Source organism: Cajanus cajan, chromosome 4, assembly GCF_000230855.2.
Source record: "Cajanus cajan strain Asha chromosome 4, NIPB_CcT2T_4, whole genome shotgun sequence".
Classification (NCBI taxonomy): Eukaryota; Viridiplantae; Streptophyta; class Magnoliopsida; order Fabales; family Fabaceae; genus Cajanus; species Cajanus cajan.
Genome location: NC_138520.1, coordinates 45398241 through 45470329, shown reverse-complemented (window position 1 = coordinate 45470329; position 72089 = coordinate 45398241). Strand labels below are relative to the sequence as shown.

General features: G+C 37.5%; 3 protein-coding genes and 1 long non-coding RNA gene across 4 annotated transcripts; 1 reads left to right on the top strand and 3 right to left on the bottom strand.

The window, feature by feature from the left end:
• Positions 1-15206: 15206 nt before the first annotated feature.
• On the bottom strand, positions 15207-16340 carry LOC109808370 (uncharacterized). Its single transcript, XM_020371359.1, has 2 exons — positions 16054-16340; positions 15207-15981 (listed from the first exon to the last, which is right to left on the bottom strand). The coding sequence occupies exons 1-2, from the start codon at positions 16338-16340 to the stop codon at positions 15207-15209; spliced, it is 1062 nt and encodes a 353-aa protein (XP_020226948.1).
• A 2642-nt stretch (positions 16341-18982) lies between these two features.
• On the bottom strand, positions 18983-19426 carry LOC109808389 (uncharacterized). The gene has a single exon (XM_020371384.2). The coding sequence runs from the start codon at positions 19424-19426 to the stop codon at positions 18983-18985; it is 444 nt and encodes a 147-aa protein (XP_020226973.1).
• Positions 19427-25226: 5800 nt separating this feature from the next.
• On the bottom strand, positions 25227-28899 carry LOC145956802 (uncharacterized). Its single transcript, XR_014433063.1, has 8 exons — positions 28323-28899; positions 28162-28231; positions 27618-27695; positions 27318-27412; positions 26683-27201; positions 26507-26561; positions 26197-26334; positions 25227-26055 (listed from the first exon to the last, which is right to left on the bottom strand). It is a non-coding gene; the product is annotated as an uncharacterized LOC145956802 (long non-coding RNA).
• A 605-nt stretch (positions 28900-29504) lies between these two features.
• Positions 29505-52003, top strand: LOC109809042 (elongation factor G-1, mitochondrial). The gene is made up of 20 exons (XM_020372263.3): positions 29505-29975; positions 31322-31543; positions 31909-32030; positions 32121-32271; positions 40246-40317; positions 41316-41411; positions 42155-42243; positions 42381-42447; positions 43005-43043; positions 43314-43374; positions 44272-44381; positions 44477-44551; positions 44632-44700; positions 44790-44911; positions 50090-50215; positions 50421-50541; positions 50702-50802; positions 50882-50942; positions 51436-51489; positions 51578-52003. The coding sequence occupies exons 1-20, from the start codon at positions 29577-29579 to the stop codon at positions 51680-51682; spliced, it is 2262 nt and encodes a 753-aa protein (XP_020227852.1). The 5' UTR covers positions 29505-29576; the 3' UTR covers positions 51683-52003.
• Positions 52004-72089: the final 20086 nt, after the last annotated feature.

The following is a 72089-nucleotide window of genomic DNA, read 5'->3' as shown; positions in this document are numbered from 1 at the left end:
ATGGAACAATGTACTTTCACCACCACTTGGGCATATGTATTTCAAAGATTGCCTTAACAAGTGGGAAAGAGGGACAAACACTGCTTTTTGCTAAGGATCCAAGTCATGGTAAAAAGGAATTAGAACGTGATAGTTATAATGAAGAAAATGGAAGAATGTAGCTTGCATTGATGATTATATTTCATGAATATCCATTTTCAATGGTGGACCATACTGGATTTATAAGATTTGTGGTAGCAATTCAACTATTATTTAAGCTTTCTTCAAGAAATACAATGAAAGAAAAAAAGACACATAGTGTCTACAAGGATGAAAAACAAGTTGTCATGAAGTTGATAGATACAAATGAAGAAAGAGTGGTAATTACGTCGGATATGTAGATTGCAAACAATCAAAAGCAAGTGTATATGACTATAACTACTCACTACATTGATGGCAACTATACCTTATAGAGTATCATTTTGATGTACAAAGTTTCTCTGATTTATAGTTTTTCCAATAACTATTTTTTAACTTTATATATGACAATATGATTAAATGTATATGTTCATTTATGTTCATACACCTCAGATAGTTGATAGACTATGCAATGTACTGGTTGATTGTTTATTGAACTAGAAAATTGATATAAAATTGTTCGTTGTTACTTTAGATGATTGTAGCACAAATGATAACATGATTGAGAAAATTAAAGATAAGTTGTAGTTAGGTAGACTAATTCATAACGAATTTTTGTTTCATATGCGTTGTTTTTCTCATATCCTTAATTTGATTATGAAATAAGGGTTAGGATTTATAAAATAAAGAGTGCAAAAAATTTCAGAAAGTGTAACATACTTGACAAAAATACCTAAAAGTGTGGAAAATTTTATGAAATAGTTAAACAATTACAAATTTGTTTCAACAAAAATTTAACTTTAGATTGTCCAATTTGATGGAATTCCACTTTTAAGATGATTGGTATTACTTGATGTTATAAGAAAATGTTTTTTGGCTGAAGTAATGTGAAGCTAAATACATTTGATTATCAACCGATTCATAATGGGAATTTGCAAAAGATGTTTGTTGATGATTGAATTTTTTTTAATTGTATCACATAAATAATTTTTTTTAATTATATCACATAAACTTAATTATATTTGGATTAAGTTTATGAATGTGAACTATTTACCCTTATGTGGTTGGAGATTTGATTTTTAATGATGAAGAATTTTATTTTTATAATTACTGTGTATGTATGTTGGGGTAGAGGGTGTCACACAATGGATGATAAATTAATCATTTAAGGCGCTAGATAGGTCAACATGATTGCAAAAAAAATATCTGCAAATGACATAAACAACAATTTCACATGAATAAATAGTTTATTTTGTTTGAAAATCAAACATATGGAGGTTGCAAAAATAACATATTTTTTTTTATATCTCCAATCTTGTTAGACGACTTCCCTTCAAAATGTGGGAACCTCACGTTTAAAATAAATATTTGGTTGGAGAAATATAATGTTAGACAAATGATCACTTTCGAAACAAATGCCAATAAGATACATGATAAAAAAAAAATTCTCCTTTTATATCTTTTAATCAAATTATACACTTTTATGACAATCTTGTTCACATACCTATCGTCAGTTGGTTTAATCTTCTATCAAGGAAAACTTGGATACAATCTCGTAGTGCAGTAGGAAATTACAACTATAAAACCATAAGCAAAATACTAGATATTATTAACAAGCAAAATAGTCTGCTTTTCATAAGAATAAGTGTTCAATGCATAAAAGAAAAATAAATTTAATGTACATATTAAACTCACGATTTTATTTCAAAGTTTCCATTATTGATGAGACAAAGAATTACAAGAGTTTTGTTGTTGAGGTGAACCAAAATATTTACGAAGTAACTACAAAAACAAGACCATGAATTATTGGGTTGACCATCAATTGGAAAAACTCAAAATTATAGCATGGCACTACTCAAATTAGCATACAACAATGCATGGCTTTAAAGAATAAAAGAAGAAGAAGAAAAAAATAGAAGAAGGCGCACTACGCACAATAATTGCATAAACAATTCGACTCAGAAATAAAAAAAAATATAAACAATCATGAATGTAGAAGGGAGTTATCATAAACATGACCTTGTTTTTCTCTCCTTTTTTATTTTTCTAACTTCTCTACCTTTTAAAAAATATATAAAAATATTAAACATAATGAATTTTTTTTTTTCATCAACTTCGTAGTCTCTCAAGTTATATCAACCCTCTTAAGTTTATTAAATTAAATATATAACTACTATCACTAGTACACAAAGGGTCTTTTACGTCACGTATTTTGAGCCTTTTACGTCGGAAAAGGTTCCGACGTTAATACGAGAGACGTAAATTTACGTCGCCTCTAAAACGCGACGTAAATTTACGTCAGACAAAGCCATGTCCGACGTAAATTATGCGGGTTTTTTTTTAAAACATTTATAAATTTTTTATATACCCAACACCTGCATATATATAGTCCAAAATACCAAATCTAAACCAGGAAGTCCAGAATAGAAATTCAAATTATATTTCAAAATTGAATGACAAAAAGAAAATAATATATAAATCTTAAAAAGCATAAATTATGACAATGTAAATCCTATTATCCTAAAAAAAGCTATAAAACATATGTTTGTCAATGCTATCTAACTAACTAAACTAACTAACTATCAAACTATAAACATAATATCTAACTAACTAAACTTAGAAATCTAACTATTATATACTTTGAAGAAAAAAAGTTGCCCATTGTTCTCTTATCTTGAGCATCTCATCTTCGGGCAATGGAGATGGATCTTGAAAGACCTGAAACATTAATTTAAGTGTCATTAATATGCAATGTTAATTATCCTAAAGGTAAATATACTTAAATAAATTTTGATATGAATTTCTTGCGCCTAAGAATCAATAATACCTGCAGAAACTATGACTCTCATCCAATACATGATGTAATAGCCACATTCAAACGAGTCTTGTTGCCTATTACACTAAAATGAGAAACAAATAACTATTATTTCCAAAGTCAATAAATTTAAATATTATTGACTATATGAATTAATTTGCTAACCTTAGGGTATATGAAATGCAATGACTTTGATGATCTGGCTCTTCCACTTAAAATATTAGCTCCAGACACGATTCTAATTAATTGAAATAAAAACAAATGTTAGCCAATATATATAATTACAGTTTTAAAACATAATGAAAAAATTTAGTTACCCTTGTAATTGGCATTTAATTTCGTGGCTTGGTTTTTGATGTAGTGAACAAAACCACACCACGATGTATTCTTTAGGAATGATTACCATTAACTGCCAATGGGACCTACATTGTATGACAAACAAATTAGTTATAAAATTACCATGATTAAAAAACCAATTAAAAAACTAACCCGTCAATGTATGGAGCCATGTATATATCTCTTCTTGAGTCACTCATCCATGTTTGCATATATTGTTGGATCTGGACCTGAGTGTTTCCTGATTTTTGGATGGATTGAGGCTCAATAAATCCATATACTTCTGCTTGTGCATGCTCCACACTCAATTTGTCCATGTACCTAACACAAATAATTTTTATAAGTTAAATGTAATTATTGTAAATTTAGACTCATAAAAGAAAATATGACTTACATGGCCCACAGCTGTATGATAGAAATATTTAACATGGAGTTTCCCCCAACAATCTCTAATGCATCAGGCATAGATATGTATAGTGGAACATCAACGCTATCAACTCTAAAAACTCTAATGTCCCACTGCAATTGAATTGGCTTCTTCTTTAATCGTGGTAATATGATTAGAAGCTTAGATATGGGATCATCCTCAGCTGCTGCGATATTAGCATCATCAACATGAGGTTCTCTCATGACCTCCTTACCACGATTGATAAAATCCTAAAGAAATAATCACAATTAGTTAAACAATAATAGAATTATAAGAATATAAAAGAGCAATAATATAATTACCTTTGCTCGTGCTAAAAGCGGCATGACCAAACGTTTTGGCCAAGCTAAGAATGTGCCGGTTGCCTGCCCCACTAGTTGAACCTTTGTATTGGGCAAAGGCACTAGAGCAGCAGCATCTTGAACTTGGTCAACCACAACCCGTGTCCAGTCTGGCTATAAAGGGACACCATGGATGGTTGAGCCACCCTCAAATACTCGGCCAATAGCCACTAACCGTGGGGGGTCATCCTCAACATATAACTCACACTGGTTTGGTACATCAGTGTGAGTCTGATCCGGTGAGGGATCTGGAGCAGCACAACTCCCTTTAGTGTTGACTCGAACACCATCATGAGCAACTGTAGTCTGTTGCTGAGAACGAGCCAAAAGTTCAAACTTCTGTTCAAACTCTTTTTGAATATTCTTCAATTTCTCTTCAAACTGCATCTCCAATCTCTGCTCCATTCTCTGCATAACCTATTGACTGCAAGAGTCAACAGTGCTCCTCGATGATCGGGCACCAAAGAAATCTCGGTGGCTCCAAGAACCACCAACACCACGCACACGGCCTCCGTGCTCTAGCCTTCCTATGGCCGTTGTGAGGATATCATCCCGACCATGGGAAACAAATGAGCCCTGGGTGCTCTGCTCAACTAAACCCTCCTGCAACATATTAACAATAAGTATACCCTAAACTACACTTATGAATTAAATGAGTTGAAATGAAGAGTCTTAGTTTGTATATTTTTACTTACTATTTTATTAGCAACGACCCTTGCAGACTCAGAAGTCATTTGCCCATCTGATTTTGTCCGGGCTGCTATCCACATCTCATGGCGGGGAGGTGACTCTACACGGTCAGCAGACTCAACCCCTGCTGCCTCTGCCCTAGCCTTCTTCATTTCCTTTTTTTTCTTTCATATCCCCATCTTGACAATAGATGGGGTGCATCATTCTTGGCCTGTCGTTCTTGGGCAGCTATTCTTTTAGCCTGCAATAATACAAAAAAGAAAATGAGATTAATTAAAATATACCTTAAGTATTTGTGTCAATGTAAGAGTTATCAATAACTAACCTGCAACGAAGGGTCCAATCGAGTGGCACGAAATTGCATCCACTCCTCATCAGTGATCTGGTACTTTAGACAGGGAGTCTCATTTTGTCGCTCTCCAAATACATACTCCTGTGTCAAGAAAGTCTTGAAGTCTCTCCACCTGGTGGCAAGGGCAGATAACATCTTCCTCCTCATGACCTCAGTGTTGGGAATGTCAAAATTTTGCTATGAAAATAACAACAAATAATAAATAATGTATTTAAGTTATATAATATTGAAGGGATGTGAAAGTATATACCTGAATATCCTGCCACATGAGGTTCTTGTCAACCTCCTGAACGTCATCCCATGATGGAATGATAATAGAAACATGTCGTCAAGCTAGGACTCCCAAATAGCTCTTAAACTTGGCAGCATTTGGGCCTAATGCTTTGCCAGAACGAGGATCCACCTCAACCGGTATCCTCTCCTTGGCAATGCGTCCAGCTGTCAACCCAGACAATCAGGTGACAGATCTACCTTCCCTCCTTCCACTGCCAGACCCAGAATCCTCCATAATCCTGAAAAAATTAAACTCTCATTATTAAAACAATGATATAACTGAATAAACAAATAAATTAAAAAAGATAATGATAATATAGTAACAAAATAACTAATAAAAAAACAAATAATACACAAACAGAAACCTATTAGGTTGGAATGTTTTCCCATATTCCTTCATCATGATCACTTCGAATAACATGTATTTCGTCCACTTCATTGTCCGCAATAGGACCAAATGATCTGCTTGAGAAAGACGGTGTCTCATGCATATCTAGAGACTCATCTTCGTGAGTTCCATGCATGGTTCTTCCTTCGAGAACCACTGACCATTTCTCATTACATGGATCCCTGATATAAAAAACTTGTCTTGCTTGATATGCCATAATAAAAGGTTCATCCTTATAGCCGACCTTATTCAAATCAACCAAAGTAAATCCTAAATCATCTGTCCGCACACCCGTATTGCCATCAACCCATTTACACTTGAACATAGGCACTCTAAACGTAACATAATCAATTTCCCATATGTCTTGTATGACTCCGAAATAACTCATGGATGTTGTAATGGGATTTTTATCTTTTGAACTAGCAAAGTGCACAGCCTCAGCCTGAATTGTAACCCCACTATTTTGTACTCTACTTTTGTCATCTTCTGTCTTTGTATAGAAACAATATTTGTTAGTGTCATACCCACCAAATGTAATGACATCATTGTTAGGCCCACGTGCGAGTCTCAAAAGTGTATCAGAAGCATTAACCTCACCATAAACCTTTTTCTTAAACCAAGCTAAGAAACTCTTGTTATGTTCATTCAATACCCATTTCTCATTCATCCTGGGGTGTGTTATCTTGATTTTATCTATGTGTTCAGATATGTAAGGAATTACTTCATCAGTGTTGTTCAATATGTACAAATGTGCTTGGTCAACTTCTGTTCGACTCACAGTTCTAATCTTTAAACTTCGAGTACCCTTACCAAATTGTTTCCCATCATATCGAGTCTTAGGAATTCCTATTGGTTTTGATTTCGACATGTACCCTGAACAAAACTCAATGGCTTCTTCTGCAATGTACCTCTCCACAATAGAGGCTTCTGGGCGGTATTGATTCTTGACATATCCTTTTAAGATCTTCATATATCACTCAACAGGGTACATCCATCTAAGATAAACTGGGCCACACAATCGAATCTCCCTAACCAAATGAACTATCAAATGCACCATGATATCAAAAAATGAAGGTGGAAAATACATTTCCAATTGACACAAGATTGTGATTGCTTCATTTTCTAACTCATCTAACTTTACAGGGTCAATTACTTTGTTACAAATGGCATTGAAGAATAAACACAATCGAGTAATAGAAACTCTAACAGAAGATGGTAAAATGTTACGAATAGCCACAGGCAAAAGTTGTTGCATTAACACATGACAATCGTGAGACTTTAAACCAATCAACTTCAAATCTTGCATAGACACCAGACTCTTAACATTTGAGGAGTACCCTTGTGGAACTTTCACACTGCTTAAGCACTCACAAAATCTTTTTTTTTCTTTGATAAAGTATGACAAGCTGGAGGCAAGTAAGTGCGTTTTCCAATAGACTGAGGATGTAACTCAGAACATATACCCATGTCCACCAAATCTTGTCGTGCTTTCACTCCATCTTTAGTCTTTCCTTTGATGTTTAGCAATGTCCCAATTACACTATCACATACATTTTTCTCCACATGCATCACATCTATGCAGTGTCTAACATCTAGCTTGCACCAGTAAGGAAGATTAAAGAATATTGATCGTTTCTTCCAGATATTTCTCTCAGTTGACTTCTTTTGTGTCTTTTCGAACACAATGTTAATGTTCTTCACCTGTTGATATACTTCTTCACCATTGCGCAGTGTCGAGGCAATTTCATCCTCCTGACATCCATTGAATGATTTATTCAATCTACGGTATGGATGACTACGAACAAGAAACTTACGATGTCTAGTGTATGCAGTCTTTTGCCCATGTTTCAATTGGGTATAACTTGTGTTTTCTTCACATATAGGACATGCATAATGACCCTTCACACTATACCCACTCAAGTTACCATATGCTGGAAAATCATTTATTGTGCAAAATAACATTGCACGCATGGTAAATTTTTCTTCACGATATGCATCAAAGACCTCCACTCCTGTGTCCCACAACATTTTCAAGTCATCAATCAATGGACTAAGATACATATCTATGTCATTTCCTGGTTTTCGGGGACCCGATATCATCATAGAAAACATAATATATTTTCTCTTCATGCATAGCCAAGGAGGCAAATTGTAAATGACCAACAAAACTGGCCATGAACTGTGTTTACTACTTAAGTTCCCATAAGGATTCATGCCATCTATAGCTAGACCAAGCCTCAAATTTCTTGACTCTACACCAAATTCTGGAAATGCTTCATCAATCCTCTTCCATTGCGGAGAAAATTGTCACATTTTCTACCATTTTCATGCCATGTAAGGTTTTTTGCATCCTCTTTAATGGCAAACAATCTTTTAAACCTAGGTATTATTAGCAAATACGATAAGACCTTAGCAGGGGGACCCTCTATTTCTTCCTCACCACTACTTCCATTAGTTTTCTTTTTGAACCGCGACAATCCACATGTGGGACACACTTTCAGTGTAGCAAAATCATTTGTATACAATATGCAATCATTAGGGCACGCGTGTATCTTCTTATACTCCAAACCCATTGGACATAGTATCTTTTTTGCCTCATAGTTGCGATTAGGTAACGTGTTATCTTCTGGAAGCATTTCCTTCAATAACTCCAACAATTCTGTGAAGTTTTTATCAGTCCAGCCATTTCTTACTTTTAAACTAAACAATTTTAAAGTTGCTGATAATCTTGTAAACATACTGCATCTTGGGTACAATGGTTGCTCAAAATCAGACTTTAAAGTATCATACACATGTTCTCTTTCAAAATTTTCTTCACCAACATCACGTATCATCTCTTCTAAATTATCGTCCATCCCTTCAAAATTTTCAGTTGTTGACACTGTTGGAATGTCTAATATTTCTCCGTGCCATGTCCATACTTTATAACTCTTCACAATACCATATATAAACAGGTGATCACGTATTTCTCCAACTTCTTGACGTATCTGATTCAAACAACGAACACATGGACAATAATATGCCCCTTTGATGGGTTTCCCATTTTCTCTTGCAAATTCCAAGAACTCTTCAACTCCATTTCTGTACTCTTAACTAATGCGACTTGCATTCATCCAACTTCGATTCATTATCTATATATTAACACAAATTAACTATTGACTTAGTTATTCATAATTTTTCTAACCTAAACTACAACCCTAAAATATCGATAATAATTTCGGATAAAATCCATAAATATTTCTACTAATAACATGGTAAACTAAAGGTCAATGCCTAAAAAAGTCCTTCTTTAATGCATCTGGAATGGCCCTTACTGAAACCAGAACGGGTCGTTCCAGATCAACAATTTACTAAACCAAGGTTTAAGCAGAACGGCCTGTACTGCTTGCAGAACGCCCCGTTCTGCAAGGAGAACGGCCTATTCTGCAAGGAGAACGGCCCGTTCTGCTTGCAGAACGGCCCGTTCCAGATGAACAAATAACATAAATTAAAAAAACAAATTGCGTAGAGAACAAAATTACCTCAAATGTGTAATGTGCAGACTTAGGGACTTAGAGACGTGCAATGTGGAATCAAATGCAGTTGGAGACTTAGAGAGAATATAAGAGAAGAAGTATATTTTTCGTAAACAATGGGAGGCGCGGGAAGGGAAAAGGAAACGTTGGGGTTTTTGCGGGGAAATTTACGTCGGACATAGATGGGTCCGACGTAAATTAGATAATTTATGTCGGACAGGTAAGCAGCCGACGTAAATTATCTAATTTACGTCGGACCCATCTGTGTCCGACGTAAATTTCCTCCTCTTTATTTACGAAACTGCCACCGCTTTTTTACAACGTCGGGGGTACTAGTTTCCGACGTAAATGAGGAGACGTAGTAGCTCCTTTTCCCACTAGTGTATCATTTTAGTATGTTTGATATACAAATTTAATTTTAATTTATAATTAAATTTAAATACATAAATTATATTATAATTTTTTTAATTAAAATTTATAATAATTTTTTAAACATATAAATTATACTAGTATTTGTATAGGCTAAATATTTCATTTGTATTCACTTTGAGTTGTATACACAGAGCATTCTACATTCTTGCAAATTCTCTCTTAACTTAGGGTTACATTGAGTTTAGAACTTTAGGAATTCTGAAAATTCCTACTCTAGGATCATCTACCTTTGTGAGCAATCACTTGAGTCCTTGGCTTGAGTGCTTCCAACTTCAAAGGTTCAGCACCTTCTCAAGGTGTTCTTCAATCAATCTTGATGAAGGAGGAGCTCAAATAAAGATCAAGAGACTTGGAGCAACTCTAATTGGTGACCTAGATCAAAATCTACTAGAAGTTGCTGTCAAAAGACATATAATTTTTATTAATAGTATAGATATATAGAGAAATTATGTTGAATAAAGACATTTTAGGAGTTATTCTTATATAGTAATATTTATTTTTAGAGATAAACACATGTAAATTTAACCTCATTTCTAATACAACTAATTAAATTCACATTTAAATTATTGAAAAATATTTAATAATAAAATTATAATATTATTTTAAATATATCACACATAACTACACTAGAGACATTTAGTATAATATATTATCTTTTATAACTTATATATTAAAATGAAAATTTAAAATTAAATATATTGTTGTACATCTAATATTAATGCCCAAAATAATGAATAATGGTTTTCTTTTAAAATAATGACTTAGTCTAATCTATATCTAATTAAGATCTAGTAAAGCCTACAAAAGTTGTTGATGGTATTTGTTCTTACCGGAGATCGGTCGTGAAGGGCGATCTGCTGGGCAAGATTGGTGAGCCTCCTTCGCTGGGTACGTCAGCTGTTCCAAAGTGGGGGTGGTACCTGCAAAAGAGACTCCGATTCTAAAGTTAGTCTTTGTGGGTGTATGGGTCTCGTATATGTAGTGCACGTACCTTAGTGTGAATTAGGGTTTATCTGGGCCCTAGGCCTGAGGTCGGTTGTGATCTATTCAGATAATGGGCCTTTGTTTTGGCCGATGTCTTATAGCGCTCATTCGACGTCATTTAGCACTTTAGTGTCAAGCTTGAGCTCGGCTCGTGATGCGGATAGTACACTAGCCCCCCGAGCTCTAAAGACCTTGGGTCGAAAAGTTAATTGCCAAGTACGTGGGGGGCCGCGTCTCTTTGTTTGTGCCTCTTAGGCAGAGTGCCACGTGTCATAAAGTGTGGTCTCATTTTTTGAAACGCATGGGCAGCGCATAATGGGGGGTGATGGTTTATAACGATGAGGTGCACCTATCATTATGACCCCCATTTAATGCCTGCCCGTTTTGTCTTTTCTACTTTCGTATCACTTTCGTTCTCTTATTATTTTTTTTTAAAACATTTTTTCCCTCTCTCCTTCGCACACTTTCAACTTTCCCCTTTGGCTTCCTCTCGACGCTTAGTCTCTTCTTTGCATACTCTTCGTCTCCATTCTCTTTTACTGTTCTTATCCTTTCGCCTTCTCCGTCGTCTTCCTTGATAGTCGTCGGCACCATTTTGTTATTGTTCGAGGAGTACCAGGTACTTCTCTTTCACCGTTTCTTTGTTCTCTTTCTATTAGTGTTGTCGTCGTTTCTTTCTTCTTCTTCGACTTGTGTCGCAAAGAGTAATGGCTGGTGAGGGCGGTCAAGATTTGATTCCCCCTAAGGCCACCGCTAGGCAGGCTAAAGAAAAGGGTAAGGCGAAAATGGTCGCTGCTGGTGGCGAGCCTAAGGGTAAGAGGGGGGGTAACAACCCCAAGGACTCGCACCCCGCCATCTCCATCCCTAGGTACGAGTGGGTTCGGGGGGATGTTGGGGAGTTTGAAAGCGTGTTCAGGTCATTTCTTGATGTAAATGCGATGTGGAAATCGCATAGGATCTGTAAGTCGTCCATCTCCAAGCTCATCCGGGTTGAGCCCTGCCAACCCGGTGAGCGTGTGTATATGGTGGGTACTCCGAATACCCCTTTCTTCTATATGTACCAATTTTTTTTCAGAGATCTAGGTGTGTGTTTACCCTTTACGCAGTTTGAGTGTGATTTTCTGAACTTTGTCAATGTGGCCCCCTGCCAACTGCACCCCAATAGTTGGGGCTTTTTGAGGGTTTTTCAAGTTTTGTGCTCAGCCTTGGGGATAGGGGTGTCCTTGCCCATTTTTCTTCATTTTTACCAAATCAAATTGGGCAAACCTCCCCTGGGTTGGGTATCTCTAAGTGGGAGTAAGGCTGGGGGTTGTTCCAGCTTTATTTCTAGTCATATAAGAGCTTCAAGAAGGAGTTCTTCCAAGTTCGGCCTGTTGAGGCCGACCCACTGGTCAACGAAGTTTTCCACTTCGGAGGGGTGCCGAGGTTTCCCCTCTTCTAGCAGCAGAACCTGATCAAATTTAATGGGTCAAGTAGCCTTCAACTGTTGGATTCCGATAATACTACCATCACCAACTTGGTCGCTCTTCCTCGCCCCTTGGACTGCAAGCTCATCCTCTCGCTTGCTAACTTGGCGAATAAGGAGAAGGGCTTGGAGAGTGAGTACCTCGTCGATTTTTAGTTATTAGATTCTCTATCTTTGTTCACCTTTTTATGTGTTGAGCTCTTTGTGTTTGCAGGTCTGATATGAAAGAGAAAATGGCGCGAGTTAAAGGCATGTTACAACACGGAGGAGCTCGAGGTGCCCGAGCCTAGCAAGGAGGAGGTTGCTCCCCTAGACACTCGCCACAAAAGAAAAAGGGGGGAGAAGGGGGTCGGTGAGACCTCGACCCCTGTCATTCTTGAAGAGGTGACCTCGAGGGCTGCCGATGCCAACCCAATCGACCTGACCGGGAGTCCTCCATGCGAGGGGTCGCCGAGGGTGCCCGTGGAAGAGGTCGCCTGAGAGAAACAGGTTTGTGTATTTGTCTTATAGTGTTTCTTTTTGCGTTGTGTGTTGTTTGTGACTTAGATAAATTTTTGTGTTTCGCGTAGGTGGGTTCGATGCCTACCTCCACCGAGGCTCGCGGGAAGGGGCCAAGCTCTGGGGTGCCAACCCCGACTTCTCCTGCTACTGCGTAGGTGGGTCCGATGCCTACCTCCGCCGAGTCTCGCGGGAAGGGGTCAAGCTCTAAGGCACCAACGCCGACTCCTCCTGCTGCTGCTACGCCTTCTCATAGCGGTGTCTTGAGGCTGAAGTGTATTGTTCAATGCTTCGATGTCACCCGTCTAATGGCAAAGTTGGACCATGTGAGTGTGTCTCTGGACATAACGTCGTTGTGGAGTTCAAAGGTGAACGCGGAGTCATTTTTTAAGGAGGACCCGGCCTTTGTTGCTGACAAGGCCATGATAGAGAAAGTTGGTCCAGTGGAGGGCCTAGACTCCGCGAAGGTCTTCATGCAGAGGTCGATTACCATTGTGGACCACTGGAAGCGCAAGTGGCCGAGGCTTTAGGGCGAGTTGGAGAGTGCACGGAGCCGAGTTCTGCCCTTGGAGGAGGAGAACCAGGCCTTGAAGGTCGCGCTGGAGGCTGCGAAGAAAAGTGAAGCTGAGCTTCAGGCTTTGAGGAGAGATCTTTCAAAGACTCATAAGTCTTTAGAAGTCGCTCTGAAGGCCAATGAGGTGTATGCTGCCCAAGTTGGTGACCTGCAAGAGGTTGCCAAGGTCTACAAAGCTGAGGCAAAGGCTTCATAGGGCCGGGCTCTGACCTTAGAGGAGGAGAACGCAGCATTGCGGGCCGACTTGAGGGAGGCTTCCGAAAACGTCTATGCGACGAGGTGCTTCTGGTTGGCAAGGAGGAGGAGGTTGGTGCCTTGAAGGCTGACCTTGCTGCGATGGTTGCGGCGAGGGCGAGCTTGGAGAAGAGGCTCATCGAGACTGAGCGGGCCGTTTTGGTGGAGCATAAGAGGGGGTTTGCAAAGGCGGTTCGCCAGGCTCGATTTATTGCTTCCAGGGTGGACTTCTCCATGATGCACGTTGACAAGGATGTGCAAGGTGGTCAGTTGGTGAATGAAGATGACCTTCCGGGGAGCTCGAGCGAGAATACTGCCACTTAGGCTGTATGTAATAATTTAGTTTATTCTATTTACTTTTTGTGATGAACTCATATCTTTTGTGGATGAACTTGTTGTGTACATGCATTGTTTTTCTCATTCTCGTTTGAGTTTTTGCTTTTGATTTTGTACTCAAATGAATTCGACTAGGTGTAGCCTTGGGTTTTTTGGTCATAGTTCATACTTGACCTTTTTGCTTTTTTGAGGTTTGGACTTGGCCTTAATGTTCAGACTTGACCTTTATTGTTGGACTTGGCCTTAAGGTTCAGACTTGACCTTTATTATTTCTGAGTTCAAACTCGACCTTAAGGTTCAGGCTTGACCTTTTAATCATAATTTGCGCAAAATTCCAAATGTGACCTTGATTTAAAATGAATCGTGCCAAGCTTCGAATTCGACCTTGGGTTAATATATAATATAATTTGTGCCAAGGTTCGAATTCGACCTTGGCTTAATATAATTCGTGCCAGGGTTCGAATTCGACCTTAGCTTAATATAATTCGTGCCAAGGTTCGAATTTAACCTTGGCTTAATATAATTCGTGCCAAGGTTCAAATTCGACCTTGGCTTAATATAAATCATGTCATAACAACGTAAAATTGAGGGGATATGTGTAGAATGAGTCATTTTTATTAATGCTGTGGGTGTGCCTCGTTAAAAACCCTCTTAGCCAAAACCTATTTTTCTATTTTTTGGGACAAAAGACTGAGTAGGGAAAAGAGTGCGCAACCTATTTATACAATTCAGCTAAAATAAAACTTGAGATGAGTGGCATTCCAAGTTTGCGGGATGGTCTTGCCGCAGAGCTCTTCTAGTCAATATGCTCCATTTTCTAAGTCTTCTGTAACTCGAAACGGGCCATCCCAATTAGGTGCGAGTTTCCCTTATGTGGGTCTCTTTTGCTTCGCCTTGTAGCCTCCATACCAAGTCGCCTACCCAGAAAGAGCGAGGTCAGACTCGTGTGTTGTACCTTCTAGAGGCTCAAAGTTTGCAAGCTTCTTCGTGAATCCGAGCCTCCTCTCTGAGTTCGTCTATTAGGTCAAGGTTGACTGTCGCTTCCTGAGCATTTTGTTCATTGTTGAAAGTATGACGCCGATGAGATGTCTCGCCGACCTCGACTAGGATCATGGCGTCGGCCCCGTAAGTCAGCCTATAAGGCGTTTCTTGAGTTGTTGATTGGGGGGTTGCAATGGTATGCCTAGAGAATGATGGGGAGCTCATCAATCCACTATCCCTTGGCGTTTCCAAGTCATTTTTTGAGTTCCCGGAGAATGACCTTGTTTGTGACTTCGGCTTGGCCGTTAGTTTGGGTGTGTTCCACTAAGGTGGGGAGGTGCTTGATACCGAGTTCTCGAAGGAAGCTTTTGAAGCTCTGCGCGATGAACTTCCTACCATTGTCGGTGACGAGGGAATGTGGGATACCAAACCTACAAATGATGTTCTTCTAGGTGAACTTTTGCACGTTCTCGGCGGTGATTTTTGCAAGTGGGCATGCCTCAATCCACTTGGTGAAGTAGTCGACTGCCACAAGGAGGAATTTGAGTTGACCTTTCGCGAGGGGAAATGGTTCGAGGATGTCCATCCCCCACTGGGCAAAGGGCCACAGGGACATCATTTTGTGGAGGACTTCGGGTGGTTGCCGATGTGCGTTGCCGAACTGCTGACATTCTTTACACCTTTGCACATAATCTTGGCAATCTGACTTTAGTGTGGGCCAGTAAGCTCGAAGCACCCTAGTTGTCATCGAGCGTGCCCCGGAGTGCATACCGCATATTCCTTGGTGGATCTCCTCGATGACGTAGGTGGCTTGGGACTTTGTTAGGCATTTCAACAAGGGAGTCGAGATGCCACATTTGAACAGCTCATCTCCGATGATGACAAACTTAGATGACCGTACCCTCGTCTTCCGAGCTTCATCTTTGTCTTCGGGTAGAGTTCCCTCTTTTAAGTAGCTCCATATACCCGTCATCCATCCTTGGTCTTCATTATCATTGGTATTGACGACTTTATCGTCTAGACTGGGAGAATTTAGGGTCTCTTGGATAATGGTTCGATGTTGCCCATGGCGCTTTGTGCTGGCGAGCTTGGACAGGAGATCGACTCTAACATTCTTCTCTTGGGGCACATGGTGTATGGTGAACTCACTAAAGGATGAGATCCGCTGGGATGCTACATGAAAGTACCTTTGTAGTAGGGTGTCCTTGGTCTGGTATGTCCCACTGAGTTATTCTACCATGAGTTTTGAGTCACTATTACAACTTACCCTTTGCACTCCGAGGTCGTGAGCCAACCTCAGTCCTGCTAGTAATGCTTCGTACTCTGCTTGGTTATTAGTGACTCTGAATCCAAATTTAAGAGACTTCTCTACGGTGACATTGTTGGGTCCTTCCAAAATGATACCTGCACCACCACCTTTAGTGTTGGAAGATCCATCAACGTATAGAGTCCATACCTGATTTTCTTCTGCTAGGGTTGGAGTGAGTTCAGCCACAAAATCTGCCAGGCATTGAGCCTTCAAGGGACCTCGACTTTCATATCGGATGCCAAACTCGGACAACTCCACTGACCATGCTATCATGGGCCCGGTGAGTTCTGGTTTTCTCAGTATTTGTTTGATCGGGTAGTCTGTTTTCACCACGACTTAGTGGCTTTGGAAATAAGGTGGGAGACGTCAAGCCGAGGTGACTAGTGCCAGGGCCAATTTTTTAATTGTTTGGTATCTTTTTTCTGTGTCTTGGAGGACGCAGCTGATGTAATATACGGGAATTTGGTTCTTGTCACGTTCTTGTACCACCACGGCACTGATTGCACTTTCAGCCACTGCCAAGTACAAGAGGAGGTCGGATTGATGATCTGGCCTCTGCAAAATTGGTGGAGTTGCAAGGAAACTTTTGAAGCTCTCGAAGGCCTCCTCACATTGGTCGATCCATTCAAAGTTTTTTGGCTTACGTAGCAAGCTGAAGATCGGTCTTGCTTTCTCTGCCAATCTAGGTATGAAACGAGAAAGAGAGACTAACTTGCCTGTCAGTCATTGGACGTCCTTGACTATTTGGGGACTTTGCATCTGTATGATGGCTCTACATTTTTCCAGGTTGGCTTCGATTCCCCTATTGGTGATCATGAAGCCAAGAAACTTACCTCCCTAGACCCCGAAGACACACTTCTCGGGGTTTAGGTGCATGTTGTGCTTCTATATTTGGTTAAATACTTCAGCCAGGTCGGCAACATGGGCGTCGGCCATGTGGTTTTGACGACCATGTCATCCACGTAAACTTTCATGTTTCGTCTGATCTGTTGGTGGAAGACCTTATCCATCAGCCTTTGATAGGTGGCTCCAGCGTTTTTTAGGCTGAAAGGCATCACGTGGTAGCAGAAGTTGGCATGATCGGTGATGAAGACAGTGTGTTCTTCGTCCGGTGGATACATCATGATCTAGTTGTACCCTGAATATGCGTCTAAGAAGCTGAGGAGGGCGTGGTCGGAGGCTCCGTTGACCAGCCTATCTATGCTCGGTAGAGGGCACGCGTCTTTTGGGCATGCCTTGTTCAGGTCGGTGTAATCGACACACATGCGCCACTTGCCCAAGTTTTTCTTAACGAGTACTACGTTGGCTAGCCAAGTAGTGTATATGACTTCTCGAATAAAGCCTTCTCTCAACAATTTTTGCATTTCAGCCATGATGGCTTCTCGTCTTTCTCCACCGACTTTGCGTTTTCTCTGAGCCACTAGTTTGGCTTCTTTATGGATCGCCAACCTGTGACAAATAAGGTTAGGGTCTATACTTGGCATGTCAGCGCTGGACCATGCAAAGAGGTCAATGTTTTTGGAGATTTCGGCTACAAGTTATTGTCGCAACTCCGTGCTCAAATGTTGGCTTATCTTGGTGCACTGGCTAGGGGGTTTTCTGATTTGCAGATCAGCAAGCTCGTCAATTGGACTCGGTCGGTTATCATGGGATTCCGACCTCGGATCCAGGTCAATGACATCAGCTTGGGTTATGTGAGCTACTGTAGTGGGTCACTTCGGCGGTGCTCCTCTAAAGGTGAGGCCTTTAGGCTTTCGGCATAGCATTGCCGAGCTATTTTTTGATTTTCTTTGACTGAGATTATCTTGCCGTTGCTCCTTGGAAATTTCATTGTCAGGTGCGGGGTAGATACCACAACTCCAAGTTGGTTCAACGTCAGCCTGCCGATGATGATGTTATACGACGTGTTGGCCTCAACGAGGAGGTATCTGACCATGATCCTCCTTGAGTCGGGAGGGGTCTCGAAGGTTGTTAGCAAGTCGATGTATCCCCGGGTGTGGACTCGTTCACCTGTAAAACCAACTAGGGGTTTTGTGTAAGGTTGGATCAAGGAATGGGGGACATCTAACCTTAGGAATGTTGGCCAATACAGGACGTCAGCTGAGCTTCCTTGGTCAATCAGCGTCTTGTTTACCTCCCAGTTAGCTACCTCTACCGCGATGACCATGGGGTCATCTTGGTTTGGTCAAATTCCCGTGTAGTTGTCATCCGTGAAGGTGATGGGTGGTGTGTTGCGGTGCAGGATCGAGGTGTCAGGGTGGACGTGGTTGATGCTCTGTAAGTGTCTTTTACGCGCCGAGCTACTAGAGCCTCCCCCTGCAAAGCCACCTGCAATTGTATTGATGACTCCACGTAAGGGAGTCATTCTTGTATCATGACTTACCTCGGCCTACACTACTCCGCCGGTGTTTTGCTAAGATCTAGAGGGTTGATATGTGCGAGTGCTGGAACCTCGGCCTCGTCCTCGTCCTCGTCCTCGTCCGTGGTAGCCTCCTCTGTGAGATTGTTGTCGTTGGACGTATTGCCCGAAGTGCCCTCCTTGGACGAGTTCCTCGATGTGGTCCTTGAGTGTGCGGCATTCCTCGATTGTGTGACCATAGTTTCTATGATATCGACAATGCTTGGATTTATCCGCGCTACCTAGGTGGTGGTAGAGTAATCAGGTTGGTATTGATAGCCTCCTCCAATATATGTACTCGGGGTGCGTTCAAGGGGGTGTAGAAGTCATACTTCCCTCATTTGTTCAGCCTAGCCTTCTTGAATTGGTTGTCGTTGGTGACTTTTACCTTATCTTTGTGACCATGGTCTTGCTTTCCCTATGGTTTCCCATGAACTTGGTCACGAAAAGTAGTGTGCTCCTCCATCTGAATGTACCTCGCAGCTCAGGCACGGAGTTCGTCCATGTCCGGGGGAGGTCACCAATAAAGGCTGTCAACGAAAGGTCCTGGCTTGAGCGTCATGAGCATGACGTGTAAGGCGACCTCGGGGTTTAGGTTGCGGATTTTGACGGAGATGCTGGCAAAGTGCTCCATGAACGTCCTCAATGGTTTGTCGTCGCCCTGTCTAAGGCTGGCCAAGGTGGCGAACATGATGTGATGCGGTCGACTCGTTGCGTACTGCACCGTGAATCGCCTCACTAGAGTGTCGAAGCTATCAACTGATCCTGCTGGCAATTGAGTATACCAGGCGAGTGCCGATCCTTTGAGCGAGGTCAAAAAAACCCTACACAGGATAGCATCATTGTTAGTGTATAGGTTTACTTGCGTGACGTACAGATCAACGTGCTCATCTAAGTCAGTAGTGCCATCATAGCAGTCGATGTTGAAAGGCTTCCATCCGAAAGGAAGACGTGTTTCCATGATGCCGTCAACAAAAGATGACGGCGGATGCTCGCCCTCTGTCCTGGAGCCTAGGCGGGTGCATTGCTGACTTCATGGTCTAACCTATACGTCGGTACATGTGACCGATGTGTAGTAGACCTATGGGTCGCTGCCCTGGGTGCAGTCGGTGGCTAGGAAACCGAGTGCCCTTCTTCCTCGTTTTGATTGCTTGGTTGAGGGGGCTGATCAGGGGGGCACTGAGGAAGCTGGGTGCAGATGCGCTCATTCTCAACTCGTAGTGTCGCTAGGTTGGCTTCGTGTCAGGTGCGGATGTTCTCCAGGTCGGCGGCATGTTGTTGTCGCATTTGATCGACCTGCTCGATTAGCCGTCTCAATGTCGCTTCTCCTTCCATTCTTGCTGCATGATCTTGTTCGTCTGTTGCTCGTCTACTATGCTTCAGGTGAAAACTATAAGCGTGGCTGATAAGAGATGTCTTGATCGGCCCCACGGTGGGCGCCAAATGTTCTTACCGGAGATTGGTCGTGAAGGGCGATCTGTTGGGCAAGATTGGTGAGCCTCCTTCACTGGGTACGTCGGTTGTTCCAAAGTGGGGGTGGTACCTGCAAACTATATGTAGTGCACGTACCTTAGTGTGAATTAGGGTTTATCTGGGTCCTAGGCCCGAGGTCGGTTGTGATTTGTTCAAATAGTGGGTCTTTGTTTTGACCGATGTCTTATAGCACTCATCCGACGTCATTTAGTGCTTTAGTGCCGAGCTTGAGCTCGGCTCGTGATGCGGATAGTACAATATTGAAGAAGAAAGTGATTCTTTTGAATTTAATGGGATACTTAGTAGCATGTATAAGGATAGTTGTTTAGTAATATCTTATCTTCAAATTTTATTGTTATTATTATAATTTATATTAATAAAAAAATCTTTTGATAAAAGATAACACAAAATCAATTTAATATAATCTATTTAAAAAAAAAATAAATTCACATTTAAAATTAATGATAATTCTTTCACAATATTAATTTAAGGTCATGATAATTAAATTTGATATTAACAAAACTAAATCAATCATTGACTTGGTTATTATATTGGATTTCACTAATTTAATCAGTAAATCATTTAAGATTTGATATATTATTTAATTTTGGAATTTTTTATGATTTTATAATTAGGTTTCTAAATTATTTTTTTAATTTGGTCCTTTATTTATATTTTATAATTTAGTCTCTAGTATTAGAAATTTACTTACATTTTATGATATTTCACAAAATATTTTTGATTCATATGAATGATAAAATTGAATAATAATTTAACATGATTTTTTAGGTAGACAAATAATAAAAATATTTTATGAAATTCACATATTGTATGTGAATTTATAACTAAAACTAAGTTACAAAAATATAAAAAGATAAAAAGGTATAATTACATTTATTATTTTTTTAGCTTAGGACCTAATTAAAAATTTTTAAAATAAAAATTAGGAACTAAATTAAACTATCATTTATTGAACTGCATTAATTAATATATATTAAACATATTTTTACTGTACCAAAAAAAAGATAATAATATAAAAAAATTAACAAAAGTATTATATATAGTTTTAAATTTTCACATAACATTAGAAGATTAGTTTTGGTGTAGTGGCTATAATTATTTTAACCTTCTAAGGATAAGGATTAAATCCCATTGATATCAAAATTTCACTTTAATTTTGAATATTTGACTGAATTTGTATATAATTTTTTTATCAAAAGATAATATTATTTTTATTTTTATTTTCAAATAAAATTTTACATTTAATTACTATTATTATTACTCAAGATTAGTTGTGCTAGTTTAACTTCAGTTCAAATTTAATTCTTTAATATTTATATTTTAGGTCAAAGAATAAAATAATATTAAAATTAACCTTACATAAAATAATTCTAATTTTAATATTAAATAAAATTGTAAATTTATTGATTGTTATTTAACTAATATTTTAGTTTTTGTATTATAGATAATAAGTATTTATATATAACTAAATCATTTTTTTAAGTGCATGAATTTATATATCTATCATTTTTTTTTATAAAATATTATTCATAATTTAAAACTTTCACATAGTTATAAAATATTAATTCTGACTTGTCTCTTCAAACTGCTAACTAAGTATTCTTTTAGTAACAAGTCTTTTCAAGCTTAACAACTAAGTATTCTTTTCAATCAAGTCTCTCCAAGATCATATAAGTATTGTTTTATAGACAAGTCTCTTCAGGCTCAACCTTATAGCAATGGATATGAAGGTTACAAAGATGTTGTGTTCGCTCACTTAGATGTTATTCAACTAGTATAAAGTAGTAAGCTTTTACAAGAAAAATGAGGATTATATACAAGTATGATTTACTAAGAGTGTTTCTTCGTATATGTTTTTGTACAAGTCTCTTCTTTTTCTTTCTTGAGCTTTGAATCTTCTTATATAGTAGCTTGGAGAAGATGATCATTGTAACACTTTGAGTCCAGCTCACAAGTTTGCTTCTTTTGTCTTCAACATCTTTCCATGAGATGGGAGGTAACCGTTGACTCATTTAATATAAGCATTAAATGAATTTCACTAAATGGTACCTCCTATCTAATCAAGGAAACTACTTATCATATTTTCATACCAAATAGAGCTTGTAGACACAATGTCAACGTAGTGCAACAACAATAGTGACTTTATTTGCTTTTCTCTATGATTTTAGGGATCTTTATCCTTGTTCCTAATGGAAAGCATGATCTTGTTCTCTTTAACATATTTGTGAGTAACAAGATGATTTTATAATTTGATTTTTTAAGGAATAAGACATTCAAAATAAATATTGTCGTTAGTCACAATGAATAATGAACATTTAATGAATATGAGACAAACTATATGTTTCGTCTGTTTCACATCGTCTTATAGATGATCTACATCTTACCCTTCATGTGATAAGCATTTTCAAAGATATTTTTGAAAATGGTTTAGAAGACATTTCCTCTTATAAAAATGTTTCATTTATTACATTCAAACTCTAAAATTTGAAGGATCCAAGATTGCCTTTTGACTTAACAATCTCCTTTTTTATGGTGGAAAACACATTTTTATATTTTGAAATGTCCATTTTCTTTGTCTTAGAAAATATTTTTTTGCTTTGGTAAGACAAAAAGACTTTTGACAATTTGAAATGCTTTCATCTTTCAAAAGGTATTTTCCTTACAGGTGTTTTGACTTTTTAACTTTGAAAAACTTTTTCAATTTTTCCTAAGATATTTTTCTTAAAAGCACAAAGCAATTTGAAATCATTTTTATTAGAGTGATGTAAGGCACGCATCTAAAATGTTGTAAAATCATTCAAGCGAATCCTTTGGAAACCATAATCCAACATCCAGAGTTCCTCTTAGATATTTTAAAATTCTTTTAACAATAGTCATATGTGAATCCTTTGGATTGACTTGAAATCTAGCACACAAGCATACATCAAATATTATATCGGTTCTACTAGTTGTAAGATATGATAAAGAACCAATTATACTTCTATACTTTGATGTATCAACAATTGTACCTCTCTCATCTAAATCAAGATTACATGAAGTTGAAATTGTTGTGGCAACTTCTTTACAACTTTCTATAACAAATTTCTTTAAGAGCTAATTGCAATACTTGGGTTGACTTACAAATATACCATAGTTTAGTTGTTTTATTTGTAGTCTCAAAAAGAATGTTAATTCTCCCATCATAGACATCTCAAACTAACCCTACATTATCTTAACAAATTCTTGACACAAAGAGAGATTAATAGCTTCATATACCATGTCATCCACATAAATTTGAACAAGGAAGGGATTTTTCAAGATTCACCTACAAAACTTGAAAGGAAGAATTTCAAATATATTTGTAATACATTTTGATAGATAATAGATATTCTTGTGACGTAAGTATGAAGGCGAATTACATTAAATAAATTTTGTGTGATCTTTTTTTAATTTTTTTATAGTGTTATTTTAATGTGTTTCTCATTATCACTACTACAATATGTATTATCTACATCGGTTTTAAAACCGATGTAGAATAGGGCAACTTAGACATACATACACTTTTACATCGATTTTGAACCGATGTAGATTTTTGCACAAATCTACATCAGTTTTACTAACAACCGATGTAGATTTGTACACAAATCTACATCAATTCTACTAACAACCGATGTAGATTGCATTTTTTTTTTTAAAAAGGCTTCATTTATTTTTTAGATTCTTTCTGGTTACCTGTAATAGACATATATATATATATATATATATATATATATATATAAATCTCAAATAGAAATTGTATAGTGCACTATTCTACTCAATTGTGTTGCTTAAGTAGAGTGGATACAATTTAACTTGTTTAATAAATCAAAAAACTTGTTCAAACTTAGTAATGGTTAACAAAAGTATATAAGGACAAGAATAGAAAGCAATATGGATAGCATTACCACCAAACTATAGATAACTATCCATCCTTGCATGTCATCATTTTTCTATAAAAGAATTTGTGAAGAAAAAGACAAAAAAGAAAGAAAGAGAGAATTAAGGTCCTCCGAAAGGCTAAAGCATATCATAGTGTAAAAACTAGAAAAAATAAAAACAAGGACAAAACATAGAATAAAAACCTGAGTTTAAAATTTCCAAGTGCTACATTAAGGATTTTGCAGACATACTCTCTCTGAATGAGACTAGCATTAATGCTTCCAAAGAAGCCAAATATCTCATTCATGCCCAAAAGAAAATCTCTCGTGTGTTTATTTGGCATCTAAAACAAGCGTGGAATTGGAGCTTGGAATTTGCACTAGACCTATTATTTCTAATTTTCATACTTGGGAAGGTTTTTGAGCATTAGAATTACAACTCCATCTCTATGTCGATAAAAACACATTTTGATTTTTCTATAGTTTTAATTCTTCCTATTTGTTCTATAATTATTGTAATCACACTCTTACTTGTTTAAACACATAAAATGAATGTTTAGTTATCTGTATTTGCTCCCTTTTATTTAATTGTTATAGGTATAATTTCAACACTATCATAATATTGTAATTTTTCCAACACCATCTAGTTGGATAATTATTTGTTCCTATCCATCCCTTCTTTTGTTAGATATTGTTAAATTTGAATAGTTCCTATTTGTTCTATCTCATGAAATTTGGAGTGTTTCAAGTTTGGACGTGCAAAGGAATTAGATTGTTCAATTGAACCAATGTATTTTTTCATTCTAGCTCTTTTTTGTTCTTGATATAGTTCCCGGTAACATCAAAAGGATTCCAAATCCTCCTATTTTTTTAGAACATTTTTCTCTTATGAATTCTATTATACACACACACACATACCAGTCTACATACAAACATGATTTCTAAGCATACCTTGGAGCTAGAAAACTAACATAACAGTGCAGAAACTGGGATGCACCTTCAATAACCCTTGACATATAAACTCCTTTAACACTTGAAATGTAAATTCAATCAGGGCGGCATTAAGTAGAATATAATATTTGGATAAGATGGAGGAGACTCACAATAAAGGAAACATCAGATTTGGAGTGTCGCAACCCGAAAATTTTTTATCTTGCGACCTATGATTTAGACATCCTTTCGAAAATCTCATCAATTAAGGAATGCCCGGACACCAGACTAATCCTTTATTAATGGTTTTGAAAAATGGATTCATGTAGTCGCCACCAATGTTTTACTCAAAACATTGGAAAAAAAAAAGGTTTTTAAAGATCCAATAATGGCCTTGATAACCAGAATTAGGTTCGGGGGTCGATTACGTGTAGGGAAGGTATTAAGCACCCTTACAACGCCCTTAATCGGTACCCTTATGATGAAGTTAGCATAGTAAGAATTAATAAGTTATATATTTAATTCCCTTTATTAATGATTATTTACATGCTTGAAATTTAAATTACACAATTGACTCTAAAATGTCTACATGATTGCTTTTATTATAACAATGTTTATCAAAGATAAGAAATAAAAGGGAGAGAAGAAGATTGACTGAAATACCTCTTGATCGAGCTCTATTGAATCTTCAAATATGAAGACTTTTAGGTGCTTTGTGGCAACCTTTCACACTACAATATGCCTCACAAAAATCTCAAGAAATACAAAAAGAGAGAGAGAAAGAGAGAATTTCAAGCTATAAGGAGCTCTGGATTAATTTTCTGGCCTTGAGAACTGTGCCTGAGTCTGCTATTTATAAACATCAGAAGTTGCTAGAATGACCCGTTCTAGATTCAGAACGGTCCGTTCTGCACTAGTCTATTGAGAGTAAATTTTGAATCTGGAACGGGTCATTCTAGAAGTAGAACGACCCATTCTGGATTGGAATTTAACTCATGACAAACTATGCTGGAACGACCTATTCCAAACTAGGGTTTTAGGCCTTTTTAGGAACTTGGAACGGCCCGTTTCTATTTAGGAACAACCCATTCCAAGTTGGAAACGGCCCGTTCCAGTTTTGGAACAACTTGTTCTGGGCTACTAAAACCAACTTGTTTGGGCTTTAGGCCTTCTGATGTCATGTCATGTTGTTTCTATACTTGGGAGCTCTTTTTCTTTGATAATGGAAGTCCATTTCCTTGTTTGTATGCCCCTAGATGAAATTGGGTGTCTACATGGAGAAAATAATAATTTAAGCAAAATTAAATCATTGCATAAGTAGTTCAAAGAAAAAATGGTTAGCATAGATTCAAATTCAAATATGAATAACAGTAAATCATTTGAAAAGGGCTCAAAGGAGTGAAGCACTAACCAAACTCTTTGTGGTGTATTGGGTCATTTAGCCCTTACATAAATGGACCAAGAACAAAAGTTTCAGGAACTGATTTTACGTAGTTCCCATGATTCTCCCAATTGATGTCAAGAAAAGACTGCATGATTAGGCATCTCACTGCATTTATTAGGAAAACAACATAAAAAAAAATGGTAAGCAAGAATGAAGAACTAATTTAATACATGAAAAAGTATAGAATTTAGCTAACAGGATTTGTATCCTAATTTTAAAGTTTTACTAACAAATATTAGTTGATTCAACACTAGTACATAATGATGAATACACTAACCCGATTGAAAAATAGTGTTCTATAACAATTCCAGAGTTTGATGAAGAAATACTCCCTGAAAACCAATAATATACAAGATACATTCATAAGCAGAAGATATAATGCATATATATGTGTATATATATATATATGTGTATATATAAAAGATGAACATTAATCAATACATCTGAACCTACCTAGAAAACCCATGTTTCCTCCCACGAATTGAGATTTCAAATGAGCAATTTGCAGGCAATGCATTAAGAATGATAGGAAGAAGAAGGCCAACTGTGTAAGACCTGTGCTCTAGACTATGTAAAAGCATCCACTCAATCATATTACATAATTCCCAAGTCAAAACTTTTAACAAATTTATCTGCAATACACCTTTTTCTTTCTGCTGATTTAGGTAGTGTATCTGTTTGCAAATACTGAAGGGTACCTTCCACAATTACAGTCAGAACATTACAAGATGTTGGAAATTTGAAACTATTTGACGGAGACAATAATAGCTCCTTGTCCAATAGGGGATCAATCATGACATCAGGCGAGTCTTGGTGAGACAAATTGCTACTCCATTCATAAAAATCCAAGTCATCATAATGAAGCATACCCATGGAAAGACCAACTGATCTTAAGAAAATTGGCACCGAAGTAGCTTCAAGAACTTCCTAGGCACGAGTTTCAATCACTACACCTATGAACAACTCTGTGACCTAACATCAAAATGATGCACATCCAATAACAATGGAGGCAAAATAAAAAAAGAATAAAATTAGTTAAGAGTCCTTCGACAATAACCAATAAACACTTGCAACTTCTGTATTAATACCTGATTAAGTAATTCATGCTGCAACGACTGTAACACTTTAGCTAAAGGAAGAAAGCATCTCCACACAAACGAACTTACGACAGCACAATCAGCCCCTGCAAAGAAATAAATTAGACGGGGGTAATGTTACAACTGCAAATACTCCATTTCAGCATAGCATCCTAGTTTCCACTTAAAATCCACTTCTAGATGAAAAACAGAGCAAAAGCTATACACAATGTAAGGGGCGGTAGCTAAAAGCTCAAGGTAAAAAGAATTTTAAAAAAATGCAGTAAACATGATGGTAAATTGGTAACTTACCCGATTTCTTCAAGAGATGACAAAACGCGCCCATTAGTGACACAAGGTGGAGACGTTTATCAACATCCAAATTATCACCTTCATCGATAATATCATATTACATTCGTCAAATAAAACAAAGTATAAAGAATTGATTTTTGTTTTTGTTTTTTTAGAAATTCTTGACATATCCTCAAACGAATCCTTCTCTTAACAATGGCTCATGAGGATTGGGATCTCTTTGCCATCGTGAGAAGTTGCAAAGCTGCAACCTTTACTGCCACCACAAACATAAACATAGAAACCCCACCCACCATCCCCATCACTCCTATTTGATTTAAGAAAAACTTTTCAAAATAATTAATATAAGAAAGTGTATGACGAAACAGAGGAAACTATTGGGAATATTCCACACAAAATAAAAACCCAAACAATGCTATTTTATGGATAAAAATGGATTTCAGAAGGCTATATCAAACAAAAAGCGGCAATTGTGGCCTCTAGTGTGCCTAAACTTCTCAATTTTTGAAACCAAATAGAGTTGCTTCATAAATCAAACAAATACCTTCGACAATGGACTCGTAAGATAGGACCACCGTGTTTCGGGAAAGCTCCTCCAGGAGTGTCTCCAAACCCTAAAACATTAGCACCCATTTGTACAAGATGAGAGAGGCAAAAAGAAGCAAAAGACAAAACTAGGATACGCAGCTAAAATGGCTTCACTACGTTTTCGTTCGTCGAAGAAGGCTTCAATGCTTCCTTGGACAATCGTTCGTTGAAGATCAACGAGCCTGGACTGTAGAGAGCTCTTTAGGTCTGAGAGTGTTGAGAGGGTTTGCGTCCGAGAGTGTGCGTTCGAGACTGTAGAGAGTGTTGAGATGAGTATGCGTCTGAGAGTGTGTTGAGAGGGTAAGCTTCTACTGTGTGTTTGTGAGGGGAGGGAAGAATTTGATCATCCCTTCTACATCGGTCAACAGGAAACCTAATGTAGAATAGTTCACTAATTTCATTTCTACATCGGTCACTCATATAACCAATGTAGAATTGTTCATATTTATATTATTTTTTGGAAGAACCGATGTAAACATTCTTATATATTCTACTTATTTACAAAATTGCCACTGCATATTTTTTTTACATCATTTATTAGGGAATCGATGTAAATATAGCGACGTTGAATAATATTTTTCTAGTAATGTATTATTATACATAAAAGGAAAATTTTTGTTCCCAACATTATTGTCACTTTTTATGTACAAAAAAATATATTACCATATATAGTAAAAAATTACTCCATAGTTAATGTGAAAATGAATACATGTAGACATAAATAAAAAAAATGTTATATAATATATTAACAAAGGTGGCGGAAGAAAAATTGTACAATATTTTTATTTTAATTTAACACAGTAGACGGTTTATTCTGATAGACGAGCTATACTAATAGAAATATGGTCAAGTAATTTTTTATTCTATTATATAATTGTTAAAAAAAAGTAAGTTGTATTATTACTGAAAAATAATAAAGAAAAAAGACACTGATAAAAATTTATAATTATACAATATTACACTACAATTAATATACATTTTAATTAATAAAAAAATTATAATTATTAAATTTAATGTAATAAAGACACATTATTTATACTAATAAGCAAATTAGTCTAATAAATAAATTATTTTTTATTTTAATAAAATAGATATAAAGGATGAAACAGTCCCGCTAATTAAAATAAAATACATGAAATGTTTGTTCCTCAATCGGAATAATAATAATAATAATAATATAATAATAATAATTATAATAATTATAATAATAATAATAATTATTATTATTGTTATTATTTTTATTATTATTTTAAACATTCAACCCGATCCATGTCACAAGTTAGAACCCATTCCATTAGGACTAGGGTTTTAGTTTCATTTCCTTAGTTAAAACCCCAGAAACGAGCCACAAGGCAAAACCCTTCACCCGCCATGGCACGCGTTTCCCGCTCTTCCGCCCCGCGCCTCCTCTACGCCCTCTGCTCCTCCGCTTCGCTGTCGCCGGCGTCATCCCTCATCGGCGGCGCATTCCAGCTGCGACACATCTCCGGGGGGAACATGGCGCGCGCGAAGGCGGCGGCGGCGGACAAGGAGCCGTGGTGGAAGGATTCCATGGAGCGGCTTCGCAACATCGGGATCTCGGCGCACATCGACTCCGGGAAGACGACGCTGACGGAGCGGATTCTGTACTACACGGGTCGGATCCACGAGATCCACGAAGTGAGGGGCAGGGACGGCGTTGGCGCCAAGATGGATTCCATGGACTTGGAGAGGGAGAAGGGAATTACCATTCAGTCTGCTGCCACCTACTGCTCTTGGAAGGACTATAAGGTTTAGTTTCTTGCTTAAACCCCTCACCATGTCTTTAATTCAAGTAGTCAAATAGAGTTGGGAGAGTTTGTGATATCACTTGAGTTCTAATTTAGAATTAAATTGAATGTTGAGGTCATGGTGGTGAGGTTTGGAAGAATTAGGTGTTTACTTTGTCACTATAATGTAGTAAGTACAGTTATTACTACCAACAAGGTGTTTAGTTTGTCCCTTAATCATGTACTCAGAGTTTGATCCCTGGTCTATGAATATGGAAAAACATTTATTAGAAGATGTCAGTCTCTTAAATGGATTTCAGTACCTGAGGGATTAATCCTTAACTTTCGACTAGTGGGATACTCAAGGGATTAATCCTTAACATTACCATTTGTTGAATGGAAGTGAGTGTTTTTTGAATTTAATTAGAATGCACTGAGTATCATCTGATCCGAGCTTGCAATGAATGCTATGGTAAATTTGTTGAGTTATCATAACTATTTCTAATTGGTGTATGACTGTACATAAAAAAACAATTTTTTTTGAAGTACAATAAAATTGGATACCCTGGTTCACTTAAAAAAAAGATTGTAACTATTTTCAGTAGTGCTATAAATATCATTTGTTGAATGGAAGCGAGTGTTTTTTGAATTTAATTAGAATACATTGAAGCTGTATCATCCAATCAGAGCTTGCAATGAATGCTATGGTAAGTTTGGTAACTTTATCATAACTATTTCTAATTGGTGTCTGACAATACATAATTTTTTTTAAAGTACAATAAAATTTGAAGACTTGAATGAGTATGCGATGTTAGTTGAGTTCAAATTGTGTTGAATTTTGATCTAATAGGAATAAAAATAAAAAATAAGGGGGAATTGAGATTTGAGTGCAGCTGTGATTAGTGATTACTGCTGTTATTATCGATGTTAAACTGTAATTATGATTAGTTATCAAATTGAATTGAATTTTGAGGGGGTGGTAGTGAGGTTTTAAAGTAATAGGAACTGAGTAAAAATGAAAGGGAGTTAAGTGATAGTGCCTCCCTGTATTTTTAGCGTGGACTTAAAAATTTGAGTTTTGTTATTTATTATCATTATTGCTTGATTATCAAAGAGAAAGGATAGAAGATTGAGGAGTTACTTGTTCCTGATCGTGCATAATTGAAATGGGTGTGGAAAACAAAATATCTGTGATAAACCAAAGTAAATTGTCTCTTGAAGTAAATCAGAAATTTTGAAAAATTGGACAGACCACTTGATTTTCTTGCTTGTAGTATGAACGGAAAGGTGAACTAGTATATTCCCCCCGCTTTTTTATTTTTTTATAATATATTTATATTTACTATCCTTGGAAATGTGTTGTTGCAGATTAACATTATTGACACACCTGGTCATGTTGATTTTACCATTGAGGTTGAGAGGGCTTTGCGTGTCCTTGATGGTGCCATTCTTGTTCTTTGTAGTGTTGGTGGGGTGCAAAGTCAGTCCATTACTGTTGATCGGCAAATGAGAAGATACGAGGTTCCAAGACTTGCATTTATCAACAAGCTTGATCGGATGGGAGCAGATCCATGGAAAGTGTTAAATCAGGTGCATTTTAGATTTATGGAAATCATTGTAGACACCAGTTTTATAGTTTTGGTGCCATTTTCACAAATTTGGTTATTCCCTTGTCATTGGTCAACTGGCGTTTGAGGAAGTGATTATTTTGAGAAGGTTGATTTTGAAACTCGTTCAAAAAGTTTCTTTATATGAAACTTGTCATCATTAAAAATGATAGGTGATTCAATTTTTAAATGCAGAGCTTAATTTTACATTATGCAAACCATAAACTATAAATTTTAGTTATGTTTAGTAATCTCTAGTATTTATTTTATATTAACCAAGTGCATTTTAAAAATTCTCTCAGCCTTATTTTTTAGTTAAAATTGTTTCCATTTTGTTTTATGTTTCAGGCTAGATCTAAGCTTCGGCATCATAGTGCTGCAATTCAAGTTCCAATAGGCTTGGAAGATGATTTTAAAGGACTTGTTGATCTTGTGCAGTTAAAGGCCTACTATTTCCATGGTTCAAGTGGGTATGTTTTAAAAACATCTGCATTGTTTGTTCCCAAGATTAAGTCTCCTATGGCATTATTCTTTGCTTACTCTTTTGTTGCGTATTGCAGTGAAAACATTGTCACAGAAGAAGTGCCTGCAGATATGGAAGCCTTGGTGGCAGAAAAAAGACGTGAACTCATAGAAACCGTGTCAGAGGTTGATGATAAACTTGCTGAGGCTTTTCTTGGTGATGAAACCATATCAGCTGCTGATCTTGAGGTGTGTAGAGATAACAAACATTTTTTCCCCTGGGTTTTATGTTAATTATTTGATTCAATGGGCTGCATGCATCATATTATTCTACTTCTAACAATTAGTTTCTTGGCTTGTTGTCCCAAAATATTGAAGACCTTATGGTTTGAGCATCCTATCTGTGCATCAAGAAAAAAACATAGATTTGTCAGCTTGTGATGGGAGAAAGGCATTTTTAACAGAAAATCTATTCACAGTTTCTGTATTTCCTTGATTCATGTTCAATGAAATTATTTGTGTGGGGTTTCATCTTAAAATTGTAAGAATGTTACATATGTTCATGTTTTAGATTTGTCACTTGCTTTGCCCTTAGGTAGTAGTCACAAACAAACTTTCTTACAGTAAACAGGAGCACTACTTTCTCCTTTATTATTAACTGACAACAGATGTACGAAGGATAATAATGTTTGCTTTTGGTGATCAAATTTAAAGGATAAACTAGGCACAAAAATACATAATTTAAAGAAAGTGTGGGAAGGGAATTTGTTTCACTAATTCCTTGGACTTTGATTTGTTAACCATTGGCTAAAGTGAGGAAAAGCCCCTAGCCTATGATCAAAAGCCCCTTGTATAGAATCTAAGGTGTAAAGAAGTATAGGAAAAAAATAAAAGGTTGTGGATTTGAGCTACAGAAGTGACAGGTGTAGTGGATTGGATGGCTGCTTTGTGTTGGAGATATTCATTATACCCATAGGAGGATGGGAAACCTTGTCAAATGAGTTATAGATGGGGTCATCTGAACAACATTCATAGTTCTAGATTGTTTGTTGGCTTTGGTTCTGCTTCTGTCCTTAGTGTGGCCAAATCTCTTGCAACAAGTGTGTTAGGATCCAATTGTAAGGTATGGAATTTGAGTCCCATATCAAAAGTATGGGATTGTAGTGTTGGGTTTATAAGACCATGGGCTCTCTAACAACAACTACTTTTTTTACTGTGGTTTTCCCAAGGTTCTTATCAATTGGCATCAGAGCCTTTAATTGTGTCTTTCAACTGTAAACTAGTAGTGAGGTTGGCATTGCAATGTTTGTCCAGGACTAGTCAAAGGGTGTGCACCTTTGAGTGTGGTGGGATGTTAGGATCCAATTGCGAGGTACGAGACTTGAGTCCCACATTGAAAGTATGGAATTCTAGTATGGGTTTTATGACGCCTTGCGCTCTCTAACAACAACAACTAGCTTTCGTAGTGTGGGTCTCCTAGCTATCTTATCAAAGTGTGGTGTGGACAGTAATAGTTTCCACCATGATATCCTTCCTTTCCACTGTGGTTGCTGGATCAAAAAAACTAGGGTAGACATGTCAATAGGTTCAAAGGGTGGAACAAAGACTTGTTGGTCAGAGATATGTGATAATTGCTTTGGGACATGATTGTTTGATGAAAATTAAAGGCTGTAGAGAGAATCCAATTGTGTATTAAGTTGAGTTTTGGGGGCAAACTATCAAGGACAAGAACTAATCATGAAAATATGTTTGGGATGTTTGTTTCTATCACATCTATGAAGTGCACAAGGAAATTAATTTTAGCAATCAAGTTATTAAGCTTATTATTTGGGTCCAACTGTGAGGTATGCAACTTGAGTTCGATATTGCAGGTATGAGATTTTGGTGTGGGGTTTATAATGCCCTGGGAAACTACAGAGGCTAGCTTTTTTGGTGTGGTTCTCACAAGGCTTTTATCATTTACTTAGATCATAAGCCTTCATGTCTATGTATTAGGTTAGGTTAGAAGCAATGTTGTGCAAGCCTTTGATGACATTGAAGTACACCTTTTTGCTCTTGCTCAAACATAATAGCATGCACTAAAAGAGAAATATAGGATTGAAGTTATATGGAAAACAATGTGATGCAACAGAATGAGGCATTGATTTGTTTTTGCCAATCTTTGTTTGCAGTTGGAATATGTTGGCCTGTTTGACAAAGTGAACATGACAACACTACTCTTCAAACTATAACTTAATAGAACCCAAAAAGAGTAATTTGTTGCACCTAACAATCTGTCACATGGATCAAGTGGATAATGAAGTTAATGGCAGAAGGTGCATTAGAAGCGGTGCTAGAGATACACATGTTGATTTTGATGAAAGATTAGAGCTTTGGAAGTTGGGTAATTGACTTAAAGCTAAATGTTTGTTGAGTGAACAATGCCTAGATAGAGGGTTTTCTTAGTTGATGTGGACAGGGGACGTGAGGTTTGAAAAAGATGGGAAGGTGGTGGGTGGGGTTGCCACAAAAATTTGGTGGCCAACAAAGGCTCTGTATGCTAGCGTGTGAGAGGACAAACAACATAAAATGCATGAGAGGGCGCATGCGAATGTTAAGAGTGAGTGGATCATTTGAGGTTGAGTCACTTAATGGGTGTTGTTACCGATGAAGGGTCACTAGTGGTGGATGGTGTGGTCAGAGAAATTGCAGATGGTGGAGACAGAGCTGTTCACATGTGAATAGAGACTTGAATGTTAAGATGGTTTTGGGAAAAAATAGTGTGTCAATCTACACACTGAACTGCATCATTTTATAAATCTGATTGAGTATACAAATATACAATATAGGCTGAAAAGGCTAAGAGCTTAAGATATCACATCAGACATACAAAAGAAATAATAATAAATAGAAGAAGCACCTCTAATAAGCTATTCTAACACTCCCCTAAAGCTGGAGCATATAGATTGTATGCACCAAGCTTGGAACATAAAAGTTGAGTGCGAGGCCCCCTCAATGACTTAGTCATAACATTTGCAAGTTGTTTATTGGATGTGACAAATTTAGTAACAATTTCCTTAGACAACAACTTCTCTCTAACAAAATGACAGTCAACTTCTATATGTTTAGTTCTCATGAAATACTAGATTGGAGGCAATGTGGAGTGCAACCTGATTATCATAATACAATTTCATTGGATGACCTTCACAAAATTTTAACTCTTGAAGAAGTTGTTTAATCCAAAAAAGTTCACAGGTAATTAAAGCTATAGCACAATATTCAGCCTCAGCACTGGAATCGGGCAACAACATTTTGCTTCTCACTCTTCCAAGATGAGATTTCCACCTAGGAATACACAGTAGCTAGTAGTGGAACGTTGGTCTATTGGACAACCAGCCCAATCAACATCACAATAGCCAGAAATTTGGCTGTCTCCTTTGTCCTCATACAACAATCCTTGTCCTGGTGCCTTTTTGATATATCTAAGGACGCGTAAAACAGCATTCCAATGATCAATATAAGGGGCCTGCATAAATCGACTAACAATCCTTACTGCAAAAGAAAGATCAGGTCTTGTGATTATAAGATAAATGAGCTTCCCAACCAATCTTTTATACCTCTCCGGGTCTGTGAATGTTTCACCTTGATCAACCATCAACTTTTGGTTAGGATCCATAGACTATCAATGGGCTTGCAATCCAACATGCCAGTTTCCTTTAAGATATCAATAACATATTTCCTTTGTGAAATCACAATGCCCTCCTTTGGTTGAGCAACCTCAATACCTAGAAAATATTTCAAACGCCCAAGGTCTTTGGTCTGAGAATGACTAAACAAATGTTTCTTCAACTGAGAGATTGTAGTTGCATCATTCCTTGTAATCACTATGTCATCAACATAAACAATCAAATAAACACATCTCCCAGGTGAAGTATGATAATAGAACACTAAGTAGTCTGCTTCACTTCTCTTCAACCTAAAGTTCTGCACCACATGACCGAATTTTCTAAACCAAGTTCAAGGAGATTGTTTGAGACCATAAAGGACCTTTGCAATTTGCAAACTAAACCAGACTCCCCCTAAGCAACAAACCTAGGAGGTTGCTCCATGTAAATCTCCTCCTCCAACTCCCCATGAAGAAATGCATTTTTAATAAATTGGTGGAGAGGCCAATGGCAAATAGCTACCATAGCAAGGAAGATATGAACTGTAGGGATTTTGGCCACAGGAGAAAAGGTATCACCATAATCTAGGCCTTAAATTTGAGTATATCCCTTGGCCACCAATTTGGCTTTGAATCGATCAACTTTACCATTAGGCCCAACTTTAATGGCATAGACCCATCTACAACCAACTGGTTGTTTATCGGGAGGAAGTGGGACTAACTCCCACGTACCACTATGTTCAAGAGACTGCATTTCAGCATGATTTTGTCGCCATCTTGGATGATCAAGTGTCTCATGGACATTTTTAGGAATAGTTAAAGGAGATATAGAGGAGACAAAAGAACAATATAAGGGAGATAATTGATGATAACTCAAAAAATTATAAATAGGACGAGGGTTCCGAGTAGACCAAATACCTTTGTGAAGAGCAATGGGCCATCCTGAACTACCATCACTAGGATCCGTAGTAGGGGAGTCTGATGGTGAAGGACATGAATCTGGTGAATCTTCATGTAGTGTTGAATCAATTTGTTGATTTCGGTGCTGATATGTGAGAAGAGATGGAGTATCTTGAATTGGTCTATTTGTGAACAAGGTGGATTGAGTGACCTCTTGATTAGGGGCTAAAGTTTGAAGTGGTATGGCCAAATGGGAAGAGATAGGTAGATCATGTTGGATTGTCACAAAATCATGTGTAGAGGATAGGAAAAAGGGAGTGTGTTTAAAGAAAATGACATCATTAGACATGTAAAATGGGGAGTAACACATGTACCTTTTTTGGAGATGAGAATAGCCTAGAAAAACACACTTAATAGCTCTAGCTGACAACTTATCCAAATCAGGGGAGACATCATGGACAAAACATGTACGCCCAAAGACTCTAGGTGAGATATGAAACAAGGGTTCCTTTGGAAATATAATCGAGTAAGGAATTTTATTCTCAAGAGAAGATGACATTCTATTTATTAGAAAACAAACGGTGAGAATTGCATCACCCTAATGATGTACAGGAACATTTGAATTGAGCATTAGGGTGCGTGTAGTCTCTACAAGGTGTCTATTTTTCCTTTCTACTATTCCATTTTGCTGTGGTGTGTGTAGACATGTAGACTGATGTAAAGCACCCTGTGAGGATAAAAAGGAAGACAATTCAAAGGAGAAATATTCTTTGGCATTGTCACTTCTAAAAGTTTTCATTGTTTTTCCAAATTGGTTCTTAATTTCATTAAAAAAAAAAGAAACAAAAATAGACAAGAGTTCAGAATGATCTTTCATTAAGTATACCCAAGTACATCGAGAAAATTCATCAATAAAGGTTACAAAATATCTTAAAACAAGATGTTACATGGCTTGGACCCCAAATGTCAGAGTGAATGGTGGTAAAAACCGAGTTACATCTTTTTTCAGTTTGTTTGGAAAAGGATGATCTAACATGTTTGCCTAGTTGACATGACTCACAACCTAACTCTTCCAATTTTTTGAGACTAGGAACCAAGAGTTTCAACTTGGACAAACATGGATGACCCAAACGATCTTGCAAAAGCTTGGGTGACAAAACAGCAACAAAAGATGCAGGTGGTTGCATTCCAAAATAGTAAAGACCGCTAGATTCATGTCCTACGCCAATCATCTTATCCGTACCATGTTCTTGAATAACACAAGATTCAACATTAAAGGTTACTGAACAGTTTAAGGATTTAGTTAATTGACTTAAAGAAATTAAATTGAAAGGATAATTAGGGACAAACAAAATAGATTTTAAATTTAACAAGGGAGAAAGGGAAACTTGACCAATTCCTTTGGGAGCAATTTTGGATCCATCTTCTAAGGTAATAAGATGGGGTGATTTAAGGGGAGATATGGAAGAAAACATAGAATCATTACCAGCTATGTGATCAGAGGCACCTAAATCAATGATCCATGGACTTTGACTTGCAGTTAATTGAGAAATACTGGCTGTAGAAATAGTAGGGTTAGAGGAAGATTGAGCTTGACTCATTCAGGGTTCTTCATATAAGACTTGTCTGATTTATCAGACTTGGACAGATTTGCTACCTTTCCTGGAAAACCATGGACAGAGTAACAATTCTCTTGAGTATGACCCATGTTTTTGCAATAGGAACATTGGGAATGACCATTTTTACCCTCTCTTCCTCGGTTTGCATGACCACCTCTTCCCTTGGAAGAGATCATAACAAAAGCTTCAACAATGGTAGTAGAATTTTTTGCTTTTAGCTTCAGTTGGAACTTGGAGCAATCTAGTAACTAGGTTGTCCATTGGGGGAATTTCATGACCAGTTAAGAGTTGATCACAAACATGATTAAAATTTGAATGCAAGGTTCGTAAAATCAGCACTATATATAGCCTATCAAGTTTTTTCTTCATTCCTTCCAATGAATCATTATCAAGGAACAATCTTAGTTCTTCCACAGCAGCTTGAGCCTCAACCACATGAGAAACCATATCATGACTGGTTTGTTTAAGAGAGGCTAATTTCTGGGCAGCGTCATATAGCCTTTGAATGTCATTAGATAGATATTTTGGGCCTTCTTCCAAAAAGAGCAACAAGTTTTAAAGGCTCTAAGTGTTCCCAGTATATTGGGTTGGTATAGATTGCCACAACACAACACATAAATGAAAATCAAATTTTCTTCCACTGAGCTTTACTCTCTATTGACCCCTTAATGTCTTCCTTGTCTAGGTGGTCATGGTGCCCTTGACTAAGAAACCAAAGTTCCACAAATGCAGCCCATGACAGATAGTTCCTTCCATTTAACTTTTCTGTAGTAATAGTAGGTGTCCCAGGCAATAGCAAGAGTACGACCTAAAGATGCCATGAGAGAATAACAAAGAAACAAAGACAAGGAGAAGATGAATAGTGATCGCGATCCAAACAGTCACCTGGAACAATACACTAAGAGTTGAAACAGACCCAGAAAATGTGGACGAGCACAACGGTGGCGACGCGACGAACTTCTGACGACTAGAAGGCGGCGTGTGAGATTCACATGTGTGACTGAACAGGAACTTGGAGTGGTGCATGAGAGCGCTGGAGACTTTGATGCCCTCGAAACCAACATGGTTGGGTCATGCTCAACAAGGTGCACCAAACCCTAAGGTCGCCGGAGAATTTCGTCACTGACGGACGGTGACAGATGGCAGAGCATGATCAAACCCGCTTTGATACCAACTTGAATGTTAAGATGGTTTTGGGAAAAAATAGTGTGTCAATCTACACACTGAACTACTTCATTTTATTAATCTGATTGAGTATACAAATATACAATATAGGTTGAAAAGGCTAAGAGCCTAAGACATCACATCAAACATACAAAAGAAATAACAATAAATAGAAGAAGCTTCTCTAATAAGCTATTCTAACATAGAGCATTGAAAATAACGGTGATGCACCAAGCCAGTGAAACCATACATAATTAGAAAATGGGTTTGAGGATGGATGAAAACTGTTAACTGTCTCTAATCAGTAGTTTAGTTTGTACATGTACTTATTTATATTTTTGTACAATGTACAATATTAATTGCAAGATGAATCATCTCCTAAATAAGAGCTTATTAGCATTAATTGCCCTAGTCAGCAACAACTAGTACTCCTTAATATACATCTCCGTAAATCTGACATTTAGTTCTAAAATTTTTTCATATATTGATATATGAAACTAAATTTTTCTCCAAGATAAATTTGTAGGATAAAAAATAAATTAAATCATTAAATATTTAAATTAGATATTTAGATTGAATATTATTAAAATACTAAGTAAGTAAAATGTGGATAAATATTATTATAATATCCATCGTTAATTTTTTAATCAATGGTTATTGTTGCATTTTATCTTCTATAGTGAAATCTCTTCACTTTAGAGGAGCCAAATCCATGTCTATAATATATATATATATATATATATATATATATATATATATATATATATATATATATATATATATAATAGAAAAATTATGTGTTGCAAATAGCACTTGTTGGCCCATTCCCTGACATCCCTCCCTCAGTATTATATTTTTTAAGAGTTTTATTATGGCTAATTATTATTTTTTGTGTAGGAAGCAGTTCGTAGGGCTACCCTAGCACAGAAGTTTATACCAGTATTCATGGGTAGTGCTTTCAAAAATAAGGTAACCATTGTATTACTTTCAGTTTGTTTGTATATTGCTGCATGGTCACTACCTTCTTTATTCCTCCACTTTATCTGGTTGATGCAGAGTCTTAGTTTTCCCTCCTTAGTTTTTACTTAATGTTGTGATTATGGTGTAAATTAGTTTGGGTCTGCCAAACACTTGCTTATGTCATGAGATAAATCCATATAAGTTATTAGTAAACTCTTCCAAATGCATCCAGGATCCCTTTATAGTTTGCCTTGTCTGCAACCCAGTGATACACACAACTGGCACAATGGCTGAGTGTGCATCCATGACCGACTATAAATTTCATGCCACATTGAGCTTTTTGGGTCTGGTCACATTTTAGGCCAAGGACTAACTTAAATTCTAGTTACTTTATGACCTTATTAATAAAAATAGAAAAATCTGTTTATGATGAAATATATGTATAATACTATTTTTGAAATGAGCTATTTTATAAGCCTTTTCATTCCCTTGCAGTGGTTATGCAGTGGAAATTTTTGACATATGCTTCCACATTTTCCTCCTGTCTTCTGAACTTCTCCTTCCTCCTATCTATTGCTCTTATGAAAGCTGGAAACTATTTTCAGTCTATGATGGTTATGCTCCAGAAATTCTCTGATGGATTTTTCTTTGCATTCGATAATATTTCCAGTTTTGCATTTATCTCAGCTAACTCAAGTGCAATATTGCTTGTATTGTGCTCTTAATATGTGACAAATTATATTCTTTATGCTTTCTTAAGTTGATATTCAGTAGTGTAATTGAAGAATCTTTTCATTACCAATGCATCTTGGAAAGCGTCCTTGATTTCAAGTCCCAATTTTCAATCCCTCATATATTCTATTTTATGCATGCATACACACACCAGCATGCCCAAACACTACTATATGAATATGATCCAAACTTGAACACTCGAGATTTCATGCATACACATCACTTGTATGTGTCATTACCTTCTATCTCATATTTTTAATCTTTTACTGCTACAGGGGGTACAACCACTTCTGGATGGTGTAATTAGTTATTTGCCATGTCCAATTGAAGTTAGTAATTATGCACTTGACCAGACTAAGAATGAGGACAAGGTATATGATTCATATAAAGTTCATCCATCTTGCTTTAATAGTGTGTAGCTATTGTGATTGTCATAAATTGCATTATAAGTTTTGAATTTGAAGGCCATATTGAATCATGAATTATAAGATCTACTATTAAAATAATAAAAAAAATGCTTTGAATGTGTTTACTATGCAGTGAAATATAGCACGATTATTCAAAAAATGAAAATATCAATATTAAACGTAATAATGCATACATAATAATATTTTAAGGCCAGGAAAGGGAATGAAACACCAAAATCCAAGTTGAAATAACCAAGATTTAAATCATTGTAATGATCAAATTGCTTTAAAATATGAAAATATAAAGCACTGCTTTTTAAAAGAAGACTAAATTAGAAATGTAAAGCATTGCTAGAGAATTTCTTTTTCAATAAAAAATAAGGTTTATGATTTTAGGATAGAGTTGGGTATTCAAAGGTATGGTAACAGGGTAGGTTGGCTGTATATGAGTTTGGAATGAATTTGAAAAGAGTAATAAGCAACATTTGCATTCAGGTTGTGCTAAATCCCACCTGTGTTTGATGCTACCTGCCTTTATTCTTTTCAAACTTTGCTGGAATGAATTCATGTTTGTGGATATTATGATGTTGATTCATGCAAACTCGTGATCTGGAGAGATACAATCATATTGACATGCCTGCATGGTTTAGTTACCCTGGTTTGTCTTGCTATATATTGGGTTATTGTAACATTAAATTCTTATCTAGGTCGAGTTGCATGGAAGTCCTGATGGGCCACTTGTGGCATTGGCTTTCAAGTTGGAGGAAGGGCGGTTTGGTCAGTTAACATATCTAAGGTAATCCTAAACCTTAGGAGGCTGTTAATGTTAATCCCATTTCAAACTGTTTTTCATCTTTTATATATATTGATCTTCTGTTTTGAATTTGTGATAACCTACATTACACATATGCTAATTTTTTTTTTTGGCTGAAGAATCTATGAGGGTGTGATTCGGAAGGGTGATTTTATTATTAATGTAAACACTGGCAAGAAGATCAAGGTAAGTTTATAGCTCTTCACTGTTCTAGCTTAAACATATTAGTCTTGTTCATATGAGTGTTTTGTCTTCTTGACCTGATTTTCTTTTTGTCTGTCCATGTTCTATAATCATGTTTTGTTTTTACACTCCGTTTGTTCATTTCCAATCCAAGATAGGTATAACTCCATTCAGTATTTTATTCATGATATTGTTGAAGATCTTTCTACGGTAGTATTAGTCCAAATCTGCATTTTTTTTTGTTGTTTCAACATTAATTTAGCCGCATTTTCCTGGAAATCCTGTTAGTTCATGGATTCAAACTTTTACTAGATACTATCATACTAGTATTATGGATTAATTTTTGAAAGAAGTGGTCTATATCAGAGATCCATGAAAAACTAAACAGTGCAACAAAGAATGGTACCAGTTTTGGTTTTTATTAGCTAAATGAGTCACGATACATAATAAAATGCAGTATTTCACTAGTAAGACTAAGATCAGGCGCCATGTTTCTTTTCTTGTGTTGCATCCAAGACTACAGCGAATTTGTGGTTGAATCCTTTCTTCTGTGTATGCAGGTTCCTCGATTGGTTAGGATGCATTCTGATGAGATGGAGGTTTGTTTTTTTGGAGTTTCAGTATGATTAGCAAATCTTCCTATTAAGTAGAATGCCCCTAGAAACAGTTTTATTTATTTATTTTTTTTTTGAAGGGAGTAAGAGGTATAATAAGGTACTTGGGTAGGTTGTGTTATTATTTTTGTTGAATAGCAAACTGGTAAGGTTTTGTTCTGTGGCTAAATACATTCTGAAGAATTTTAATATATTCAGTTATTCTCTGCCATCTTATAACATACTTCTAATTGGGTTTTCTCTCGCAATCTGCAGGACATTCAAGAGGCTCATGCAGGGCAAATAGTTGCTGTATTTGGCGTTGATTGTGCATCAGGTTATACTTGTGTTTGCTTGAACCTATGCATTTCTTGAATTTTATATTGATCTCGTTTTGTAAGTTATTCTGGGCGGGTAGGTGTTTGCCAAGAATCTTTTGGCAGTGGTGTAGTGTTTAGATATCACCATTAAAGGAGGCAGTATATTTTTTTTTATTGGGGGAATAAATTGCACTTGAGGGGCTGAAGCCTGTAAGTTAAAACGGAAAAAATGCAACAGATGTATTGTAAAAGAAAAAAAAAGTATGGTGACTGAAAAATGCTAAAAACCTTTCTGCCTTGCATATCTGAAATGAACTTTGACATCCCTATTCCTTTAACAACCATGAAAAGATCTCCTGTGGGGGCCTAATAAACACAACCTAATCTCAAGACATGTAAAGACTAGGAGATATCCTTAAAATATAGGCATTCCTCTCCAACAATGGGCAATAGAACCCTGTAAAGAACACACTGCAGACCTTAAACTGGCTCCTTCGGTTATAGGCATATAGCCTTTGAAATGTATTAAAGATAGTTTGCTTCTTGTTGAAAGGATGATTTTCCCCAAAGAACACCAAATAAATAGCTGTAGTTCTCAACTGTAGATGGCTGAAAAATTCTATAGTGCTTGACAATACATAATTTATGAATTGTAAATAATGGATGTTCCTTCATTGTAGACTGTTTCATTTTTTCTTTTCTTTGTTTTTCTTTTTTGGGAGGATCTATTGTATACAATACATAGTTAATGTCAATTAGCAGTGCTGCAATATTTTAACTAAACTTGTAGTGCTTTCTGGGTTATATATGCTGAAGATGTGTTGTTGGGGAAGTCTCTTTCCATTCATTATTTATTTCTGCTCATATTTGTGTTTCATTTTTATTATGTCTTAACATTTTGTCTTGGTCCTCAGGAGATACTTTTACTGATGGATCAGTTAGATACACAATGACTTCTATGAATGTTCCCGAACCAGTGATGTCATTAGCTGTACAACCGGTCTCTAAAGATTCTGGAGGGCAAGTGAGTAATTTATTTTATGTAACACGTGAACCCGCTGCTCCAGCTTTGGAAGAAGTTTTATCACATAATTAACTTTCTCCATGAATTGCTTACAGTTTTCAAAAGCTTTGAATCGTTTTCAAAAAGAGGATCCTACTTTTCGTGTTGGGTTGGACCCAGAGAGTGGGCAGGTTATCTTTATTTCTTTGATCATTCTCTTTTAAGAAACAATATCATTATTCTTATGATATTAATATACTTCTGTGGTTAGACAATCATTTCTGGAATGGGGGAACTGCATTTAGATATCTATGTTGAACGCATTAGGAGAGAGTATAAGGTACCCCTTTCATCTGCCACAATTTTTTATTCTTGTTGATGCTGACCAAATGTTTGCTTCTTCTGGAGTTTAACTCTTTACCTGTTTAGGTTGATGCTTCAGTTGGAAAGCCCCGTGTTAACTTTAGAGAAACTGTTACTCAACGTGCTGATTTTGACTATTTACATAAGAAGCAATCTGGAGGCCAAGGTCAATATGGACGGGTAATTGGGTAAGTATTTTTCAGTCATTCTTATTTTATTTTCTGTAAATATAAACTTAGCTTCAAGATAGAATTTATGTACACGTGCATGTATGCACCCAAGAAGATTTTTCAGTTGGGTTGCACAAACGTGGGTCAAATGCATTGCTACCCAAACAAATTTTCATCAGGGTTTTGTATAGTTTATAATCATGGAATTCGTCCAGAAAGCATTGAATTGCAAAGATTTGCTTAAACACTATCCCGATTCTGGCCGGCATCGTGTAATAGATCAAGTTGTAACAACGAATGGAAAAATAACATGAATACAAAAATGATTGTGTAGTTAAGAGCCCCCTTCAAGCTGGGAATGGTTATTATACATTCCCAACTTGGATCAAATGTCTTAAAATGCAACAGGAGAAAGAGGCTTTTTAAAAATGTCTGCAAGCTAGGAAGAGGACGAAATAGGCAACAACTTGTTTAGTGGTAACCTTTTCACGAATGATATGGCAATCGGTGTCAATGTGTGTTTGGTTCATTTGTGGAAAACATAGTTGGAAGCAATTTCAAGTGTGAATTGGTTATCAAAATATAGCAAAGAAAGGCCTTGTAGAGGAACTCCAATGTCTTCCAAGAGATAGGTGAGCCATTGAATTTCATTGGTGGTGGATGCCAAAGCTCTGTACTCTACATCAAAAGAGCTATGTGAAATTGTAGGTTGCTTCTTAGATTTCCATGAGATGAATGAGTTACCGAGATAGATAGAGAAATCGATGACAGAGCGTCATGAATTAGGACACCTCGCTCAATCAGAGTCATTGAAAGCTTTGAGTTGGGTGGTGCTATTAGCATCCAAAAAGATACCTGAACCTAGTGCGTTCTTAAAGTAACGAAGAACACAAAATGTAGCTTGATCATGGACCATTGTAGGGTTGGAGATGAATTGATTGAGACACTAAACAATAAAAGTGATGTCTGGACGAGTGGTAGTGAGATAGATGAGGCGTTCGACAAGTCAGCGATAGGCAGATGATTCAGGGAGAGGTGTGCTAGAAGTGGCATGTAAATGAGTGGAGTAAATTGGGATAGAAGAAGTACGAGAAGCAAGCATGCCATTGTCGGAAAGTATATCAAGGGTATATTTGCATTGGCACAAATGAATACCAGATGAAGTACTTGCAACCTTGAGACCTAAGAAGAACCTGAAATCACCAAGATTCTTAATCAAGAAGAGAGGTGATGCAAGTGATCTCAATAATGTTGCCTGCCAGAACAATGTCATCTAGGTAAACAAGAAGAATTGTTATGGTAGAGTTTGAGTTCTTCAGAAAAAGACAATGATCCGAGGCAGACTGCTTGTAACCATGGAATTGATGGAAAAGATGAAAGCCGAGCAAACCATTCGCGGCTTGCTTGTTTGAGACCATAGAGTAAAGATTGTAAACTGTGACACCCATTCTACCCAATCACATATAATAAAATATAGAGATAGTTTCCCCAACTCGGGTAAAATGGTTCACAATTAAATAACTTTCAATATCCAAATAACTTAAACAAATATTTATAAAATATAAGTTCATAAATTTAACTAATAAAGAAATATAAAATTTAATTATAATAAAATGAATAATCTAAAATCCCTTGCCTCGATCGAAATAATCCCATGACTCAACTATTGGCACCTTAAATGTCACTCATGTTCGGATTTTTCTCACCTAAAAACAACCATATAACGTATGGTGAGAAAAGAAGACATCTATATGAAAAGCATAGTAGGAAATCCCCATGAAGCAATCTTAGTTTGATATAATATGCAAACACAATATTCATCATTCAAGCATGATCAATATCATCAAACCTCAAGTCAATTACATTCCATTGTCTCATCACACTTCACATATGTACATATAAACAATTCGCATATATACACCATGTCACACATCCAATATCGTATCATGTACACTGCTGTTGCATCACACGCCCAACATCATATACGTACACGCCTATGCCAATGCATTACACTATCGACACCGATATCACACATACGATTGAACCAACACATCACACGTCTAGTACTGTATCACGCATACGACCATGTCCAAACATCACATAACCAGCACTGTATCATTCATATGCCTGTGCCGACGCATCTCACGTCCCGCACCATGTCACGCATATGACTGTGCTAAAGCATCACACCACATTTCCAATTCAATCCAATATCTCATACACAAACCAACATTTCCACATGAACCAATGGGTCATACACATCTTGCAATTCACAACTAATTTATATTACATCCAACACATCGATATATATATATATATATATATATATATATATATATATATATATATATATATATATATATATGTGTGTGTGTGTGTGTGTGTGTGTGTGTGTGTGTGTGTACATCAACTCAAAACAATTAGCAAATACTTCATAAATCCACAATATCAATTCAGACTTGCACTTGATGAAATTACAATTTTGCTCGGTGTGGCCCGACCTGAGAGTTCCTACTCTTGTTCGCCCGCGGCCGACGCTAAGACCTGGTCAAGACCACCTTAAAGCACTATGCTCGACGAAATTATATTTTCGCTTGGCATAAATATCCTGAATTCACATTCATCCCATGAATGTGTGCCCGATGCGAGGAACTAAGCCTGACACCAACACGTTTTCCAGAATTATGAGACAACCATATATACCCAAATTAATCCAAACCAAACACAATACATCATTTTAGAAATACAATCGGTCAAAACACTTATTTTCACATGAAAACTCAACACACATCAACAATTTCAGCAGAGCATGCATTAAATTGGAAAATCCTCAATCCCTCAAGAACCCTAACACATGCATATTTCAATAATTCAATCTCTTCCCTAAACCTCAATTCTAACAATCTTTACCAGAAATACAATCATAATTTCATCCAGAAAATATTAAAACCATTAAACGTCCAAACAGAAACTATAGAATTACTAAAAAAAATCCTAGGGAATTCTCCCTCTACCCATTCCCTCATGTGACTCTGCATATAAAGATCCCCTTTTCCCTCGTACCTGATTGCATTAATAAATTGAATATGATACAATTTGAGATTGTTCCTGAGCACCTCCTAAGCACTCTCCCTCAAAGCTCTCTGTTTCTCCTCTCTTTCTCTCCCGACCCTTCAAAACGCACAATGAGGCAAATGAGGTTAACTTTGTCTGACCCCTTTCTTAAAAATAATCCACTGGATTGGGTCAATCCAATCCATTTTCCTTCTCTTCCTAACTTGCTTCTCTTTTCTCCCAAATAATTAAATAAATAAATATATAATATAAAGTATTTTTTCCCTATAATAATAAAAATAATATTTACCATATACTATATAATAATAATAATAGTATTTTGAAAAACGGGATGTTACATAAACAAACTTTACTAGGCCGAGGAGTAGTTAATTGTGGAGGGAGTTGCATGTAAATCTCTTAATGAAGATCACAGTGGAGAAATGCATTGTTGACATCAAGTTGCTTAAGGTGCCAGTTATGAATGGTAGCAAGAGCAAGAATATGGAGAACAGTAGTAATCTTTGCCACATGAGAGAATGTATCAAGAAAAGAAAGACCGTCCATTTGAGTGTAGCCTTTAGCAACAAGATGAGCCTTGTATTGCTCAATGGAACCAACTGCATTGTATTTAATCTTATAAATTCGACACCCAATGGTAGTTTTGTGAGGAGGAAGATCAGTGAGATACCAAGTGTTATTTGCTTCAAGTGCAGTGATCTCGTTCATCTCAAATAATGCGTAACTTAGTAAAGAACTCAGTAATAGTGAGATCACCTTGCTTCATGGAGGAGGCTTCAAATTGTAAATTAGACACTCGAAGAATACCTTGTGAATATCTCGATTTCAAATCCTTCCAAATTTCATCAGTTTGATCCATCCAAGTAATGCTATGTTGGATTGAGAGGGAAACAAAGTTGATAAGCCATGAAACAACCATGTTGTTACATCAATGCCAAGCTACATACATCGGATTGGATTTTGGTGGTTGTGGAGAACTACCATCAATGAATTCAACCTTGTTTTTAGCACTGAGAGTAGTGATCATGGATCTACTCCATGAATGGTAGTTGTTGGAATCAAGTACCGGTGAAACAAGAGTAGTGGTTGGGTTCTCACTTGGATATAAATATAAGTAATTATGAACATTGGGTGTGTGTTTTGGATCTCCACTCATGGTGATGTGAAAAAGAAGAGACGAGAAAGAGGAGTGTGCAACAGAGTCCTTCAATGGAAGAGCTCTGATACCATAACAAATATTTGCATGCAAGACAATGTATGTGAGAAAGATGTGAGGGAGAGAGAAAATATCATGCATAGAGCAACATCAAATGACCAACAAAATCTTCTCTTTTATTATCAGAGAGAGAATGTGTACATATATAGGTGGCAGAAAAAGAAAGAGAATAACAAAAAGTTACAAGGAATGGGAAAAATAATAACACAAATACAAAAATGATTGTGCAATTAAGAAAAAACCACTAAGCTTTGTTGAGTGAATTTGAAATCGGTGAGCAAAATTTGTTGAGCCATTTTGACATAACATTCTTGTTACTTCCTGAAATTCGCCAAGTGAAATTTGGATAATATGCTAGCACTATTTTTTCTCTTAGAGTTCGCTTGGTGAATTAAATCTCGCATAGCAAAATTATTAGAGAGAGAAATCCTACTCTAAGAGTAATTAATTACAAGACTCCAATTGCTGATCCTTTGTGCTTCTTCCCCCAAGGGTCTTCTTGTCAAGGTATTGAGCTTCTTGTCGAGTTCTTCTTCCCTTTGTCTTCGGGCCTTCCATCCTTTTCTTCAAGTTCCTCCTTAGTATTGCTTTGCAGTCCTCTATCAGGACTTTATGCTGTAAACTAAGTTCATGCTTGATCATGAATTATTAAAGTATTTCTTACTTGCTTGACACCGTCTAATTCTAACTTGTACATATTTTACTTTATCATTGTGAACTTTGAATGAATGTCCATGATACATGTGATATATTATTATATAATTTTTTTTCACAGTAAATATAAACAGATTTATCATGTTATCATGTTATATAAATTTTTACCATTCAATTTGGTATAAATTGTTGTGGTTCCACTTTTTCCCCATCTATTTCTTGTTGACATGTATTGTATTCTGTGTTTGCAGGTATATTGAACCACTTCCTGCAGGGTCTCCAACTAAGTTTGAATTTGAAAACTTGCTTGTTGGTCAAGCTATTCCTTCAAATTTTATGCCTGCAATTGAGAAGGGTTTCAAAGAAGCTGCCAACTCGTGAGTAAAAAATTAATCATCGCTTAATGCCTTAACATGCATTATAAATTATAATTTTAAAGATCACTATTGTGATTTGCAATGTAGTATGTTGTCCTCTATCAATGTTATGATTGATATTTTTATAGTTTATAGAATTTAGTCTTGCTTGTATGATTAAACTTTTATTTGGTATGACAAACTCAATTTCTCTCTTCCCATGCAGTGGTGCCTTGATTGGACATCCAGTTGAAAATCTCCGAGTTGTCTTGACAGATGGTGCTGCCCATGCCGTTGATTCCAGTGAACTTGCATTTAAGATGGCTTCTATCTATGCTTTTAGACAGGTACTTTTCATTTCTGTTATTGATATTTCATTTTATAAATAATATTGCACATATTCTTGCAGTAATCATCTATTGATTTTATTGCATAATAATATCTATTGATTCCTTCGCATGAAAATGATGACCTAGTTCTTTTGATAATTCGTGGTGTTTGTATCAGTGTTATGCAGCTTCCAGACCAGTTATATTAGAACCTGTTATGCTTGTTGAGCTGAAAGTACCAACAGAATTTCAGGGAGCTGTTGCTGGTGACCTCAACAAGTGAGGTTTTTACTTCTTTTAATTGGACATTGTGGTGAATTTTCAGAATTTTCTGACATACTTTTTAACTCATGTAAAGGAGAAAAGGTGTGATTGTTGGAAATGATCAAGAAGGAGACGATTCTGTCATTACTGCTCATGTAAGTACCTAACAAATACCTTGGTTGACTTATGGAGTATGATAGGATGTTTTGGTGGCATCCAGAATCACATTAAACCCTGAAACACGCTTCAAAAATAGGACTTTGGTTCTTGATGTGACCCTGGATGATCTCTGTTGGAAGCTAAATATGCCCACTGGCTGTCGTAGTTTTTGCCATGAAGCCTCAACACTAATAGCATTTGGTTATGTATCTGCAACTGCAAATGCAAACTTCAACAAATGATTTGTTGCTAGATCTTTAAACTATAGTTGTGAGCATGCTTCAATATTTATGTGTAATTACGGGCTTAATGGGACTTATAAAATCTGCTTGTAAAATACTTATTTTGGAAGATTGGAAATTTCCTGTGCAATGAATATTTTACTGGTTTTATTTTGCTTCTCTTATTTATTTGAAATATTTAGTGCGTGAACCTATAGCTATAACTTGTCCATTTGTCATTGCTAAGTAGGTTTATTAATCATTTCAGGTTCCTCTTAACAATATGTTTGGGTACTCCACAGCTCTTCGATCAATGACACAGGTAAATATCACGCCACTAGAATATTTCATGTTTTGATGTTAATTTATATTTGGCTTTTAATTTCCTGGTGGTTCCTTAATAACTGCAGGGCAAAGGCGAATTCACTATGGAATATAAGGAACATTCACCAGTTTCTCATGATGTACAAACGCAATTGATAAACACGTACAAGGGCAACAAGGCAGCTGAATAATCAGCTTTTGTCGAAGTACATGGTCAAAATATTTATGACAATCATTTATCTAAAACAACAGTTGTGACAATAATATAGGATATAGGTTTGATTCATTTTATGTTAGGGTCAACCAATTTTGGAAAGCAAATAAAACTTGCTATAATTGTAATTGTGATAATACGGTGTACGGATAAATTATTTTTGATCAGGTAGTTAAATCGTTCTGGCTTCTATATGTAAGTTACTCATGCTCGTATTTGTCGATGAAGATAACAATATTGATTAAGAGATCCTCCATATGTAATTCTATCTTAATTACAATACATTTCATTCCAATAAGTATTTGGTTTTAGTTGGTTTTGGAGTGAGATTGGAGGGGAAGGGGGGATTGGGTGGTATCTAGGGATGTCAAAAAAAAAATGTATTTGCAATAAAACTCGTAATGAATAGAAAATAAATACTAGAAATGGCTACTTGCAAATAATGGATATTGATATGAATAATAATTAGTGGCTTAATTAGTGGATGTTAATATTCATTATCAATATTCATTATTAATTATTATCATTTATATTTTTGTTATGTATTATTTCCTTTATTGTGTAATTGTTCAGTTACCACATGTACTTATAAATAGGTTACTCCTCTCCCAAAGATAATACACTAGTTAGATTCTTTTCTCTATCTCATATTGTCTTATTTGTTCTCTTTACTTTTTCTTCCTTTTATAACATGTTATCAACACGATAGTCTTTTCGCTATTGGTGTTGCAACTATAAGACAAAGTTGTGAAGAATTTTCTTGAAGAAGGTCATATTTTTTAAGACAAATATTTCAAGGTTAGCTATTCATTTTCCATAATAAGATTTTGTCAAAAATTTGTATTGTTTACATTGTTATGAATCAAATACTCCTGAAAACATTATAGTAGTCCTGAAGACATTATTAAATAAAGAAATTCTTCATACATTTTTGAAATTTGTCTAGAAGACAATATCAAAGAAGAATGTTCAACCTCTTTTACTTTATTTTTTTTCTCACCAGAAGTGGGAAAATGGTGAAAAAAAAATGAAATCGAAAGAACAAATTTTGTTGTTTTTTTTTTTGAAATTGAATGATTCTCTGTGAATGATGTGTTGTAAAATTGTATAATTCTCCATGAATGTTATATATATACATATATAACGATTTTGCAATGATCCAGAAGACATTGTCAAATTAAGAAATTTTAAGCATTTTTTTTCTCACTGGAAGTGAGATAATTGTGCAAACATAAAAAATAAAAGGATATTTTTTCACCGGAAGTGAGATAATTGTACGACAATGAAAATAAAAAAATATTTTTTCACTGGAAGTGAAATAATTATGCAACAATGAAAATAAAAGGATATTTTCTCACTGTAAGTGAGATAATTGTACGACAATGAAAATAAAAGAATATTTTCCTCACCGGAAGTGAGAAAATAAAATGAAAAGTGAAAAATAAAATAAATTTCACCAGAAGTGAAAATTTTGATATAAATATATTATATTGTATTTGATCCTTTGATATAAATGAGGTCATCACCGGAAGTGAAACAATTTTGTAAATGTCATAATTATAATGTTGAATGATATTTGAGGCACTTATAAAGATTATAACTAGCAAAGCATGTCCTCAAACCTATTTAGGTTTTGTGTGATTTCTTGAAAAGATTATAAGTTTTCCTACATCTGTAATTTGATATTCTTCATGATTAAATTGATTGAAATAAGCAACTTGTCATGTAATTGAACTCATGTGTTACGTTGTTGAATCTTAAAGGGTTTGGTTTCAAATTCTATTGATATAATTGATGTCTAAAGATACATAACAAGAATGTTATTTTTATAATGATTTCTTGATTTGAAAAATAATTATATTTTTCATACATCTATTTTGCTCCAGAAGTAGCAATTTTTTTTATAAAAAAAAAGGATTAAGAAATATCCTTAGTTGGTGTATTGTCTCTTGAAGACTAAAACAAAATATTGAGAATTTTTATGCAAGAGACCATTTTAACTAGCATTATTTCATTCCCTGAAGTAAATGTTTTAATGTATTAATTTTTGTCTTCTCATATTCAATAATGCGAGAAATTAATGTTATATGATACTACAAATATAATTGAAGGCTCTAGAAGAGCTAATATATTATTACTGAAAGAAACGAAATTGCATACTAAAAATGCATTATATTTTTCTCTGTCTTACAGAAACTTATTGAGTTTCAAGGATATTCGTTTAAATGAGTTTCATATTGAAACAAAAAATGAAGGAAATGTAGAATATCTTTATATCACGAAACTTCACTTGAATAAAAAATAAGTATTGGAAAAATTATTTGTTTTTTTCCTATGGACTGTATTGCATGTATATTAATACAGTTGAAACATATATTATTGTAAACCAGAAGTTTACAAATCAAAATAAGTTTGAGGTTTGGCATGATCGATTGGGTCACCCTAAGACTATCATGATGCAAAAAATAATTGAAAATTCATGCGGACATTTATTGAAGAGCCGGAAGATTCTTCCATCAAATATTTTTTCATATACCGCTTGTTCCCAAGGAAAGTTAATAACTAGACCATCACCAGCAAAAATTGGGCATGAATCTATCTTATTTTTAGAACGAATACAAGGTGATAATTGTGGACCAATACACCCCTATGTAGACCATTTAGATATTTTATGGTTTTAATTGATGCATCAACAAGATGGTCACATGTTTGTTTATTATCAACTCGCAACCAGGCGTTTGCGAGATTATTAGCTCAACTAATTAGATTAATAGCTTGTAACGACCCGCCATGGTCTCTACACTTAGTGGAATCGTAGAGAATATTAAACTGGATAACACATACATACAGACATAAATATAAAGATCAAAATAATTTAGTTTTTGTATACAAAATAAAGCATCATATATGTACAGTTATCCCAAAATATTCCTTAGTGCCGGTCAAGCACAGACAAAAATTGTTACCCAAAATGGTAACTCAAAACACGAGGCTCAACTCCTCGTCTCGCAGCGGCCACCTCTACTCCAACCTATCCCTAACCTGCTCCCATACCAAGTATGATCATCCCAGTTCCACCACATGGAAACAGAAGGGTAAGCTAGAGTTCAAAAATCAATCATATAAGTACAGAATAAAATCTATACTACCCATGCATCCCAATCAAGTCCCTAAGTAACCTTCCATCTCAATCAATCATCCATTCATCAAACATGAAGTCAAACACCATACACTCCATCATCATGACAATCATGCAATACATGCAACTCATGACAGATATCCAAGCATATCAATCATCTAATGCATCGTCACGCATACACCTAGGAGATCTCCATAACAATAGAGCTGTATAAGTGACATTCCATCCTACCGAAACCACCCCAACCGTTTTCACGCCCAATACGCCCGCTCGGTCACAGCTAAACATGATATAATCCTCACTTGGGTTTACTCGGATGATGTCACTTACACACTTGGAAGTCCAGATCCACCGTCAGGTATAGCACAGCTGGGTACGGGCTTACCACGACCTTGGCATGCATTAACCAAGTCACTTGTGGAGTTCGCCCACCGACTATCCGCAAGGATCCACGCACCTTCCCGAGTACTTGGTTAAGGGAATAACTCTCGACCTCATACCCCGCTCCAACACTAGCTAAGGACTTAGAGGAGACTCACCCAACCTAGTGGCCTATCTGAGCACCACTCTCCCAAATCCAGTGGCCTCCCAGAGCACCACTCTCATATATCAGTGGCCTATCCAAGCACCACTCTCAAGAGACTCTATGTGAGCTCTTCCAGTTCGAAAATATTTTTCCTCTCCTCAAGTCCTAGGCTAGACTCATGCCATAAGCATCACATTCAATCATGCATCATACATCATAATGGTCTACCCACCATCATGATCAACAATCATACACATGTCATAAGACATCACATGCAATAATGCATCATACATCATAAATGGTCTACCTACCATTATGATCAATAAAGATACTCATATGAACATATACACATGTCATATCATATTCAAACATTCATACGTATCATCACAAAGCATACATATGAATCACACCTCACCATACATCATATATCATACATACATGATCTAAAACTTCAACTTTAAACGTACATAAACATCAATTTAAATCAATTATTTATAAATATAATCGCGCACAGCGCAGTCAGCTCGCGCCTGGCCTAACACCAACCCAAGAGTTCTAAGCTCTCCCAGGCCTGGCACGCTCAACCCGTGCCCAGCCTGATCTCAATCAGAGAGTTTCAAAACTCTCATCCTAGCCAACACATCCAGCCACATGCAAACACAAAACACAATGCATAGGCTCCATACAACTCAAAATAAACTTAAATCTCACATTCATCTAACTTATGCATCAAAATCATCAAAATCCTCCTTTTTCTCAAAATCTCAAAAATAAGATTTTCTTCAATCCATTTATGGATTCTCAGCATTCATGCATCAATTGAGTTTCTAAACTCCCATACAACCTAAACAACAAACATTTTAGCTTCCCTTACATAAAGATTGGCTCAGATAGCCAAAAACTGACAAGAAGTAGAATTCCCCTTCGTAGCTCAACCCGGAACTTCAATCTACCCAAAGCAAGCTTTCTAATCTGAATTTCAAGAAATGACAGAAGGCATTAGTGGTCTAGAGGAGAAAAGGATTCATACAGAGAAATTTGGGAGAGAAAGGAGCTCACAGACCTAGAGACCTTCTCTCTAAAACTTCTCTCTAGAAACCTTTGATTCTCCTCACGGCCCACACCCTTATTTATAGACTTTTCGGATTGGCCAGAACAGCCTGTACCGATACCGGAACGACCCGTTCTAAACTGCTTCGTCAAGTGAAAAAAACTCATGCAGAACGGCTCGTTCTGGGACTCATCCAGAACGGCCCGTACTACATCCAGAACGGCCCGTACTCCTTTCCAGAACGGCCCGTTCTCCATCCAGAACGACCTGTTCTCCAACCAGAACGGCCCGTTCTCAACCACGAATTACAGGCCAATTTAATAGCTTGGAATGGCCCGTTCGAGATTGGGAACGGCCCGTTCTGGGCTATTAAATCACCTATATTAGGCTTTTTAAAACAACTTGCTACGTTACAATACCCCCCAACAAATAGAAATTTTCGTCCTCGAAAATAGGCTTACCTGAAAAGAGGAATGGATACTGTTCCTTGAACTGGCTCTCTACTTCCCAGGTTGCCTCACTAGTAGCTGCATCCCACAGAGTCTTCACCAAGCTAATGGACTTGCCACGAAGCTCCTTCAACTTGTGATCAACCACAACTACCGGTCTCTTCTCATAGGTCAAGTTCTCTCTAACTTGCACCTCATCCATCTCTGCCACGTGACTCGGGTCTTTGATGTACTTCCTCAACTGTGAAACATGAAACACATCATGCAGGTTGGACAGAACCGGAGGTAACGCCAACTGATAAGCTACCGGACCTACACGACGAAGGATCTGGTAAGGACCAATGAATCTCGGTGTGAGTTTCTTAGCCCTTACTGCGCTTCCCACACCAGTAGTAGGTGTCACCTTGAGAAACACGTGCTCTCCCTCCTCAAACTCTAGAGGTCTCCTCCTCCTATCAGCATAAGACTTTTGTCGACTCTGAGTAGCTCTCAACCTCTCCTGAATCTGTCTCACCATCTCAGTAGTCTGAAGAACTAACTTTGGACCAACCACTACTGACTCACCCTCCTGATACCAACATAATGGAGTCCTACTCTTCCTGCCATACAAAGCCTCAAAAGGTGTCATGCCAATACTCGCATGATAACTGTTATTGTAGGTAAACTCTACCAATGGCAACACCTCCTCCTAGCTACCCAGATGATCCAACACACAAGCTCTCAGAAGATCCTCTAGTGACTGAATTGTTCTCTCTGACTGACCATCTGTTTGTGGATGATAGGCAGAACTCAACCTCAACCTCGTCCCCAATGCCTGATGTAGAGTCTGCCAAAACCTTGAAGTAAACCTTGGATCTCTGTCAGAAATAATACTGGAAGGCACTCCATGCAACCGTACTATCTCTCTAATATACAACTGTGCAAGCCTCTCCAAGGACCACCTCTTGTTGACAGGAAGAAAGTGCGCACACTTTGTCAACCTATCAACAATCACCCAGATAGAGTCACTATTTCTAGCTGTCCTAGGCAATCCAACCACAAAGTCCATAGTGACACTATCCCACTTCCACTCAGGAATCTCCATCAACTATAAAACCCCTCCGGGCCTCTGATGCTCAATCTTCGCCTTCTGACAAGTCAGACAAGCGGCTATAAACTCTGCTATCTCCTTCTTCATACTAGGCCACTAGAAACTTTTTGATGGAGGAGGCCCATGGGCTAAGGGCCCAACTACTAGGGCAATGGCAAGAAGGATGCATGAAGAGTGGGCCCAAGCCCAAGAAAGGCCCATCACTTTATTTTGTTGGGCTTTAGTTCAAGCCCAAGTAGCTTAGGGTAGTATAGGATTTGGGCCTTAGTGCCTTGTATTTTGTTTGGGCCTTGTATTTCCGGCCTTGTAGCATAGGATTTGCATTTAAAGGTCATTAGAATTTAGGGTTAATTAAGGTTGCATGTTCATTGTCATTAGCATGTAATTAGCTTTGCATTTGACTAGCATTTCGGCCATGTGCACACATGCACATGGTGTGACCTAAATGCAATTCAAATGAGAAGCTAATCACATGCCAAATGACAAGCACATGGGCGGATCCGGACTTGGCTCCCAAAATTTGAATTTGAATTCAAATTTTGGGCGCCTAAGGTTAAGTAACCATACCATGGTTTTACTTAACCTTAGGCTAACCCAAGTAATCCTTTAACCTAATTTTCCCTATATATTTTAGATGGCCGAGAGTTTGTAGTACTTTTGGAAATAATTGAATGAGTTTCTTCTCTCTAGAAAACTCCCTCCGAAAGTCACCTCTCCTAATCTCTACCCTACTTCAGCTCCTCTCTTTGTAGAGTTAGGATTCTCTAATCTTCTCCGGATTTAGCTAGAAGCACTCCTAGGTCACATTGGTTCTTCTTGGAGCTTCCGCCCTTGACAATCTTCCAAGGATCCAAGGAGAATTTGAAGGTGTTCATGAGGACTCACTAGGTGGAACCTCATCAAGTGGTATCAAGAGCTTCGGTCTTCAAAAGATAAGTGCATCATTTTGTCTTTTGAATTTGATCCGTGGTTCATCTTGTTCATTGTGTTCATCTTGAGTTTTTGTCACTTTTGAGTTTACTCCTTCCTAGATCTAATTTTGCCTTAAATTTGATGGATCTAGATTCTTGTTGCTTGAATGATTCATATATGCGCCTATGTTATATGCTTCCATGAATCATGCTCTCTTCTTGTGCTTAATTAGGAATTTTCTGCCTATTAGCTTTTTGATTTGTTTGAGTCTTATTTGAATTTTATTCGGCCATTGAAATTGCTTGAGTTTTAATTTTTGTTTTGAATCCATGTTTAGTAAGGTTGTGTAGTTCTTAATATGTTCATCATTCCTAGCATTGCTTGTTGATCCTTTTTGAATTTTTCTTTTGAAAGTTGAATCAATTTTTTTCTGGATTTGGCTGAGATCCATAAGGTTTGTATAAGCTCATCAAATTTTGTTTTGAATTGAGTTCATAAACTACTATTAGATCATTAGTAGTTTTCTTAGAAATTTTAGGTTTCCAAAAAAATTCTAAAATGTCTTGAAAATTTCTTAAATCCGTGAGGTTTGATCTTGTATTAGTGGTGTGTGCTGAAAATTGGTGTTTGAATTGCAATTTGAATTTTAAATTTGGAGCCAAGACCGTGCATGTGCTAAACACAACAAACAAGCATCAAAAGCATGTGACATTTCCATTACATCTAAACCTAATTTGCATGACATTTGAAATTCAAATTGAGTCCGGTTTTGGTGATTTTCTTAAGTGTGACCGAGAATTCTTTGCTATATAAATTCTTGAAAGAAAAAAAAAGGCAACTCCTAAACTTGTTTAAAAAAAAAAAAAGAAAGATCAAAAGAAAATTCAAAACAAATTGAATAAAAAAAAAGGTGCTAAACCTAATTTCCAATAGAAAAAGACATCAAAAGGAGTTTTGTTTTCAATTTCTTCTTCTCGGTTTGACATTGATCTTTACATACATAATATTTTTTTTTCAGCTTACATTTTTCCTTGAGTGTTTTGGTTTTGGGAATCAATTCTAGAACCTTTCTTAGGATTGTTCTTCCTTGAACTAGCCTAATCTTGTCTTTTGTCATCTATAGTGTCTTCTCCTACTCTAATCTTGTTTTCTTTTAACTCTTAAATACTTTTGCTGTTTGTAATCCTTATGGAACTCAAATGTGACCTATGCTTGACCTAGCCTATCTCCTTAGAAGCTAGTTCTACAAGGGTCATCAAAAGAGGACTAAGAAAAGGAGGAGGAAAGGACAAAGGAGACTCTCGGATTTGGCTATCAAAACAAAGAACAAACACCAAATACTTGTGGCTGGAATTTTGCATTTGCTGGACTTGAATTGCCGAGAAGAATCCTTGGAGTTTCATTTGAAATTGTATTTGAATTTTAAAAAAAAAAATACATAAGTATTAGTGACGGATTTTAGAGACCAATTTTCCTTACTAATTTGAAAATTTTGTTGCAAATTTGGTCACTAATCCATCACTAATTCTTGGTGGCTGTTTTTCATACATTACTTTAAGCCACTTGTTCTTGTTGATTAATTTTTGTTTATATTTTGTATTTGGCCATTTCAAGGAGTGTCTTGGGAGTGTCTTTGGTACACAACCATCTCTCCTTAAGTTTACAATTTTCGTTAGTACTTGGTGGGAGTGGTCCTTGTCGCCACCGGCCCGAAACGGGCTTTCGGCATTCGCGAAGGATGGTTGGACTCGTTTATTTGTTTAAAAAATGTGGATTGCTAGAATGACGTATTCTCAAACTGAGACCTTGTCAAACGAGCAATTTTATTAAATGATTCACCAATCCATATTAATCCCAAGCGGGACCCTCCATGGATTAGTGGTTTTCGCAAAAGGAGGGTTCGTGGAGTCGCCACCAATGTTTTACTCAAAACATTGGAAAAGGGATAAGGCAATTGATTTTATAAATCAACTTTGGCCATTACAACCAGAGTTGGGTAAGGGAGTCGGTTACGCGTGGGGAAGGTGTTAGCACCCCACAGCGCCCCTTTCGGGTTCCCTATGACAGATTATTTCTAAAATAACAGTAAGATTACTAAATTACCCCTATTTATTATAAGCAATTATAAATTGACTATCTACATGATGACAGTTTAAATATGCACACAGAAAGCAGTAAAAGGAAGGATTTAAGAAGAAACCTCTTGAAGCGTGCTTTTATATATTGAGTAAAACTGGGAAGCTTTTTGGCGTTCCCTCGCTCTACAAGCTCGCTCGCTCCTTCCTAAAAACTTTTGACTATGGAAATCCGGAGGATTTCCCTTCGACTAGGTTCGAATCTCCAAGCTAAGTGCTCGGAATTCCAGAACTTCGTCGGATCGACTCCCAGAGAGATTTCTAGGGCAGAACACTGCTCAAAAACCCCAGAATACTCAAGGAGGGAGTCAAAACTCAGTGAAAAAGTGTCAAATGACGTCATATTTATAGGGAACAGGCCCAATACGGGCTACAGAACCAATACGGCCGTATTGAAATTTTTGAACTTCAATACGGCCGTATTGAGTTCAATACGGCCGTATTGAAATTCAGAAATTTCAATACGGCCGTATTGAGTTCAATACGGCTGTATTGAAGCTTCAATACGGCCGTATTGATTTCAGTACGGCCGTATTGAAGTTTCAGAAACTTCAATACGCCGTATTGAGTTCACTGCGGCCGTATTGAAGCTTCAATACGGCCGTATTAAGTTCAGTACGGCCGTATTGGGCTTCATTCCCTCCACTTCCTTATTTTGAGCTATTCTAAGACCTCTAGACCTACAGAGAACCCTCCTAGGGCCTTCCAGGAGTCCTTCTGGCTGATCTTCCTTCAGTCTTCGAGAGTCTTCAAGCTTTATTTCCGACCCGGACAATTTTAGGGGTCTACAGCTGCCCCCCCTTTACTTAGTCGGACGGTCTTTTGGTGTACCGGCTGACAAGTAAAGGAGTTGACCCAATTGTCCGGGTGATGTGCCAACCTTCTGACTTGTAGCGTCTTCCGGTGGAAAATTATTGAGTAGCCTCTCCAGGTTGTTGCATACCTCGGCGCTTCTGACAACCTCGGTAGCTAAGTTTAACACCAACGTGCCTCTGACGACGCTGATGGCTGAGTATTGTCTCTCTAGACCTTGAGTATTGTCTCTCCAGACCTTGAGTACTGTCTCTCCAGACCTAGCCTCACTCGACGCCTGAGCCGGAAGCTAGACACCAGTGTTTTAACATCACTGATGATTGAGTATTGCCCCTCCAGGCCCAACCTCACTCGCCGCCCGAGCCGGAAGTTGGACACCTCCATGTTTTCTGAACACTTCGGTGATTGAGTTTGCCCTCTCCAGGGTTAGCTTCACTAGACGCCCTAGCCGGAAGCTGCGAGTACGGTCTCTCCAGATACAACTTCACTCGACGCCCGAGCCGGAAGTTGCATACCTCCATGTTTTCTGAACACTTCGGTACTTGAGTTTGCCCTCTCCAGGGTTAGCTTCACTAGACGCCCTAGCCGGAAGCTGCGAGTACGGTCTCTCCAGATACAACTTCACTCGACGCCCGAGCCGGAAGTTGCATACCTCCATGTTTTCTGAACACTTCGGTACTTGAGTTTGCCCTCTCCAGGGTTAGCTTCACTAGACGCCCTAGCCGGAAGCTGCGAGTACGGTCTCTCCAGACACAACTTCACTCGATGCCCGAGCCGGAAGTTGCACACCTCCATGTTTTCTGAACACTTCGGTGATTGAGTTTGCCCTCTCCAGGGTCTGCGTCCGTGTCTTCTGATCACTTCGGCAATGCGAGTTTACCCTCTCCAGGGATCTGAGATGATTTTTTTGTCTCCACAGTCCACTATGCTGCTTCGACGTTTTTCTGATTTTGTGCCACTGAGGGCTGGATAACGCAGGGATCCATCTAGGGGATGTGCAGTCATTCATAGGTTCTTGTGCCCCAACTTGCATTTGCATAGTTGGTACCCATGGGGAATTTCTGACTCCTTGGGGTGTAGACACAGATGCTCTTCTTGAATTGAGCGATGCCTTATGTTTGGCTGACGTCCTTTGACGTTGGTGGAGTATCCCGATTATCCTTATTCGGGTGTCTCTCTTTGATTTTCTGATTTTGTAGCCTCTATGTAGGCTATTATCCACTGGGGGTTCTGGATGTTGATTTTGATTTTGTCTCCACAGTCCACGATGCTGCTTTGACAATTGTTTTTGATTTTGATGCCACTGAGGGCTGGATAATGCAGGGATCCGTCTAAGGGATGTGCAGTCATTCACAAGTTCCTGTGCCCCAACTTGCATTGCATTGTTGGTACCCATGGGGAATTTCTGACTCCTTGGGGTGTAGACACAGATGCTCTTTCTCTCTGAGTTGAGCGATGCCTTATGTTTGGCTGACGTCCTTTGACGTTGGTGGAGTATCCCGGTTCATCCTTATTCGGGTATCTCTTTTTGATTTTCTGATTTTTGCTGCCTCTGTGTAGGCTGTTATCCGCTGGGGATTCTGGATGTTGATTTTGTCTCCACAGTCCACGATGCTGTTTCGACGATTGTTTTTGATTTTTGTGCCACTGAGGGCTGGATAACGCAGGGATCCGTCTAGGGGATGTGCAGTTACTCATAGGTTCTTGTGTCCCAACTTTCCATTGAGTAGTTGGCGCCCATTGAGGAATTTCTGTTTCCTTGGGGTGTAGACACGAAGATGCTCTTTCTGAGATGAGCAGTGCCTTATGATTGGCTGACGTCCTTTGGACGTTGGTGGAGTATCCCGGTTATCCTTATTCGGGTAACTCTTTTTAATTTTTGGATTTTGTTGCCTCTGTGTAGGCTGTTATCCGCCAGGGGATTTTGTCATTGGTTGTGATTGGCCTCTTCTGTTAGGCAGATCATCTTGATGTTCAATGATAGGCTGAGAGCCGGATTCCGCTTGGGGAATGATTATTGATCTTTTCGATTTTTTCTCTTTTTTGAAAGAGTGCCTCTGAATAGGCGAATTATCTTGATGTTTGATGATTGGCTGAATGCCGAATTCCTTTTGTGGAATGGTTATTGATCTTTTTTATTTTCTTCTCCTTTTTGCAGGGATGCCTCTTGAGTAGGCGATTGGGGATTTGGGGATCTTATTGTATCCCAGAGTATTATTTAGGAAGCCTCTACAGGCTTAGCCTCGCTCAGCGCTTTGAGTCGGAGAGCTATCTTCCACTGAGGAAGTGTTAAGTCCTTTGACTTGTATATACTGTTTGGATGATCGCACTTCCATTGGGGATTGCGTCGATCTTGCTTTGATAGCTCTCGCTGGGGATTTTCCCGTGAGCTTGAGCTGAGGTTCCCTCTGGGGAGTATTATTTCTGCGAGCCTCTCCAGGCTCAGTTATTCTGCATACTGTGGAGGATGTGGAGTATTATTTTGGTAAGCCTCTCCAGGCTTAGTTATTCTGTACAAACTGTTTGTTGGATTTTCTATATCCTTGCCTTTTTTCATTTTCGGCTTTTTCTGTATTTTGCCTTTTCTTCTGATTTGGCTTTTTCTGTATTTTGCCTTTTTTATGTTTTTGGCTTTTGCTGTACAGAAATTAAAAGTGCTAAAGAAATTAAATTCAGTTATTATGAGAGAGTATTATTTCAGCGAGCCTCTCCAGGCTCAGTTATTTTGTAGGAGTATTATTTCGGCAAGCCTCTCCAGGCTCAATTATTCTAAAGGAGTATTATTTCGACAAGCCTCTCCAGGCTCAATTATTCTGTATGACGAGGGAGTATTATTTCGGCGAGCCTCTCCAGGCTCAGTTATTCTAAGAGTATTCTTTCGGCAAGCCTCTCCAGGCTCAGTTATTCTGAGAGAGTATTATTTCGACAAGCCTCTCCAGGCTCAGTTATTCTGTGGGAGTATTGTTTCGGCAAGCCTCTCCAGGCTCAGTTATTCTGAGAGTATTCTTTCGGCAAGCCTCTCCAGGCTCAGTTATTCTGAGAGTATTTTTTCGGCAAGCCTCTCCAGGCTCAGTTATTCTGTGGGAGTATTGTTTCGGCAAGCCTCTCCAGGCTCAGTTATTCTGAGAGTATTCTTTCGGCAAGCCTCTCCAGGCTCAGTTATTCTGAGAGTATTTTTTCGGCAAGCCTCTCCAGGCTCAGTTATTCTGTATGACGCTGTTGATTTTCTGAATCTTTGCATTTTGTTTGCTGCTGTCATACACAAGCAATTTTTTCTATTTTTTCTTTTTTATGCAATTGCCTCATGACGAGGTCTTTGAAAATTTCTTTATGGCCAATACGGCCGCATCCATTTCAGTACGCCCATGTTGAGTTGAAATTTTGTTCATAACCCTGATTTTAGTATGGGTGTACTGAACATGGTACGGGCGCATTGTTTTTTCTGAAATTTATATTTTTTATTATTTTTTGTTTTTTCAATAAACAGAGAATAAGTGATCTTCCAGTACACCTATCATCTGTATGCATGTATGCAGTATGATGCACCTAATTCTATTTGATTTTTTTTTCAAAAGAATTAACCGATGCGTTTTTGTGTTTGGATTTTGCCATTCCTCCAGACGGACTGTGCTCTGCCGATTTCTGTTACCGAGGAATGATGCATATTTGATTTTGGTGTCATCAACCAAATGATTCTTCCCTTTCTTTAGAAGATGTGTCAACCCTCCTATTGACCACTATATCTCCATGTTTCCACTAGATTATTCAAAAATCGTTGGGACAAGAGAGAAAAGAAAGAAAGGATATATTTTCAAAGGTTTGTGTTTTAGAGGGGATTATTTTATTTTTGAAAAATGGTTTTTGTAAGAATGGCTGGCCATGGTAGGCTTATATGTTTAGGTTTGTTCGATTAAACACTTATGAGGTTAAGCACATCTTTGTTATTAATGATTGTGCTTTGACAACTTGGATAGCTTTTCTTGAGCCCCTTGTTGAATTCAATTGATGGTACCATCATGGATTTATTTTGTTTTTCTTTTTTTTTGACGGCCCTAACTTTTGCCTAAAACACCCATTTGTGATGTCTTAGCGGGCTTTTGTTTTTGTTCATTATTTTGTAACCCTAATTTTTGCCTAGGTCACCCTTTTGTGGGATTCCTAGCGGGTCTTTTGCTCTTATTTTTGTGCAGCCCCCTTTTTGGGTTTCCTGCCGAGCTTTTTGTTTTTTAGGATTTTTGTCCTGAATGGATTTCTTTTATTCATGACGGCACTTATTGAGGCCAAGAAAAGGTGCTCCAAGTTGACACACACACTTCCACATAAAAATGATGTGGGTTTATTATTATTAAGATGATTTTAACCTCATTCATGTTTATTCAAACAGGGTTAAAATAATGTGGTCTAGAATTTTATTGCAAGCGAGAAAAGAAGCAATAAAGAATTAATGAAGAATGATTTTATTATAATCGCAGCGGAAACATGTGCCCTATCGAGGCTCGGGGGTCGGGCTGTCCCCGAGGAGTGATCTCTAATAGTCACTGAATTTACACATCCCTATTAGAAGGAGAAAAACATTTTGACGACGACGACCGGCCTTGACGCTTGTGAACCGGCCTTCCTAAAGATCTGGCTTAAAGAACGTCGAGAAGGATCTTGATTCCTCTTCGTTCTTTGATCTTTATAAGGGTTGTATCCTAACCCTTGTTTCCCCGGATTATCCTTGATAATGGGTAGCTCCGGGATTCCTTGGGAGTCCTTACCTAATCTTTGTCCTGGCAAGTATCCGTTCTTGGTGAGCATGGAGGCTACCTTCTTCATTTCTCGGGGAAACGTTTCGACATTGGCGATTTCCAATGCTTGGAAGGCGGTTTCTAAAGCTTCCTCCGTTGCATCCACGTAAGGTATGGTGGATGGCTAACTGATGAGTATATCATCTTCAGCTTGTACAGTCACCAGCTTGTCACCCACAATGAATTTGACTTTCTGGTGGAGCGTAGAAGGTACAGCTTTCGCATCATGAATCCAAGGTCGGCCGAGGAGACAACTGTATGCGGGAGTAATGTCCATCACTTGGAATTCGACATTAAAGATAGTGGGTCCAATTTGGATTGGAAGATTGATCTCTCCCACCACTTCTCTTTTAGAACCATCGAAGGCTCGAACGATCATGTTGCTCGGGCGCATTTGGACTCCCTTGATTGCCAATTGCTTGAGCGTTCTTTTTGGCATCACATTCAAGGAAGATCCATTATCTACCAAGACTTTAGCGATGTGATACTCCTTGCACTTTATAGAGATGTGCAAGGGCTTGTTGTGGTTTGATCCCTCGGCGGGGATTTCTTCATCGATGAAGGTGAGGTGATCATTAACCTTGATGTGACTAACAATCCCCTCAAACTCGTCTTGGGAGATAGTGTGCGACACGTATGCCTCGTTCAAGACTTTCGACAGAGCTTGCCGATGCGGTTCGGAACTTAGGATCAACGACAACAGCGTAATCTTTGCTGGCGTCCTATGAAGTTGATCCACGATGGAGTACTCGCTCTGTCGGATAAACTTTAACAGCTCGTCTGTCTCCTCCTCGGATTCTTTTTCCTCGGTTTTCTTTTCTTCTTTTTCTTTATTCTTGGGGGCTTTATCATGAAGATCTTCGGGAGTGTAGATCCTGCCACTCCTAGTCATGCCCCCAAGTCCAACGATGTTGGAGATATCGCTGTCGGCAGAAGAGTGGATGTCGTATATCCACGGCACAACCTTATTTGATTCGTAGGGGAAAGGTCTTGGAGCGGTGATCCTTAATGGTGTCGGACCTTCCCCTTTATTCGTCTTGATTACCAACAACGGAGTTGATGTGCGCTCGCTTGGCGCGGTTGTTGGCTTACACTTGATGAAGAACGGCGTGCGATCCATTTTTGAACATACGCATCGATTTAATCCTTTCTTTTTATTTATGTTTATTACTGAATTACTAGGAGGGATGTATGAAATGTAAACCTAGATCCCTCCATGATCTTTGATAAGAATGCATGATATGAGATGATGACGTTGAATATGCATGCATTGTGTTTATTCAACTAAGCATTATCATGTTTTTAGGATGTCCCTAAGATGATGCATGATATTGCTTGGTTTGGATAAATAACCCCTTTTTTTCTTTTTTGGGTATTTTTTATTTTATATTTTTTTTTTTTTTTTTTTTGTATATATATATTTTTTTTGGGTGAAAAGGGAAACTACCTATATGAATGTGATGAAGGTAGATGTTAACACCATGCAATGGAAGATTCTTATTCCTATTTATTCTCATTTTAAAAAAGGAATGTTGTATGTTTAAAGAATGCAATGTATGCTCAAACAATGTCACATAAACAATGCACAAACAATTCACTCATCCACGAACAGTCACGAGCGAATCACGAGGTAGGGGTATCCTGCAGAAAAGTGCATATTCAAGGTGGATCTAACTGTTCTCACCGGTCTGAGGCCCCCAAGGTGCCCCCGTTATAGGGACCCAATTCCTCTCATCGTAGGTCGATGGAAAGCTCCAATGCACCGTCGGACTCAAGTTCATGGTTATCACCTTGAGTGATGCTTTCCGACAACGGTCTACGGGCACCTATAGACCCATTCGACAACTGGCCGTACTAACATCCACTCCCTATGGTTAATCACTCATGCCCCCGGGTATAGAGGGAACTGTTGTGTGCAAAGGTTTGTGTACAGTTTGTATTTCAAACAATTGCGGAATTTAAACATACAACAGTTATTTAAAGCCATATAATAAATCATGTTTATACAAACAAGGGGTAATGAAGTAATTTTAACTATTATTTGTTAAAATAATCTGTCACTAAATGGGACTGACTCTCGAAGCTTCCCCAGTGAAGTCGCCATCTGTCGCCACCGGCCCGAAACGGGCTTTCGGCATTCGCGAAGGATGGTTGGACTCGTTTATTTGTTTAAAAAATGTGGATTTCTAGAATGACGTATTCTCAAACTGAGACCTTGTCAAACGAGCAATTTTATTAAATGATTCACCAATCCATATTAATCCCAAGCGGGACCCTCCATGGATTAGTGGTTTTCGCAAAAGGAGGGTTCGTGGAGTCGCCACCAATGTTTTACTCAAAACATTGGAAAAAGGGATAAGGCAATTGATTTTATAAATCAACTTTGGCCATTACAACCAGAGTTGGGTAAGGGAGTCGGTTACGCGTGGGGAAGGTGTTAGCACCCCACAGCGCCCCTTTCGGGTTCCCTATGACAGATTATTTCTAAAATAACAGTAAGATTACTAAATTACCCCTATTTATTATAAGCAATTATAAATTGACTATCTACATGATGACAGTTTAAATATGCACACAGAAAGCAGTAAAAGGAAGGATTTAAGAAGAAACCTCTTGAAGCGTGCTTTTATATATTGAGTAAAACTGGGAAGCTTTTTGGCGTTCCCTCGCTCTACAAGCTCGCTCGCTCCTTCCTAAAAACTTTTGACTATGGAAATCCGGAGGATTTCCCTTCGACTAGGTTCGAATCTCCAAGCTAAGTGCTCGGAATTCCAGAACTTCGTCGGATCGACTCCCAGAGAGATTTCTAGGGCAGAACACTGCTCAAAAACCCCAGAATACTCAAGGAGGGAGTCAAAACTCAGTGAAAAAGTGTCAAATGACGTCATATTTATAGGGAACAGGCCCAATACGGGCTACAGAACCAATACGGCCGTATTGAAATTTTTGAACTTCAATACGGCCGTATTGAGTTCAATACGGCCGTATTGAAATTCAGAAATTTCAATACGGCCGTATTGAGTTCAATACGGCTGTATTGAAGCTTCAATACGGCCGTATTGATTTCAGTACGGCCGTATTGAAGTTTCAGAAACTTCAATACGCCGTATTGAGTTCACTGCGGCCGTATTGAAGCTTCAATACGGCCGTATTAAGTTCAGTACGGCCGTATTGGGCTTCATTCCCTCCACTTCCTTATTTTGAGCTATTCTAAGACCTCTAGACCTACAGAGAACCCTCCTAGGGCCTTCCAGGAGTCCTTCTGGCTGATCTTCCTTCAGTCTTCGAGAGTCTTCAAGCTTTATTTCCGACCCGGACAATTTTAGGGGTCTACAGTCCTTGATTGATCTTTGGTATCTCTCAAGCTCTCACCCTAGGACACGTTTAGGTAGTTTAATTTGTTGCTTAATACTTGTTTTATTTGCTTTCATACGTCTAGTTTATCATAGTTCACAAAAACATCCAAAACAATTTTCATTGAAAAGAATTTGGTAGAGATTAACTACAAAGGGGATTAGTAATTTTTACTTGAAGAGACTTGGTTTTTAAGTGGCTCTTAGTAGCTCACCTCCCTCCAAAGTTCAACTTGTATACATAATCCTCTAAGTACTTAGTCTTAACCTTGCATAAAAACAATTGATTTTCAAAGATCATTCTTCAAAAAGCAACTTTCTCCTATAATGGAAGGGTTTTCTACTCCTCAAAGTGATAGTAATTCAAGTGATTACAATGACTTGTCAAAAGTAACACATGAATTAAGATCACTTAAGCTTTGGAAGAAGCAAGAAGCCAAGCAAAAACTTAAAGAAAAACTTGAAAGAGAGGCTCAACTTGCTATCTTAGAGGAAGAGATTCGTTTATTAAAGGAGAAAGAAGAAAAATTACACCACAAGCACCGAAGTAGACATAGCTCCCAACATAGTTCAACCCTAGGAGAGTCAATGAATGATGATAGCCTTGCTTTAGGAGATCATTATCAACAACCTCCTAGAAGGGTGCATAGGACCCCCAAGCCAAGGGAATCTAGGGTAGATCTCCCTTATTTTCATGGAAAGGATGATGTTGAGGGGTACCTAGATTGGGAAATGAAGGTGGAACAAATCTTCACTTGCCATCAAGTGAGTGAAGAAAGAAAAGTCTCCCTAGCCACTCTAAGTTTTCAAGGTCACGCCATGTATTGGTAGACTTCTCTAGTGAGAGATAGGCGTCTCCATAATGACCCTCCAATTCAATATTGGAATGAATTAAGGAGTGCCTTGAGGAGGAGACATATTCCCTCTTACTACACTAGAGAACTTATCAATGAGCTCCAAAGACTCCATCAAAAAAATATGATTGTGGAAGAGTATAGACAAACGATGGAGTTATACTTAATGAGGGCTGGAATTAGGGAGGAGGAAAACATTACCATTGCTAGGTTTTTAAGTGGTTTGACTTTTGAAATAAGAGATAAAGTAGAGCTTCTCCCTTATAGGGATTTGAATGATTTGGTTCAACTTTGCATCAAGGTTGAACAACAAAATTTGAGAAAAGGTTTTAAAAGCTCATACTCATCATCTTATTTTAAGGTTGACTACAAGAGGGAGGGCAAGAAAAATGATTTTGAAAAAAACACTTTTCCCTCTAAAAACCTAGACAAGGGTAAAGAAAAGGAAAAAGAGAAAAAAACAAACACTTCACACACTAGCACTAAGACTAGTGACATAAAGTGCTTTAAGTGTCTTGGGAGAGGCCACATTGCTTCTCAATGCCCTACTAAGAAAGTTATGATTTTAAGGGGCCAAGACATTTATAGTAGCCAAGATGAAGCTACTGCTTCTTCATCTTCAAGTGAGGATGAAGAAGAAGCAAGTGAAGGAGAATCATGTGAGGTCACTTATCCTTATAATGGGGAACTTCTTATGATGAGAAGGGTCCTCAATAACCAACCTAGTGATACACAATCCCAAAGAGAGAACATTTTTCATACAAGATGTAACATTTCAACCAAAGCTTGTTCTCTCATAGTGGATAGTGGATCTTGGTGCAATTGTTGCAGCACTAGGATGGTTGAAAAGTTGGGTTTGACTACCACTCCCCACCCAAAACCTTATCAACTTCATTGGCTTAATGATGATGGGGATATGGTGGTCAACCAACAAGTGGAAGTAGAGTTTTCTATAGGGAACTATCAAGATAAAGTTAAATGTGATGTAGTTCCTATGGAGGCTTGTCATATTTTATTGGGTAGACCATGGCAATTTGATAAACAAACTCATCATGATGGTCTAACTAATAAAATAACTTTCACACATAAGGGTAAGAAGTTTGTACTTCATCCTCTATCACCTTCACAAGTGATGGAAGATCAAGTTCAAATGAAGACCAAACGTGAGCAGGAAAACAAAAAAAAATTGAAAAAAAAAAAGTTCTAAAAAATAGTGGAAAAGAGGATTCTAGAGAGACCAGTGTTCCCTCTCTAGAGATAGTTCAAGAAGAG

What these genes read in the sequence shown, in the direction of transcription:
- LOC109808370 (XM_020371359.1), bottom strand. Translation starts at nt 16,340, where the DNA reads ATGATAGCATGGTCAGTGGAGTTGTCCGAGTTTGGCATCCGATATGAA. An exon ending in GCATTACTAGCAGGACTGAG is followed by an intron (nt 15,982 to 16,053) that starts GTTGGCTCACGA and finishes AGAATAACTCAG; the next exon opens with TGGGACATACCAGACCAAGG.
- LOC109808389 (XM_020371384.2), bottom strand. Translation starts at nt 19,426, where the DNA reads ATGGAAACACGTCTTCCTTTCGGATGGAAGCCTTTCAACATCGACTGC.
- LOC109809042 (XM_020372263.3), top strand. Translation starts at nt 29,577, where the DNA reads ATGGCACGCGTTTCCCGCTCTTCCGCCCCGCGCCTCCTCTACGCCCTC. An exon ending in AGACTAAGAATGAGGACAAG is followed by an intron (nt 41,412 to 42,154) that starts GTATATGATTCA and finishes ATTCTTATCTAG; the next exon opens with GTCGAGTTGCATGGAAGTCC. An exon ending in ACACTGGCAAGAAGATCAAG is followed by an intron (nt 42,448 to 43,004) that starts GTAAGTTTATAG and finishes CTGTGTATGCAG; the next exon opens with GTTCCTCGATTGGTTAGGAT.